Raw genomic sequence first — 71,725 nt, 5'->3', positions numbered from 1 at the left:
TCACCTGGGCCCTTTAGACCCGGTTGGTGCCACGAACCGGGATTAAAGGGTGCGATGCCCATTAGTACAGGTTGGTGGCACCAACCGGGACTAAAGGTTAGTCCTTTAGTCCCGGTTGGTGGCACCAACCGGTACTAATGGGCTTTGAGGCATTAGTACCGGTTCATGGCCCATAAAACTCTACCACCCCCCCCCCCCCCCCGTGGACCACCTTTTCAGTTTTAGAAAAAAACAAAAGAAAAATGACGGAAATGTCAAAAAAATAAAATAAAATAAGCTTCCCATGTGATATGTGGTCTAGTTGTTGGGAAAATTAACAAATATGAATTTTGACATTATTTGCAAAATCTCTCTGGAATTTCTTAAAATGGGCATAACTTTTGCATACGAACTCGGATGAAAAAGTTTTTTATATGAAAAATCATCTACTCGAAAATTTACATACGAATTTAACCCACGGTAGAAGGCGTTAGGGTAGGAATCGCACCGGATCTCCTCCCTCTTCAGTCTTCCTTGCGCCGCCACCAGTATAAAACAGCGTTCCTCCCCAAGCATCCCCAATTCTTCGCCAACAAAATATCGATCTTGTTCTTGGCTGCGTGGTTGAGAGTTGATAGTCTCCATTCCAGAAATTGTCGGGTTCAATTGGATCCCAACCCCACTCCTCAGGTACTCGGCGAATCTCTGATGATAATCTCCGTGTCTGTACTGTACATGGTTCTTTGATATTACCAAGAGAAGAAACTAGAATCATCATCACAAACATTCAACGAGTTCCTTGTTCTTTCTTATGATTATCAGGAGGTCCGCCCGCCATCGCCATGGGCAGCCGGTTTGTGAATCTGTTGGCCATGAGCTGCAACGGCGGCCCCAGACACTTCAGCCTTCACTGCTTGAACCCGGCAAACTTATTTCGCCCAGCCCGGTCACGGCCAGCCGTTCGAGCAGTTCATCGACGGCCAGCGGACGCCCCGCTGCCTCCGCCGTCCCTGTCATTCGACTGGCCCTGCAGGAAGGGCGAACAGGCGTGGATGAATTTCATGGCTCTCGGCCCCGGCCGGGAAAACCTCCTAGCCGTGGACCAAATCGGCAGGAGCTTCTTGTACAACCACGACTCGCGCTTGCTCCGCACTGGGATGCCCAAGATGCGCAAGCCCATTATCGACCCCATCTCCGTTGCCGTGGGCGACAGCCTATACGTCATGAGCGGCAACCCTGGCCGGCTGCCCCATCGGGACTGCTTCCAGGCTCTCCTCCACACCCGCCTGCCTGCTAGCTACGCCCAAGACTGGTGCTGGTATTCCCTCCAGCCACCGCCTTTTTTGCCGACGACGACGACGGGGTGGATCGATCCAGCTGCCGCGATGCCCCAATGCCCTTTGAAATCAGTGCCTACGCCGTGGTTGACGATTCACAGATCTGGATATCCACATCTGGTGCCGGCACATACTCGTATGACATCGCGAGTGGCGCGTGGAGCAAACTAGGCAACTGGGCATTGCCGTTCAGAGGTCGCGCCGAGTGCATCCCTGAGCACAACCTCTGGTTTGGCTTCACACCCGACGATTTGCAGCTCTGCACATCAGACCTCACTGCCTCGTGTGAGTTGAGGCCGCTCGTGCTGCAGGATGTGTGGTCAGACGTGAACAGGCCAGAAGATTGGACCCTGACAGACGCCAGCATTGTGCCGCTCGGCTCCGGTCAAGTCTGCGTTGCCAGGTTCTTTCTTACCTGCCCAGAGGAGAGCATTGAGGATGTGTATGGCTATGCCCTTGAGAAAACAGAGAATTTTGCTGTTCTCGAGGGTGTCAAATTATTAAAGGCTGGGTGGGCTCAGCTCCGGATGGTTAAGCACAAGTCGGAGCGTTACGTCTTCGGCCGTGACCTTGTCATACCGCTTTGATATTTTGTAGTACTTCATCTATGCCAAGTGAGCTCTGTTAGATCAACCGGTGTAGTCTAGTCCCGCGCGGCTGGCTTTATGGCGTCGATGGAATCAATGCATGGAAAACGAAACAACAAAACGAGGGCAGTCTGCATGTACTACCAGCGCCTCAAATCCAATCCAACCGAAACAATCAAAAGAAGCGATCGAAAGAAACCCTCTCCAACTACAGGCGCGTCCAAGCCAAGCGAATCAAAATAAGTCCGGCCGGGTCTTCCTCTTCCGCCCAGCCGCACGTGCACCTTTTTCTTTTTCTTCGATTGATTTGATTTGAGGAAGTGCACGTACACCTCATACGTACGTACGTGCGTGCTTACCCTCTTTTATTCTTCCTGTTTTTCTATTTTATAACGCATCGTAGCTGCTTCAAACCTTCAACCGCATCACGTCAAAAAAAACCTTGAACCGCATCACGTCAAAAAAAACCTTCAACCGCATGCACATGCATGCATGCATGCCGGACTAGGCACGTACACGCACACACAACTTTTACACGTGCACATTCACAAAAATAAAAGACAGGACTTTTACACGTACACGTATGTACGTGCTTTTTTCTTTTGCAATTCACCTAGCTAGACGCGACTGCGCGCACAACACTTTTGCACATCGTTCCTGTTAAAAAAAACTTTTGCACGTCCTTCCTGTTAAAAAAAATAACTTTTGCACGTCGTTCGTGCTCCTATCCGTCTATCTCCCTCGTACTACCTCCGGTCCTTTTTAGTATGCATACAAGTTTTGTCCGAAGTTGAAGTATCTCTGCTTTGACCAAACTTATAGAAAAAAATTCAATATTCACAATGCCAAATCAATATTGGAAATGTACCTTTATATTATATATATATATATATATTCGTATTGTAGATGCTGATATTTTTTTACATAAATTTGGTCAAACTTTGCAATGTTTGACTCAACACAAATCTAATAGGCGTAGCAAAATGGACCGGAGGGAGTACCAGTGACACACGCACATGCGTCACTAGCTAGCTACGCACATGCGAATCAACTTATTGTATCCCCAGCTCACATAGTTCAACTCCTAGACTTAACATTCACTAGTACAAAACAGGGATGTCGTCACAGGGCAATATTCACATTAGTCCCGGTTCAGTCACGAACCGAGACTAATGTGAGCATTGGTCCCGGTTCGTGCGGCTAAGGCATTAGTCCCGGTTCACCTGGGCCCTTTAGTCCCGGTTGGTGCCACGAACCGGGACTAAAGGGTGCGATGCCCATTAGTACCGGTTGGTGGCACCAACCGGGACTAAAGGTTAGTCCTTTAGTCCCGGTTGGTGCCACCAACCGGTACTAATGGGCTTTGAGGCATTAGTACCGGTTCATGGCATGAACCGGTACTAAAGGGCCCATCAAACTCTACCCCCCCCCCCCCCCCCGCGGACCTCCTTTTCAGTTTTAGAAAAAACAAAAGAAAATGATGGAAATGTCAAAAAAAATAAAATAAAATAAGCTTCCCATGTGATATGTGGTCTAGTTATTGGGAAAATTAACAAATATGTATTTTGACTTTATTTGCAAATTCTCTCTGGAATTTCTTAAAATGGGCATAACTTTTGCATACGAACTCGGATGAAAAAGTTTTTTATATGAAAAATCATCTACTCGAAAAGTTACATACGAATTTAACCCACGGTAGAAGGCGTTAGGGTAGGAATCGCACCGGATCTCCTCCCTCTTCAGTCTTCCTTGCGCCGCCACCAGTATAAAACAACACCCCCTCCCCAAGCATCCCCAATTTTTCGCCAACAAAATATCGATCTTGTTCTTGGCTGCGTGGTTGAGAGCTGATAGTCTCCATTCCAAAAATTGTCGGGTTCAATTGGATCCCAACCCCACTCCTCTGGTACTCGGCGAATCTCTGATGATAATCTCCGTGTCTGTACTGTACATGGTTCTTTGATATTACCAAGAGAAGAAACGAGAATCATCATCACAAACATTCAATGAGTTCCTTGTTCTTTCTTCTGATTATCAGGAGGTCCGCCCGCCATCGCCATGGGCAGCCGGTTTGTGAATCTATTGGCCATGAGCTGCAACGGCGGCCCCAGACACTTCAGCCATCACTGCTTGAACCCGGCAAACTTATTTCGCCCAGCCCTGTCACGGCTAGCGGTTCGAGCAGTTCATCGACGGCCAGCGGACGCCCGCTGCCTCCGCCGTCCCTGTCATTCGACTGGCCCTGCAGGAAGGGCGAACAGGCGTGGATGAATTTCATGGCTTTCGGCCCCGGCCGGGAAAACCTCCTCGCCGTGGACCAAATCGGCAGGAGCTTCTTGTACAACCACGGCTCGCGCTTGCTCCGCACTGGGATGCCCAAGATGCGCAAGCCCATTATCGACCCCATCTCCGTTGCCGTGGGCGACAGCCTATACGTCATGAGCGGCAACCCTGGCCGGCTGCCCGATCGGGACTGCTTCCAGGCTCTCCTCCACACCTGCCTGCCTGCTAGCTACGCCCAAGACTGGTGCTGGTATTCCCTCCAGCCACCGCCTTTCTTTGCCGCCGACGACGACGGGGTGGATCGATCCAGCTGCCGCGATGCCCCAATGCCCTTTGAAATCAGTGCCTACGCCGTGGTTGACGATTCACAGATATGGATATCCTCATCTGGTGCCGGCACATACTCGTATGACATCGCGAGTGGCGCGTGGAGCAAACTAGGCAACTGGGCACTGCCGTTCAGAGGTCGCGCCGAGTACATCCCTGAGCACAACCTCTGGTTTGGCTTCACACCCGACGATTTGCAGCTCTGCACATCGGACCTCACTGCCTCGTGTGAGTTGAGGCTGCCCGTGCTGCAGGATGTGTGGACAGACGTGAACAGGCCAGAAGATTGGACCCTGACAGACGCCAGCATTGTGCCGCTCGGCTCCGGTCAAGTCTGCGTTGCCAGGTTCTTTATTACCTGCCTAGAGGAGAGCATTGAGGATGTGTATGGCTATGCCCTTGAGAAAATAGAGAATTTTGCTGTTCTCGAGGGCGTCAAATTGTTAAAGGCTGGGTGGGCTCAGCTCCGGATGGTTAAGCACAAGTCGGAGCGTTACGTCTTCGGCCGTGACCTTGTCATACCTCTTTGATATTTTGTAGTACTTCATCTATGCCAAGTGAGCTCTCTTAGATCAACCGGTGTAGTCTAGTCCCGCGCGGCTGGCTTTATGGCGTCGATGGAACCAATGCAAGGAAAATGAAACAACGAAACAAGGGCAGTCTGCACGTAGTACCAGCGCCTCAAATCCAATCCAACCGAAACAATCAAAAGAAGCGATCGAAACAAACCCTCTCCAACTACAGGCGCGTCCAAGCCAAGCGAATCAAAACAAGTCCGGCCGGGTCTTCCCTCTTCCGCCCAGCCGCACGTGCACCTTTTTCTTTTTCTTCGATTGATTTGATTTGAGGAAGTGCACGTACACCTCATACGTACGTACGTGCGTGCTTACCCTCTTTTATTCTTCCTGTTTTTCTTTTTTATAACGCATCGTAGCTGCTTCAAACCTTCAACCGCATCACGTCAAAAAAACCTTCAACCGCATCACGTCAAAAAAAACCTTTAACCGCATGCACATGCATGCATGCATGCCGGACTAGGCATGTACACGCACACACAACTTTTACACGTGCACATTCGCAAAAATAATAGACAGGACTTTTACACGTACACGTATGTACGTGCTTTTTTCTTTTGCAATTCACCTAGCTAGACGCGACTGCGCGCACAACACTTTTGCACATCGTTCCTGTTAAAAAAAACTTTTGCACGTCCTTCCTGTTAAAAAAAATAACTTTTGCACGTCGTTCGTGCTCCTATCCGTCTATCTCCCTCGTACTACCTCCGGTCCTTTTTAGTATGCATACAAGTTTTGTCCGAAGTTGAAGTATCTCTGCTTTGACCAAACTTATAGAAAAAAATTCAATATTCACAATGCCAAATCAATATTGGAAATGTACCTTTATATTATATATATATATATTCGTATTGTAGATGCTGATATTTTTTTACATAAATTTGGTCAAACTTTGCAATGTTTGACTCAACACAAATCTAATAGGCGTAGCAAAATGGACCGGAGGGAGTACCAGTGACACACGCACATGCGTCACTAGCTAGCTACGCACATGCGAATCAACTTATTGTATCCCCAGCTCACATAGTTCAACTCCTAGACTTAACATTCACTAGTACAAAACAGGGATGTCGTCACAGGGCAATATTCACATTAGTCCCGGTTCAGTCACGAACCGAGACTAATGTGAGCATTGGTCCCGGTTCGTGCGGCTAAGGCATTAGTCCCGGTTCACCTGGGCCCTTTAGTCCCGGTTGGTGCCACGAACCGGGACTAAAGGGTGCGATGCCCATTAGTACCGGTTGGTGGCACCAACCGGGACTAAAGGTTAGTCCTTTAGTCCCGGTTGGTGCCACCAACCGGTACTAATGGGCTTTGAGGCATTAGTACCGGTTCATGGCATGAACCGGTACTAAAGGGCCCATCAAACTCTACCCCCCCCCCCCCCCCCCGCGGACCTCCTTTTCAGTTTTAGAAAAAACAAAAGAAAATGATGGAAATGTCAAAAAAAATAAAATAAAATAAGCTTCCCATGTGATATGTGGTCTAGTTATTGGGAAAATTAACAAATATGTATTTTGACTTTATTTGCAAATTCTCTCTGGAATTTCTTAAAATGGGCATAACTTTTGCATACGAACTCGGATGAAAAAGTTTTTTATATGAAAAATCATCTACTCGAAAAGTTACATACGAATTTAACCCACGGTAGAAGGCGTTAGGGTAGGAATCGCACCGGATCTCCTCCCTCTTCAGTCTTCCTTGCGCCGCCACCAGTATAAAACAACACCCCCTCCCCAAGCATCCCCAATTTTTCGCCAACAAAATATCGATCTTGTTCTTGGCTGCGTGGTTGAGAGCTGATAGTCTCCATTCCAAAAATTGTCGGGTTCAATTGGATCCCAACCCCACTCCTCTGGTACTCGGCGAATCTCTGATGATAATCTCCGTGTCTGTACTGTACATGGTTCTTTGATATTACCAAGAGAAGAAACGAGAATCATCATCACAAACATTCAATGAGTTCCTTGTTCTTTCTTCTGATTATCAGGAGGTCCGCCCGCCATCGCCATGGGCAGCCGGTTTGTGAATCTATTGGCCATGAGCTGCAACGGCGGCCCCAGACACTTCAGCCATCACTGCTTGAACCCGGCAAACTTATTTCGCCCAGCCCTGTCACGGCTAGCGGTTCGAGCAGTTCATCGACGGCCAGCGGACGCCCGCTGCCTCCGCCGTCCCTGTCATTCGACTGGCCCTGCAGGAAGGGCGAACAGGCGTGGATGAATTTCATGGCTTTCGGCCCCGGCCGGGAAAACCTCCTCGCCGTGGACCAAATCGGCAGGAGCTTCTTGTACAACCACGGCTCGCGCTTGCTCCGCACTGGGATGCCCAAGATGCGCAAGCCCATTATCGACCCCATCTCCGTTGCCGTGGGCGACAGCCTATACGTCATGAGCGGCAACCCTGGCCGGCTGCCCGATCGGGACTGCTTCCAGGCTCTCCTCCACACCTGCCTGCCTGCTAGCTACGCCCAAGACTGGTGCTGGTATTCCCTCCAGCCACCGCCTTTCTTTGCCGCCGACGACGACGGGGTGGATCGATCCAGCTGCCGCGATGCCCCAATGCCCTTTGAAATCAGTGCCTACGCCGTGGTTGACGATTCACAGATATGGATATCCTCATCTGGTGCCGGCACATACTCGTATGACATCGCGAGTGGCGCGTGGAGCAAACTAGGCAACTGGGCACTGCCGTTCAGAGGTCGCGCCGAGTACATCCCTGAGCACAACCTCTGGTTTGGCTTCACACCCGACGATTTGCAGCTCTGCACATCGGACCTCACTGCCTCGTGTGAGTTGAGGCTGCCCGTGCTGCAGGATGTGTGGACAGACGTGAACAGGCCAGAAGATTGGACCCTGACAGACGCCAGCATTGTGCCGCTCGGCTCCGGTCAAGTCTGCGTTGCCAGGTTCTTTATTACCTGCCCAGAGGAGAGCATTGAGGATGTGTATGGCTATGCCCTTGAGAAAATAGAGAATTTTGCTGTTCTCGAGGGCGTCAAATTGTTAAAGGCTGGGTGGGCTCAGCTCCGGATGGTTAAGCACAAGTCGGAGCATTACATCTTCGGCCGTGACCTTGTCATACCTCTTTGATATTTTGTAGTACTTCATCTATGCCAAGTGAGCTCTCTTAGATCAACCGGTGTAGTCTAGTCCCGCGCGGCTGGCTTTATGGCGTCGATGGAACCAATGCAAGGAAAACGAAACAACGAAACAAGGGCAGTCTGCACGTAGTACCAGCGCCTCAAATCCAATCCAACCGAAACAATCAAAAGAAGCGATCGAAACAAACCCTCTCCAACTACAGGCGCGTCCAAGCCAAGCGAATCAAAACAAGTCCGGCCGGGTCTTCCCTCTTCCGCCCAGCCGCACGTGCACCTTTTTCTTTTTCTTCGATTGATTTGATTTGAGGAAGTGCACGTACACCTCATACGTACGTACGTGCGTGCTTACCCTCTTTTATTCTTCCTGTTTTTCTTTTTTATAACGCATCGTAGCTGCTTCAAACCTTCAACCGCATCACGTCAAAAAAACCTTCAACCGCATCACGTCAAAAAAAACCTTTAACCGCATGCACATGCATGCATGCATGCCGGACTAGGCATGTACACGCACACACAACTTTTACACGTGCACATTCGCAAAAATAAAAGACAAGACTTTTACACGTACACGTATGTACGTGCTTTTTTCTTTTGCAATTCACGTAGCTAGACGCGACTGCGCGCGCAACACTTTTGCACATCGTTCCTGTTAAAAAAACTCTTGCACGTCCTTCCCGTTAAAAAAAATAACTTTTGCACGTCGTTCGTGCTCCTATCCGTCTATCTCCCTCGTACTACCTCCGGTCCTTTTTAGTATGCATACAAGTTTTGTCCGTAGTTGAAGTATATCTGCTTTGACCAAACTTATAGAAAAAATTCAATATTCACAATGCCAAATCAATTTTGGAAATGTACCTTTATATTATATATATATATATATATGTTTTTCGTATTGTAGATGCTGATATTTTTTAACATAAATTTGGTCAAACTTTGCAATGTTTGACTCAACACAAATCTAATACGCGTAGAAAAAAGGACCGGAGGGAGTACCAGTGACACACGCACATGCGTCACTAGCTAGCTACGCACATGCGAATCAACTTATTGCATCCCCAGCTCACATAGTTCAACTCCTAGACTTAACATTCACTAGTACAATACAGGGCTTTCGTCACAGGGCAATATTCACATTAGTCCCGGTTCAGTCACGAACCGGGACTAATGTGAGCATTGGTCCCGGTTCGTGCGGCTAAGGCATTAGTCCCGGTTGGTGCCACGAACCGGGACTAAAGGGTGCGATGCCCATTAGTACCGGTTGGTGGCACCAACCGGGACTAAAGGTTAGTCCTTTAGTCCCGGTTGGTGCCACCAACCGGTACTAATGGGCTTTGAGGCATTAGTACCGGTTCATGGCACGAACCGGTACTAAAGGGCCCATCAAACTCTACCCCCCCCCCCCCCCCCCGCCCCCCGTGGACCGCCTTTTCCGTTTTAGAAAAAACAAAAGAAAATGATGGAAATGTCAAAAAAATAAAATAAAATAAGTTTCCCATGTGATATGTGGTCTAGTTGTAGGGAAAATTAACAAATATGAATTTCGACTTTATTTGCAAGATCTCTCTGGAATTTCTTAAAATGGGCATAACTTTTGCATACGAACTCGGATGAAAAAGTTTTTTATATGAAAAATCATCTACTCGAAAAGTTACATACGAATTTAACCCACGGTAGAAGGCGTTAGGGTAGGAATCGCACTGGATCTCCTCCCTCTTCAGTCTTCCTTGCGCCGCCACCAGTATAAAACAGCGCTCCTCCCCAAGCATCCCCAATTCTTCGCCTACAAAATATCGATCTTGTTCTTGGCTGCGTGGTTGAGAGCTGATAGTCTCCATTCCAAAAATTGTCGGGTTCAATTGGATCCCAACCCCACTCCACAGGTACTCGGCGAATCTCTGATGATAATCTCTGTGTCTGTATTGTACATGGTTCTTTGATATTACCAAGAGAAGAAACGAGAATCATCATCACAAACATTCAACGAGTTCTTTGTTCTTTCTTCTGATTATCAGGAGGTCCGCCCGCCATTGCCATGGGCAGCCGGTTTGTGAATCTGTTGGCCAAGAGCTGCAACGGCGGCCCCAGACACTTCAGCCTTCACTGCTTGAACCCGGCAAACTTATTTCGCCCAGCCCTGTCACGGCCAGCGGTTCGAGCAGTTCATCGACGGCCAGCGGACGCCCCGCTGCCTCCGCCGTCCCTGTCATTCGACTGGCCCTGCAGGAAGGGCGAACAGGCGTGGATGAATTTCATGGCTTTCGGCCCCGGCCGGGAAAACCTCCTCGCCATGGACCAAATCGGCAGGAGCTTCTTGTACAACCACGACTCGCGCTTCCTCCGCACTCGGATGCCCAAGATGCGCAAGCCCATTATCGAACCCATCTCCGTTGCCGTGGGCGACAGCCTATACGTCATGAGCGGCAACCCTGGCCGGCTGCCCCATCGGGACTGCTTCCAGGCTCTCCTCCACACCCGCCTGCCTGCTAGCTACGCCCAAGACTGGTGCTGGTATTCCCTCCAGCCACCGCCTTTCTTTGCCGACGACGACGACGGGGTGGATCGATCCAGCTGTCGCGATGCCCCAATGCCCTTTGAAATCAGTGCCTACGCCGTGGTTGACGACTCACATATATGGATATCCACATCTGGTGCCGGCACATACTCGTATGACATCGCGAGTGGCGCGTGGAGAAACTAGGCAACTAGGCACTGCCGTTCAGAGGTCGCGCCGAGTACATCCCTGAGCACAACCTCTGGTTTGGCTTCACACCCGACGATTTGCAGCTCTGCACATCGGACCTCACTGCCTCGTGTGAGTTGAGGCCGCCCGTGCTGCAGGATGTGTGGACAGACGTGAACAGGCCAGAAGATCGGACCCTGACAGACGCCAGCATTGTGCCGCTCGGCTCCGGTCAAGTCTGCGTTGCCAGGTTCTTTCTTACCTGCCCAGAGGAGAGCATTGAGGATGTGTATGGCTATGCCCTTGAGAAAACAGAGAATTTTGCTGTTCTCGAGGGCGTCAAATTGTTAAAGGCTGGGTGGGCTCAGCTCCGGATGCTTAAGCACAACTCGGAGCGTTACGTCTTCGGCCGTGACCTTGTCATACCGCTTTAATATTTTGTAGAACTTCATCTATGCCAAGTGAGCTCTCTTAGATCAACCGGTGTAGTCTAGTCCCGCGCGGCTGGCTTTATGGCGTCGATGGAATCAATGCATGGAAAATGAAACAACGAAACGAGGGCAGTCTGCACGTACTACCAGCGCCTCAAATCCAATCCAACCGAAACAATCAAAAGAAGCGATCGAAAGAAACCCTCTCCAACTACAGGCGCGTCCAAGCCAAGCGAATCAAAACAAGTCCGGCCGGGTCTTCCCTCTTCCGCCCAGCCGCACGTGCACCTTTTTCTTTTTCTTCGATTGATTTGATTTGAGGGAGTGCACGTACACCTCATACGTACGTACGTGCGTTCTTACCCTCTTTTATCCTTCCTGTTTTTCTTTTTTATAACGCATCGTAGCTGCTTCAAACCTTCAACCGCATCACATCAAAAAAAACCTTCAACCGCATCACGTCAAAAAAAACCTTCAACAGCATGCACATGCATGCATGCATGCCGGACTAGGCACGTACACGCACACACAACTTTTACACGTGCACATTCGCAAAAATAAAAGACAGGACTTTTACACGTACACGTATGTACGTGCTTTTTTCTTTTGCAATTCACCTAGCTAGACGCGACTGCGCGCACAACACTTTTGCACATCGTTCCTGTTAAAAAAAACTTTTGCACGTCCTTCCTGTTAAGAAAAAGAACTTTTGCACGTCGTTCGTGCTCCTATCCGTCTATCTCCCTCGTACTACCTCCGGTCCTTTTTAGTATGCATACAAGTTTTGTCCGAAGTTGAAGTATCTCTGCTTTGACCAAACTTATAGAAAAAAATTCAATATTCACAATGCCAAATCAATATTGGAAATGTACCTTTATATTATATATATATATTTTTTTCGTATTGTAGATGGTGATATTTTTTAACATAAATTTCTTCAAACTTTGCAATGTTTGACTCAACACAAATCTAATACGCGTAGCAAAAAGGACCGGAGGGACTACCAGTGACACACGCACATGCGTCACTAGTACAAAACAGGGCTTTCGTCACAGGGCAATATTCACATTAGTCCCGGTTCAGTCACGAACCGGGACTAATGTGAGCATTGGTCCCGGTTCGTGCGGCTAAGGCATTAGTCCCGGTTCACCTAGGCCCTTTCGTCCCGGTTGGTGCCACGAACCGGGACTAAAGGGTGCGATGCCCATTAGTACCGGTTGGTGGCACCAACCGGTACCAATGGGCTTTGAGGCATTAGTACCGGTTCATGGCATGAACCGGTACTAAAGGGCCCATCAAACTCTACCCCCCCCCCCCCCCCGTGGACCGCCTTTTCAGTTTTAGAAAAAACAAAAGAAAATGATGGAAATGTCAAAAAAATAAAATAAAATAAGTTTCCCATGTGATATGTGCTCTAGTTGTTGGGAAAATTAACAAATATGAATTTCGACTTTATTTGCAAAATCTCTCTGGAATTTCTTAAAATGGGCATAACTTTTGCATACGAACTCGGATGAAAAAGTTTTTTTATATGAAAAATCATCTACTCGAAAAGTTACATCCGAATTTAACCCACGGTAGAAGGCGTTAGGGTAGGAATCGCACCGGATCTCCTCCCTCTTCAATCTTCCTTGCGCCGCCACCAGTATAAAACAGCGCTCCTCCCCAAGCATCCCCAATTCTTCGCCAACAAAATATCGATCTTGTTCTTGGCTGCGTGGTTGAGAGCTGATAGTCTCCATTCCAGAAATTGTCGGGTTCAATTGGATCCCAACCCCACTCCTCAGGTACTCGGCGTATCTCTGATGATAATATTCTTGTCTGTACTGTACATGGTTCTTTGATATTACGAAGAGAAGAAACGAGAATCATCATCACAAACATTCAACGAGTTCCTTGTTCTTTCTTCTGATTATAAGGAGGTCCGCCCGCCATCGCCATGGGCAGCCGGTTTGTGAATCTGTTGGCCATGAGCTGCAACGGCGGCCCCAGACACTTCAGCCTTCACTGCTTGAACCCGGCAAACTTATTTCGCCCAGCCCGGTCACGGCCAGCGGTTCGAGCAGTTCATCGACGGCCAGCGGACGCCCCGCTGCCTCCGCCGTCCCTGTCATTCCACTGGCCCTGCAGGAAGGGCGAACAGGCGTGGATGAATTTCATGGCTTTCGGCCCCGGCCGGGAAAACCTCCTCGCCGTGGACCAAATCGGCAGGAGCTTCTTGTACAACCACGACTCGCGCTTGCTCCGCACTGGGATGCCCAAGATGCGCAAGCCCATTATCGACCCCATCTCCGTTGCCGTGGGCGACAGCCTATACGTCATGAGCGGCAACCCTGGCCGGCTGCCCGATCGGGACTGCTTCCAGGCTCTCCTCCACACCCGCCTACCTGCTAGCTACGCCCAAGACTGGTGCTGGTATTCCCTCCAGCCACCGCCTTTCTTTGCCGCCGACGACGACGGGGTGGATCGATCCAGCTGCCGCGATGCCCCAATGCCCTTTGAAATCAGTGCCTACGCCGTGGTTGACGATTCACAGATCTGGATATCCACATCTAGCGCCGGCACATACTCGTATGACATCGCGAGTGGCGCGTGGAGCAAACTAGGCAACTGGGCACTGCTGTTCAGAGGTCGCGCCGAGTACATCCCTGGGCACAACCTCTGGTTTGGCTTCACACCCGACGATTTGCAGCTCTGCACATCGGACCTCACTGCCTCGTGTGAGTTGAGGCCGCCCGTGCTGCAGGATGTGTGGACAGACGTGAACAGGCCAGAAGATTGGACCCTGACAGACGCCAGCATTGTGCCGCTCGGCTCCAGTCAAGTCTGCGTTGCCAGGTTCTTTATTACCTGCCCAGAGGAGAGCATTGAGGATGTGTATGGCTATGCCCTTGAGAAAACAGAGAATTTTGCTGTTCTCGAGGGCGTCAAATTGTTAAAGGCTGGGTGGGCTCAGCTCCGGATGGTTAAGCACAAGTCGGAGCGTTACGTCTTCGGCCGTGACCTTGTCATACCGCTTTGATATTTTGTAGTACTTCATCTATGCCAAGTGAGCTCTCTTAGATCAACCGATGTAGTCTAGTCCCGCGCGGCTGGCTTTATGGCGTCGATGTAATCAATGCATGGAAAACGAAACAACGAAACGAGGGCAGTCTGCACGTACTAACAGTGCCTCAAATCCAATCCAACCGAAACAATCAGAAGAAGCGATCGAAAGAAACCCTCTCCAACTACAGGCGCGTCCAAGCCAAGCGAATCAAAACAAGTCAGGCCGGGTCTTCCCTCTTCCGCCCAGCCGCACGTGCACCTTTTTCTTTTTCTTCGATTGATTTGATTTGAGGGAGTGCACGTACACCTCATACGTACGTACGTGCGTGCTTACCCTCTTTTATTCTTCCTGTTTTTCTTTTTTATAACGCATCGTAGCTGCTTCAAACCTTCAACCGCATCACGTCAAAAAAAAAACTTTCAACCGCATCACGTCAAAAAAAACTTCAACCGCATGCACATGCATGCATGCATGCCGGACTAGGCACGTACACGCACACACAACTTTTACACGTGCACATTCGCAAAAATAAAAGACAGGACTTTTACACGTACACGTATGTACGTGCTTTTTTCTTTTGCAATTCACCTAGCTAGACGCGACTGCGCGCACAACACTTTTGCACATCGTTCCTGTTAAAAAAACTTTTGCACGTCCTGTTAAAAAAAAGAACTTTTGCACGTCGTTCGTGCTCCTATCCGTCTATCTCCCTCATACTACCTCCGGTCCTTTTTAGTATGCATACAAGTTTTGTGCGAAGTTGAAGTTTCTCTGCTTTGACCAAACTTATAGAAAAAAATTCAATATTCACAATGCCAAATCAATATTGGAAATGTACCTTTATATTATATATATTTTTTCGTATTGTAGATGCTGATATTTTTTAACATAAATTTGGTCAAACTTTGCAATGTTTGACTCAACACAAATCTAATACGCGTAGCAAAAAGGACCAGAGGGAGTACCAGTGACACACGCACATGCGTCACTAGCTAGCTACGCACATGCGAATCAACTTATTGTATCCCCAGCTCACATAGTTCAACTCCTAGACTTAACATTCACTAGTACAAAACAGGGCTTTCGTCATAGGGCAATATTCACATTAGTCCCGGTTCAGTCACGAACCGGGACTAATGTGAGCATTGGTCCCGGTTCGTGCGGCTAAGGCATTAGTCCCGGTTCACCTGGGCCCTTTAGTCCCGGTTGGTGCCACGAACCGGGACTAAAGGGTGCGCTGCCCATTAGTACCGGTTGGTGGCACCAACCGGGACTAAAGGTTAGTCCTTTAGTCCCGGTTGGTGCCACCAACCGGTACTAATGGACTTTGAGGCATTAGTACCGGTTCATGGCACGAACCGGTACTAAAGGGCCCATCAAACTCTACCCCCCCCCCCCCGGGTGGACCGCCTTTTCAGTTCTAGAAAAAACAAAAGAAAATGATGGAAATGTCAAAAAATAAAATAAAATAAGTTTCCCATGTGATATGTGGTCTAGTTGTTGGGAAAATTAACAAATATGAATTTCGACTTTATTTGCAAAATCTCTCTGGAATTTCTTAAAATGGGCATAACTTTTGCATACGAACTCGGATGAAAAAGTTTTTTATATGAAAAATCATCTACTCGAAAAGTTACTTACGAATTTAACCCACGGGAGAAGGCGTTTGGGTAGGAATCGCACCGGATCTCCTCCCTCTTCAGTCTTCCTTGCGCCGCCACCAGTATAAAACAGCGCTCCTCCCCAAGCATCCCCAATTTTTCGCCAACAAAATATTGATCTTGTTCTTGGCTGCGTGGTTGAGAGCTGATAGTCTCCATTCCAGAAATTGTCGGGTTCAATTGGATCCCAACCCCACTCCTCAAGTACTCGGCGAATCTCTGATGATAATATTCGTGTCTGTACTGTACATGGTTCTTTGATATTACGAAGAGAAGAAACGAGAATCATCATCACAAACATTCAACGAGTTCCTTGTTCTTTCTTCTGATTATCAGGAGGTCCGCCTGCCATTGCCATGGGCAGCCGGTTTGTGAATCTGTTGGCATGAGCTGCAACGGCGGCCCCAGACACTTCAGCCTTCACTGCTTGAACCCGGCAAACTTATTTCGCCCAGCCCGGTCACGGCCAGCGGTTCGAGCAGTTCATCGACGGCCAGCGGACGCCTCGCTGCCTCTGCCGTCCCTGTCATTCGACAGGCCCTGCATGAAGGGCGAACAGGCGTGGATGAATTTCATGGCTTTCGGCCCCGGTCGGGAAAACCTCCTCGCCGTGGACCAAATCGGCAGGAGCTTCTTGTACAACCACGACTCGCGCTTGCTCCGCACTGGGATGCCCAAGATGCGCAAGCCCATTATCGACCCCATCTCCGTTGCCGTGGGCGACAGCCTATACGTCATGAGCGGCAACCCTGGCCGGCTGCCCAATCGGGACTGCTTCCAGGCTCTCCTCCACACCCGCCTGCCTGCTAGTTACGCCCAAGACTGGTGCTGGTATTCCCTCCAGCCACCGCCTTTCTTTGCCGCCGACGACGACGGGGTGGATCGATCCAGCTGCCGCGATGCCCCAATGCCCTTTGAAATCAGTGCCTACGCCGTGGTTGACGATTCACAGATCTGGATATCCACATCTGGCGCCGGCACATACTCGTATGACATCGCAAGTGGCGCGTGGAGCAAACTAGGCAACTGGGCACTGCCGTTCAGAGGTCGCGCCGAGTACATCCCTGAGCACAACCTCTGGTTTGGCTTCACACCCGACGTTTTCCAGCTCTGCACATCGGACCTCACTGCCTCGTGTGAGTTGAGGCCGCCCATGCTGCAGGATGTGTGGACAGACGTGAACAGGCCAGAAGATTGGACCCTGACAAACGCCAGCATTGCGCCGCTCGGCTCCAGTCAAGTCTGCGTTGCCAGGTTCTTTCTTACCTGCCCAGAGGAGAGCATTGAGGCTGTGTATGGCTATGCCCTTGAGAAAACAGAGAATTTTGCTGTTCTCGAGGGCGTCAAATTGTTAAAGGCTGGGTGGGCTCAGCTCCGGATGGTTAAGCACATGTCGGAGCGTTACGTCTTCGGCCGTGACCTTGTCATACCGCTTTGATATTTTGTAGTACTTCATCTATGCCAAGTGAGCTCTCTTAGATCAACCGGTGTAGTCTAGTCCCGCGCGGCTGGCTTTATGGCGTCGATGGAATCAATGCATGGAAAACGAAACAACGAAACGAGGGCAGTCTGCACGTACTAGCAGCGCCTCAAATCCAATCCAACCGAAACAATCAAAAGAAGCGATCGAAAGAAACCCTCTCCAACTACAGGCGCGTCCAAGCCAAGCGAATCAAAACAAGTCCGGCCGGGCTTCCTGTTTTTCTTTTTTATAACGCATCGTAGCTGCTTCAAACGTTCAACCGCATCACGTCAAAAAAAAACCTTCAACCGCATCACGTCAAAAAAAAACCTTCAACCGCATGCACATGCATGCCGGACTAGGCACGTACACGCACACACAACTTTTACACGTGCACATTCGCAAAAATAAAAGACAGGACTTTTACACGTACACGTATGTACGTGCTTTTTTCTTTTGCAATTCACCTAGCTAGACGCGACTGCGCGCACAACAATTTTGCACATCGTTCCTCTTAAAAAAAACTTTTGCACGTCCTTCCTGTTAAAAAAAAGAACTTTTGCACGTCGTTCGTGCTCCTATCCGTCTAACTCCCTCGTACTACCTCCGGTCCTTTTTAGTATGCATACAAGTTTTGTCCGAAGTTGAAGTATCACTGCTTTGACCAAACTTATAGAAAAATATTCAATATTCACAATGCCAAATCAATATTGGAAATGTACCTTTATATTATATATATTTCGTATTGTAGATGCTGATATTTTTTAACATAAATTTGGTCAAACTTTGCAATGTTTGACTCAACACAAATCTAATACGCGTAGCAAAAAGGACCGGAGGGAGTACCAGTGACACACGCACATGCGTCACTAGCTAGCTACGCACATGCGAATCAACTTATTGTATCCCCAGCTCACATAGTTCAACTCCTAGACTTAACATTCACTACTACAAAACAGGGCTTTCGTCACAGGGCAATATTCACATTAGTCCCGGTTCAGTCACGAACTGGGACTAATGTGAGCATTGGTCCCGGTTCGTGCGGCTAAAGCATTAGTCCCGGTTCACCTGGGCCCTTTAGTCCCGGTTGGTTCCACGAACCGGGACTAAAGGGTGCGATGCCCATTAGTCCCGCTTGGTGCCACCAACCGGTACTAATGGGCTTTGAGGCATTAGTACCGGTTCATGGCACAAACCGGTACTTAAGGGCCCATCAAACTCTACCCCCCCCCCTAGTGGACCGCCTTTTCAATTTTAGAAAAACCAAAAGAAAATGATGGAAATGTCAAAAAAATAAAATAAAATAAGTTTCTCATGTGATATGTGGTCTAGTTGTTGGGAAAATTAACAAATATGAATTTCGACTTTATTTGCAAAATCTCTTTGGAATTTCTTAAAATGGGCATAACTTTTGCATACGAACTCGGATGAAAAAGTTTTTTATATGAAAAATCATCTACTCGAAAAGTTACATACGAATTTAACCCACGGTAGAAGGTGTTAGGGTAGGAATCACAGCGGATCTCCTCCCTCTTCAGTCTTCCTTGCGCCACCACCAGTATAAAACAGCGCTCCTCCCCAAGGATCCCCAATTCTTCGCCAACAAAATATCGATCTTGTTCTTGGCTGCGTGGTTGAGAGCTGATAGTCTCCATTCCAGAAATTGTCGGGTTCAATTGGATCCCAACCCCACTCCTCAGGTACTCGGCGAATCTCTGATGATAATCTCCGTGTCTGTATTGGACATGGTTCTTTGATATTACCAAAAGAAGAAACGAGAATCATCATCACAAACATTCAACGAGTTCCTTGTTCTTTCTTCTGATTATCAGGAGGTCCGCCCGCCATCGCCATGGGCAGCCGGTTTGTGAATCTGTTGGCCATGAGCTGCAACGGCGGCCCCAGACACTTCAGCCTTCACTGCTTGAACCCGGCAAACTTATTTCGCCCGGCCCGGTCACGGCCAGCGGTTCGAGCAGTTCATCGACGGCCAGCGGACGCCCCGCTGCCTCCGCCGTCCTTGTCATTCGACTGGCCCTGCAGAAGTGCGAACAGGCATGGATGAATTTCATGGCTTTCGGCCCCAGCCGGGAAAACCTCCTCGCCGTGGACCAAATCGGCAGGAGCTTCTTGTACAACCACGACTCGCGCTTGCTCCGCACTGGGATGCCCAAGATGCGCAAGCCCATCATCTACCCCATCTCCGTTGCCGTGGGCGACAGCCTATGCGTCATGAGCGGCAACCCTGGCCGGCTGCCCGATCGGGACTGCTTCCAGGCTCTCCTCCACACCCGCCTGCCTGCTAGCTATGCCCAAGACTGGTGCTGGTATTCCCTCGAGCCATCGCCTTTCTTTGGCGACGACGACGACGGGGTGGATCGATCCAGCTGCCGCGATGCCCCAATGCCCTTTGAAATCAGTGCCTACGCCGTGGTTGACGATTCACAGATCTAGATATCCATATCTGGCGCCAGCACATACTCGTATGACATCCCGAGTGGCGCGTGGAGCAAACTAGGCAACTGGGCACTGCCGTTCAGAGGTTGCGCCGAGTACATCCCTGAGCACAACCTCTGGTTTGGCTTCACACCCGACGATTTGCAGCTCTGCACATCTGACCTCACTGCCTCGTGTGAGTTGAGGCCGCCCGTGCTGCAGGAAGTGTGGACAGACGTGAACAGGCCAGAAGATTGGACCCTGACAGACGCCAGCATTGTGCCGCTCGGCTCCGGTCAAGTCTGCGTTGCCAGGTTCTTTCTTACCTGCCTAGAGGAGAGCATTGAGGATATGTATGGCTATGCCCTTGAGAAAACAGAGAATTTTGCTGTTCTCGAGGGCGTCAAATTGTTAAAGGCTGGGTGGGCTCAGCTCCGGATGGTTAAGCACAAGTCGGAGCGTTACGTCTTCGGCCGTGACCTTGTCATACCGCTTTGATATTTTGTAGTAGTTCATGTATGCCAAGTGAGCTCTCTTAGATCAACCGGTGTAGTCTAGTCCCGCGCGGCTGGCTTTATGGCATCGATGGAATCAATGCATGGAGAACGAAACAACGAAACAAGGGCAGTCTGCACGTACTACCAGCGCCTCAAATCCAATCCAACCGAAACAATCAAAAGAAGCGATCGAAAGAAACCCTCTCCAACTACAGGCGCGTCCAAGCCAAGCGAATCAAAACAAGTCCGGCCGGGTCTTCCCTCTTCCGCCCAGCCGCACGTGCACCTTTTTCTTTTTCTTCGATTGATTTGATTTGAGGGAGTGCACGTACACCTCATACGTACGTACGTGCGTGCTTACCCTCTTTTATCCTTCCTGTTTTTCTTTTTTATAACGCATCGTAGCTGCTTCAAACCTTCAACCGCATCACATCAAAAAAAACCTTCAACCGCATCACGTCAAAAAAAACCTTCAACAGCATGCACATGCATGCATGCATGCCGGACTAGGCACGTACACGCACACACAACTTTTACACGTGCACATTCGCAAAAATAAAAGACAGGACTTTTACACGTACACGTATGTACGTGCTTTTTTCTTTTGCAATTCACCTAGCTAGACGCGACTGCGCGCACAACACTTTTGCACATCGTTCCTGTTAAAAAAAACTTTTGCACGTCCTTCCTGTTAAAAAAAAGAACTTTTGCACGTCGTTCGTGCTCCTATCCGTCTATCTCCCTCGTACTACCTCCGGTCCTTTTTAGTATGCATACAAGTTTTGTCCGAAGTTGAAGTATCTCTGCTTTAACCAAACTTATAGAAAAAAATTCAATATTCACAATGCCAAATCAATATTGGAAATGTACCTTTATATTATATATATATATATTTTTTTCGTATTGTAGATGGTGATATTTTTTAACATAAATTTCGTCAAACTTTGCAATGTTTGACTCAACACAAATCTAATACGCGTAGCAAAAAGGACCGGAGGGACTACCAGTGACACACGCACATGCGTCACTAGCTAGCTACGCACATGCGAATCAACTTATTGTATCCCCCGCTCACATAGTTCAACTCCTAGACTTAACATTCACTAGTACAAAACAGGGCTTTCGTCACAGGGCAATATTCACATTAGTCCCGGTTCAGTCACGAACCGGGACTAATGTGAGCATTGGTCCCGGTTCGTGCGGCTAAGGCATTAGTCCCGGTTCACCTGGGCCCTTTAGTCCCGGTTGGTGCCACGAACCGGGACTAAAGGGTGCGATGCCCATTAGTACCGGTTGGTGGCACCAACCGGTACCAATGGGCTTTGAGGAATTAGTATCGGATCATGGCACGAACCGGTACTAAAGGGCCCATCAAACTCTACCCCCCCCCCCTGGACCGCCTTTTCAGTTTTAGAAAAAACAAAAGAAAATGATGGAAATGTCAAAAAAATAAAATAAAATAAGTTTCCCATGTGATATGTGCTCTAGTTGTTGGGAAAATTAACAAATATGAATTTCGACTTTATTTGCAAAATCTCTCTGGAATTTCTTAAAATGGGCATAACTTTTGCATACGAACTCGGATGAAAAAGTTTTTTGTGTGAAAAATCATCTACTCGAAAAGTTACATACGAATTTAACTCACGGTAGAAGGCGTTAGGGTAGGAATCGCACCAGATCTCCTCCCTCTTCAGTCTTCCTTGCGCCGCCACCACTATAAAACAACGCTCCTCCCCAAGCATCCCCAATTCTTCGCCAACAAAATATCGATCTTTTTCTTGGCTGCGTGGTTGAGAGCTGATAGTCTCCATTCTAGAAATTGTCGGGTTCAATTGGATCCCAACCCCACTCCTCAGGTACTCGGCGAATCTCTGATGATAATCTCCGTGTCTGTACTGTACATGGTTCTTTGATATTACCAAGAGAAGAAACGAGAATCATCATCACAAACATTCAACGAGTTCCTTGTTCTTTCTTCTGATTATCAGGAGGTCCGCCCGCCATCGCCATGGGCAGCCGGTTTGTGAATCTGTTGGCCATGAGCTGCAACGGCGGCCCCAGACACTTCAGCCTTCACTGCTTGAACCCGGCAAACTTATTTCGCCCAGCCCGGTCATGGCCAGCGGTTCCAGCAGTTCATCGACGGCTAGCGGACGCCCCGCTGCCTCCGCCGTCCCTGTCATTCGACTGGCCCTGCAGGAAGGGCGAACAGGCGTGGATGAATTTCATGGCTTTCGGCCCCGGCCGGGAAAACCTCCTCGCTGTGGACCAAATCGGCAGGAGCTTCTTGTACAACCACGACTCGCGCTTGCTCCGCACTGGGATGCCCAAGATGTGCAAGCCCATTATCGACCCCATCTCCGTTGCCGTGGGCGACAGCCTATACGTCATGAGCGGCAACCCTGGCCGGCTGCCCGATCGGGACTGCTTCCAGGCTCTCCTCCACACCCGCCTGCCTACTAGCTACGCCCAAGACTGGTGCTGGTATTCCCTCCAGCCACCGCCTTTCTTTGCCGACAACGACGACGGGGTGGATCGATCCAGCTGCCGCGATGCCCCAATGCCCTTTGAAATCAGGGCCTACGCCGTGGTTGACGATTCATAGATCTGGATATCCACATCTGGCGCCGGCACATACTCGTATGACATCGCGAGTGGCGCGTGGAGCAAACTAGGCAACTGGGCACTGCCGTTCAGAGGTCGCGCCGAGTACATCCCTGAGCACAACCTCTGGTTTGGGTTCACACCCGACGATTTGCAGCTCTGCACATCGGACCTCACTGCCTCGTGTGAGTTGAGGCCGCCCGTGCTGCAGGATGTGTGGACAGACGTGAACAGGCCAGAAGATTGGACCCTGACAGACGCCAGCATTGTGCCGCCCGGCTCCGGTCAAGTCTGCGTTGCCAGGTTCTTTCTTACCTGCCTAGAGGAGAGCATTGAGGATGTGTATGGCTATGCCCTTGAGAAAACAGAGAATTTTGCTGTTCTCGAGGGCGTCAAATTGTTAAAGGCTGGGTGGGCTTAGCTCCGGATGGTTAAGCACAAGTCGGAGCGTTACGTCTTCGGCCGTGACCTTGTCATACCGCTTTGATATTTTGTAGTAGTTCATGTATGCCAAGTGAGCTCTCTTAGATCAACCGGTGTAGTCTAGTCCCGCGCGGCTGGCTTTATGGCATCGATGGAATCAATGCATGGAGAACGAAACAACGAAACAAGGGCAGTCTGCACGTACTACCAGCGCCTCAAATCCAATCCAACCGAAACAATCAAAAGAAGCGATCGAAAGAAACCCTCTCCAACTACAGGCGCGTCCAAGCCAAGCGAATCAAAACAAGTCCGGCCGGGTCTTCCCTCTTCCGCCCAGCCGCACGTGCACCTTTTTCTTTTTCTTCGATTGATTTGATTTGAGGGAGTGCACGTACACCTCATACGTACGTACGTGCGTGCTTACCCTCTTTTATCCTTCCTGTTTTTCTTTTTTATAACGCATCGTAGCTGCTTCAAACCTTCAACCGCATCACATCAAAAAAAACCTTCAACCGCATCACGTCAAAAAAAACCTTCAACAGCATGCACATGCATGCATGCATGCCGGACTAGGCACGTACACGCACACACAACTTTTACACGTGCACATTCGCAAAAATAAAAGACAGGACTTTTACACGTACACGTATGTACGTGCTTTTTTCTTTTGCAATTCACCTAGCTAGACGCGATTGCGCGCACAACACTTTTGCACATCGTTCCTGTTAAAAAAAACTTTTGCACGTCCTTCCTGTTAAAAAAAAGAACTTTTGCACGTCGTTCGTGCTCCTATCCGTCTATCTCCCTCGTACTACCTCCGGTCCTTTTTAGTATGCATACAAGTTTTGTCCGAAGTTGAAGTATCTCTGCTTTGACCAAACTTATAGAAAAAATTCAATATTCACAATGCCAAATCAATATTGGAAATGTACCTTTATATTATATATATTTTTTTTTTCGTATTGTAGATGGTGATATTTTTTAACATAAATTTCGTCAAACTTTGCAATGTTTGACTCAACACAAATCTAATACGCGTAGCAAAAAGGACCGGAGGGACTACCAGTGACACACGCACATGCGTCACTAGCTAGCTACGCACATGCGAATCAACTTATTGTATCCCCCGCTCACATAGTTCAACTCCTAGACTTAACATTCACTAGTACAAAACAGGGCTTTCGTCACAGGGCAATATTCACATTAGTCCCGGTTCAGTCACGAACCGGGACTAATGTGAGCATTGGTCCCGGTTCGTGCGGCTAAGGCATTAGTCCCGGTTCACCTGGGCCCTTTAGTCCCGGTTGGTGCCACGAACCGGGACTAAAGGGTGCGATGCCCATTAGTACCGGTTGGTGGCACCAACCGGTACCAATGGGCTTTGAGGAATTAGTATCGGATCATGGCACGAACCGGTACTAAAGGGCCCATCAAACTCTACCCCCCCCCCCCCCCCGTGGACCGCCTTTTCAGTTTTAGGAAAAACAAAAGAAAATGATGGAAATGTCAAAAAAATAAAATAAAATAAGTTTCCCATGTGATATGTGCTCTAGTTGTTGGGAAAATTAACAAATATGAATTTCGACTTTATTTGCAAAATCTCTCTGGAATTTCTTAAAATGGGCATAACTTTTGCATACGAACTCGGATGAAAAAGTTTTTTGTATGAAAAATCATCTACTCGAAAAGTTACATACGAATTTAACTCACGATAGAAGGCGTTAGGGTAGGAATCGCACCAGATCTCCTCCCTCTTCAGTCTTCCTTGCGCCGCCACCACTATAAAACAACGCTCCTCCCCAAGCATCCCCAATTCTTCGCCAACAAAATATCGATCTTTTTCTTGGCTGCGTGGTTGAGAGCTGATAGTCTCCATTCTAGAAATTGTCGGGTTCAATTGGATCCCAACCCCACTCCTCAGGTACTCGGCGAATCTCTGATGATAATCTCCGTGTCTGTACTGTACATGGTTCTTTGATATTACCAAGAGAAGAAACGAGAATCATCATCACAAACATTCAACGAGTTCCTTGTTCTTTCTTCTGATTATCAGGAGGTCCGCCCGCCATCGCCATGGGCAGCCGGTTTGTGAATCTGTTGGCCATGAGCTGCAACGGCGGCCCCAGACACTTCAGCCTTCACTGCTTGAACCCGGCAAACTTATTTCGCCCAGCCCGGTCACGGCCAGCGGTTCCAGCAGTTCATCGACGGCTAGCGGACGCCCCGCTGCCTCCGCCGTCCCTGTCATTCGACTGGCCCTGCAGGAAGGGCGAACAGGCGTGGATGAATTTCATGGCTTTCGGCCCCGGCCGGGAAAACCTCCTCGCCGTGGACCAAATCGGCAGGAGCTTCTTGTACAACCACGACTCGCGCTTGCTTCGCACTGGGATGCCCAAGATGCGCAAGCCCATTATCGACCCCATCTCCGTTGCCGTGGGCGACAGCCTATACGTCATGAGCGGCAACCCTGGCCGGCTGCCCGATCGGGACTGCTTCCAAGCTCTCCTCCACACCCGCCTGCCTACTAGCTACGCCCAAGACTGGTGCTGGTATTCCCTCCAGCCACCGCCTTTCTTTGCCGACAACGACGACGGGGTGGATCGATCCAGCTGCCGCGATGCCCCAATGCCCTTTGAAATCAGTGCCTACGCCGTGGTTGATGATTCACAGATCTGGATATCCACATCTGGCGCCGGCACATACTCGTATGACATCGCGAGTGGCGCGTGGAGCAAACTAGGCAACTGGGCACTGCCGTTCAGAGGTCGCGCCGAGTACATCCCTGAGCACAACCTCTGGTTTGGCTTCACACCCGACGATTTGCAGCTCTGCACATCGGACCTCACTGCCTCGTGTGAGTTGAGGCCGCCCGTGCTGCAGGATGTGTGGACAGACGTGAACAGGCCAGAAGATTGGACCCTGACAGACGCCAGCATTGTGCCGCTCGGCTCCGGTCAAGTCTGCGTTGCCAGGTTCTTTCTTACCTGCCTAGAGGAGAGCATTGAGGATGTGTATGGCTATGCCCTTGAGAAAACAGAGAATTTTGTTGTTCTCGAGGGCGTCAAATTGTTAAAGGCTGGGTGGGCTCAGCTCCGGATGGTTAAACACAAGTCGGAGCGTTACGTCTTCGGCCGTGACCTTGTCATACCGCTTTGATATTTTGTAGTACTTCATGTATGCCAAGTGAGCTCTCTTAGATCAACCGGTGTAGTCTAGTCCCGCGCGGCTGGCTTTATGGCGTCGATGGAATCAATGCATGGAAAACGAAACAACGAAACGAGGGCAGTCTGCACGTACTACCAGCGCCTCAAATCCAATCCAACCGAAACAATCAAAAGAAGCGATCGAAAGAAACCCTCTCCAACTACAGGCGCGTCCAAGCCAAGCGAATCAAAACAAGTCCGGCCGGGTCTTCCCTCTTCCGCCCAGCCGCACGTGCACCTTTTTCTTTTTCTTCGACTGATTTGATTTGAGGGAGTGCACGTACACCTCATACGTACGTACGTGCGTGCTTACCCTCTTTTATTCTTCCTGTTTTTATTTTTTATAACGCATCGTAGCTGCTTCAAACCTTCAACCGCATCACATCAAAAAATACCTTCAACCGCATCACGTCAAAAAAAAACCTTCAACAGCATGCACATGCATGCATGCATGCCGGACTAGGCACGTACACGCACACACAACTTTTACACGTGCACATTCGCAAAAATAAAAGACAGGACTTTTACACGTACACGTATGTACGTGCTTTTTTCTTTTGCAATTCACCTAGCTAGACGCGACTGCGCGCACAACACTTTTGCACATCGTTCCTGTTAAAAAAAACTTTTGCACGTCCTTCCTGTTAAAAAAAAGAACTTTTGCACGTCGTTCGTGCTCCTATCCGTCTATCTCCCTCGTACTACCTCCGGTCCTTTTTAGTATGCATACAAGTTTTGTCCGAAGTTGAAGTATCTCTGCTTTGACCAAACTTATAGAAAAAAATTCAATATTCACAATGCCAAATCAATATTTGAAATGTACCTTTATATTATATATATATATATATATATATATATATATTTCGTATTGTAGATGCTGATATTTTTTAACATAAATTTGGTCAAACTTTGCAATGTTTGACTCAACACAAATCTAATACGCGTAGCAAAAAGGACCGGAGGGACTACCAGTGACACACGCACATGCGTCACTAGCTAGCTACGCACATGCGAATCAACTTATTGTAGCCCCAGCTCACATAGTTCAACTCCTAGACTTAACATTCACTAGTACAAAACAGGGCTTTCGTCACAGGGCAATATTCACATTAGTCCCGGTTCAGTCGCGAACCGGGACTAATGTGAGCATTGGTCCCGGTTCAGTCGCGAACCGGGACTAATGTGAGCATTGGTCCCGGTTCGTGCGGCTAAGGCATTAGTCCCGGTTCACCTGGGCCCTTTAGTCCCGGTTGGTGACAGTTGGGTACACCTTCTATCACAGATCCGAAGGCAAGACATTCGTTAATATTTCAAGCATACCCGAGTTGAGAGATATGAAGTCTCCAACAAGTTCTATGGCTAAAAGATGGAGGAGAATCGCTCAACTAGTGAGCATGTGCTCAGATTGTCTGGGTACTACAATCGCTTGAATCAAGTGGGAGTTAATCTTCCAGATAAAATAGTGATTGACAGAATTCTCTAGTCACCATCACCAAGTTAGTAGAACTTCGTGATGAACTATAATATGCAAGGGATGACGAAAGTAATTCCCGAGCTCTTCGTGATGCTGAAATCGATGAAGGTAGAAATCAAGAAAAACATCAAGTGTTGATGGTTGACGAGACCACTTCAAGTGTTGATGGTTGACGAGACCGCTAGTTTCAAGAAAAGGGCAATGGGAAAAAGGGGAACTTCAAAAAGAACGGCAAGCAAGTTGCTGCTCAAGTGAAGAAGCCTAAGTCTGGTCCTAAGCCTGAGACTAAGTGCTTCTACTGCAAAGGGACTGGTCACTGGAAGCGGAACTACCCCAACTATTTGGTGGATAAGAAGGATGGCAAAGTGAACAAAGGTATATTTGATATACAGATTATTGATGTGTACTTTACTAGTGTTTATAGCAATCCCTCGGTAAATGATACTGGTTCAGTTGCTAAGAGTAGTAACTCGAAACGGGAGTTGCAGAATAAACAGAGACTAGTAAAAGGCGAGGTGACGATGTGTGTTGGAAGTAGTTCCAAGATTGATATGATCATCATCGCACACTCCCTATACTTTCGGGATTAGTGTTGAAACTAAATAAGTGTTATTTGGTGTTTGCGTTGAGCATGAATATGATTTGATCATGTTTATTGCAATACGGTTATTCATTTAAGTTAGAGAACAATTGTTGTTCTGTTTACATGAATAAAAACCTTTATGGTCATACACACCAACGAAAATGGTTTGTTGGATCTCGATCGTAGTGATACACATATTCATAATATTGAAGCCAAAAGATGCAAAGTTAATAATGATAGTGCAACTTATTTGTGGTACTGCCATTTAGGTCATATTGGTGTAAAGCGCATGAAGAAACTCCATACTGATGGGATTTTGGAATCACTTGATTATGAATCACTTGATGCTTGCGAACCGTGCCTCATGGGCAAGATGACTAAAACGCCGTTCTCCGGAACTATGGAGAGAGCAACCGATTTGTTGGAAATCATACATACAGATGTATGTGGTCCGATGAATATTGAGGCTCGTAGCAGGTATCATTATTTTCTGACCTTCACAGATGATTTGAGCAGATATGGGTATATCTACTTGATGAAACACAAAGTCTGAAACATTTGAAAAGTTCAAAGAATTTCAGAGTGAAGTGGAGAATCATCGTAACAAGAAAATAAAAGTTTCTACGATATGATCGCAGAGGTAAAATATTTGAGTTACGAGTTTGGCCTTCAGTTAAAACAATGTGAAATAGTTTCACTACTCACGCCACCTGGAACACCATAGTGTAATGGTGTGTCCGAACGTCATAACCGTACTTTATTGGATATAGTGCAATCTATGATGTCTCTTACCAATTTACCACTATCGTTTTGGGTTATGCATTAGAGACAGCTACATTCACGTTAAATAGGGCACCATCAAAATCCGTTGAGACGACGCCTTATGAACTGTGGTTTGGCAAGAAACCAAAGTTGTCGTTTCTTAAAATTTTGGGGTTGCGATGCTTATGTGAAAAAATTTCATCCTGATAAGCTCAAACCCAAATCGGAGAAATGTGTCTTCATAGGATACCCAAAGGAGACAGTTGGGTACACCTTCTATCACAGATCCGAAGGCAAGACATTCGTTGCTTAGTATGGATCCTTTCTAGAGAAGGAGTTTCTCTCGAAAGAAGTGAGTGGGAGGAAAGTAGAACTTGATGAGGTAACTGTACCTGCTCCCTTATTGGAAAGTAGTTCATCACAAGAAACGGTTCTTGTGACGTCTATACCAATGAGTAAGGAAGTTAATGATGATGATCATGAAACTTCAGATCAAGTTGTTACTAAACCTTGTAGGTCAACCAGAGTAAGATCCGCACCAGAGTGGTGCGGTAATCCTGTTCTGGAGGTTATGTTACTAGACCATGACAAACCTACGAACTATGAAGAAGCGATGGTGAGCCCAGATTCCGCAAAATGGCTTGAGGCCATGAAATCTGAGATGAGATCCATGTATGAGAACAAAGTGTGGACTTTGGTTGACTTGCCCGATGATCGGCAAGCAATTGAGAATAAATGGATTGTCAAGAGGAAGACGGACGCTGATAGTAGTATCACTATCTACAAAGCTAGAATTGTCGCAAAAAGGTTTTCGACAAGTTCAAGATTTTGACTACGATGAGAGTTTCTCACTCGTATCTATGCTTAAGTCTGTCCGAATCATGTTAGCAATTGCCGCATTTTATGAAATTTGGCAAAGGGATAAACAAAACTGCATTCCTTGATGGATTTATTAAAGAAGAGTTGTATATGATACAACCAGAAGGTTTTTGTCAATCCTAAAGGTGCTAACAAAATATGCAAGCTCCAGCGATCCATCAATGGACTGGTGCAAGCATCTCGGAGTTGGAATATACGCTTTGATAAGTTGATCAAAGCATATAGTTGTATACAGACTTGCGGTGAAGCCTATATTTACAAGAAAGTGAGTGGGAGCACTACAGCATTTCTGATAAGTATATGTGTTGATCGGAAATAATGTAGAATTATTCTGCAAAGCATAAAGGAGTGTTTGAAAGAAGTTTTTCAAAGATAGACCTCGGTAAAGCTGCTTACATATTGAGCATCAAGATCTATAGAGATAGATCAAGACGCTTGATAAGTTTTTTTCAATGAGTACATACCTTAACAAGATTTTGAAGTAGTTCAAAATAGAACAGTCAAAGAAAGAGTTCTTGCCTGTGTTACAAGGTGTGAAATTGAGTAAGACTCAAAGCCCGACCACGGCAGAAGATAGAAAGAGAATGAAAGTCATTCCCTATGCCTTGGCCATAGGTTCTATAAAGTATGCCATGCTGTGTACCAGATCTATTGTATACCCTACACTGATTTTGGCAAGGGAGTACAATAGTGATCTAGGAGTAGATCACTAGACAGCGGTCAAAATTATCCTTAGTGGAATAAGGATATGTTTCTCGATTATGGAAGTGACAAAAGGCTCGCCGTAAAAGGTTACGTTGATGCAAGTTTTGACACTAATCTAGATGACTCTAAGTCTCGGTCTAGATACATATTGAAAGTGGGAGCAATTAGCTAGAGTAGCTCCGTGAAGAGCATTGTAGACATAGATATTTGCAAAATACTTACGGATCTGAATGTGACAGGCCCGTTGACTAAAATTATCTCACAATCAAAACATGATCACACCTTGGTACTCTGTGGGTGTTAATCACATAGCAATGTGAACTAGATTATTGACTCTAGTAAACCCTTTGAGAGTTGGTCACATAGATATGTGAACTATGGGTGTTAATCACATGGTGATGTGAATTATTGATGTTAAATCACATGGCGATGTGAACTAGATTATTGACTCTAGTGCAAGTGGGAGACTGAAGGAAATATGCCCTAGAGGCAATAATAAAGTATTATATATTTCCTTATATCATGATAACTGTTTATTATTCATGCTAGAATTGTATTAACCGGAAACATAATACATGTGTGAATACATAGACAAACAGAGTGTCACTAGTATGCCTCTACTTGACTAGCTCGTTAATCAAAGATGGTTATGTTTCCTAGCCATAGACATGAGTTGTCATTTGATTAACGAGATCACCTCATTAGGAGAATGACGTGATTGACTTGACCCATTCCGTTAGCTTAGCACCCGATCGTTTAGTATGTTGCTATTGCTTTCTTCATGACTTATACATGTTCCTATGACTATGAGATTATAGAACTCCCGTTTACCGGAGGAACACTTTGTGTGCTACCAAACGTCACAACGTAACTAGGTGATTATAAAGGTGCTCTACAGGTGTCTCCAAAGGTACTTGTTGGTTTGGCATATTTCGAGATTAGGATTTGTCACTCCGATTGTCGGAGAGGTATCTCTGGGCCCACTCGGTAATGCACATCACTATAAGCCTTGCAAGCATTGTGACTAATGAGTTAGTTGCGGGATAATGAATTACGAAACGAGTAAAGAGACTTGCCGGTAACGAGATTGAACTAGGTATCGAGATACCGACGATCGAATCTCGGGCAAGTAACATACCAATGACAAAGGGAACAACGTATGTTGTTATTCGGTCTGACCGATAAAGATCTTCATAGAATATGTGGGAGCCAATATGGGCATCCAGGTCCCGCTATTGGTTATTGACCGGAGACGTGTCTCGGTCATGTCTACATAGTTCTCGAACCCGTAGGGTCCGCACGCTTAAAGTTACGATGACAATTTTATTATGAGTTTATGTATGTTGATGTACCGAAGGAGTTCGGAGTCCCGGATGAGATCGGGGACATGACGAGGAGTCTCGAAATGGTCGAGACGTAAAGATCGATATATTGGACGACTATATTCGGACTTCGGAAAGGTTCCGAGTGATTCGGGTATTTTTCGGAGTACCGGAGAGTTACGGGAATACGTATTGGGCCTTATTGGGCCATACGGGAAAGAAGAAAAAGGGCCTCAAGGGTGGCCGCACCCCTCCCCTTGGTCTGGTCCGAATTGGACTAGGGAAGGGGGGCGCCCCCTTCCTTCCTTCTCTTTTTCCCTTCCTCTTTTCCTATTCCATATGGGAGGTGGAATCCTACTAGGACTAGGGAGTCCTAGTAGGACTCCACACTTGGTGCGCCCCCTCCTAGGGCCGGCCTCCTCCTCCCTTGCTCCTTTATATACGGGGGCAGGGGGGCACCCCAGAGACACAACAATTGATCCTTGAGATCTCTTAGCCGTGTGCGGTGCCCCCCTCCACCATATTACACCTCGATAATACCGTTGCGGAGCTTAGGCGAAGCCCTGCGCCGGTGGAACATCATCATCGTCACCACGCCGTCGTGCTGACGAAACTCTCCCTCAACACTCGGCTGGATCGGAGTTCGAGGGACGTCATCGAGCTGAACGTGTGTAGAACTCGGAGGTGCCGTGCGTTCGGTACTTGATCGGTCGGATCGTGAAGACGTACGACAACATCAACCGCGTTGTGATAACGCTTCCGCTGTCGGTCTACGAGGGTACTTGGACAACACTATCCCCTCTCGTTGCTATGCATCACCATGATCTTGCGTGTGCGTAGGAAATTTTTTGAAATTACTACGTTACCCAACACAAAACAGGGCTTTCGTCACAGGGCAATATTCACATTAGTCCCGGTTCAGTCACGAACCGGGACTAATGTGAGCATTGGTCCCGGTTCGTGCGGCTAAGGCATTAGTCCCGGTTCACCTAGGCCCTTTAGTCCCGGTTGGTTCCACGAACTGGGACTAAAGGGTGCGATGCCCATTAGTACCGGTTGGTGGCACCAACCGGTACTAATGAGCTTTGAGGCATTAGTACCGGTTCATGGCACGAACCGGTACTAAAGGGCCCATCAAACTCTAACCACCCCCCCCCCCCCGGTGGACTGCCTTTTTAGTTTTAGAAAAAACAAAAGAAAATGATGGAAATGTCAAAAAATAAAATAAAATAAGTTTCCCATGTGATATGTGGTCTAGTTGTTGGGAAAATTAACAAATATGAATTTCGACTTTATTTGCAAAATATCTCTGGAATTTCTTAAAATGGGCATAACTTTTGCATACGAACTCGGATGAAAAAGTTTTTTATATGAAAATTCATCTACTCGAAAATGTAACCCACGGTAGAAGGCGTTAGGGTAGGAATCGCAGCGGATCTCCTCCCTCTTCAGTCTTCCTCGCGACGCCACCAGTATAAAACAGCGCTCCTCCCCAAGCATTCCCAATTCTTCGCCAACAAAATATCGATCTTGTTCTTGGCTGCGTGGTTGAGAGCTGATAGTCTCCATTCCAGAAATTGTCGGGTTCAATTGGATCCCAACCCCACTCCTCAGGTACTCGGCGAATCTCTGATGATAATCTCCATGTCTGTACTGTACATGGTTCTTTGATATTACCAAGAGAAGAAACGAGAATCATCATCACAAACATTCAACGAGTTCCTTGTTCTTTCTTCTGATTATCAGGAGGTCCGCCCGCCATCGCCATGGGCAGCCGGTTTGTGAATCTGTTGGCCATGAGCTGCAACGGCGGCCCCAGACACTTCAGCCTTCATTGCTTGAACCCGGCAAACTTATTTCGCCCAGCCCGGTCACGGCCAGCGGTTCCAGCAGTTCATCGACGGCCAGCGGACGCCCCGCTGCCTCCGCCGTCCCTGTCATTCGACTGGCCCTGCAGGAAGGGTGAACAAGCGTGGATGAATTTCATGGCTTTCGGCCCCGGCCGGGAAAACCTCCTCGCCGTGGACCAAATCGGCAGGAGCTTCTTGTACGACCACGACTCGCGCTTGCTCCGCACTGGGATGCCCAAGTTGCGCAAGCCCATTATCGACCCCATCTCCGTTGCCGTGGGCGACAGCCTATACGTCATGAGCGGCAACCCTGGCCGGCTGCCCGATCGGGACTGCTTCCAGGCTCTCCTCCACACCCGCCTGCCTGCTAGCTACGCCCAAGACTGGTGCTGGTATTCCCTCCAGCCACCGCCTTTCTTTGCCGACGACGACGACGACGGGGTGGATCGATCCAGCTGCCGCGATGCCCCAATGCCCTTTGAAATCAGTGCCTACGCCGTGGTTGACGATTCACAGATCTGGATATCCACATCTGGCGCCGGCACATACTCGTATGACATCGCGAGTGGCGTGTGGAGCAAACTAGGCAACTGGGCACTGCCGTTCAGAGGTCGCGCCGAGTACATCCCTGAGCACAACCTCTGGTTTGGCTTCACACCCGACGATTTGCAGCTCTGCACATCGGACCTCACTGCCTCGTGTGAGTTGAGGCCGCCCGTGCTGCAGGATGTGTGGACAGACGTGAACAGGCCAGAAGATTGGACCCTGACAGACGCCAGCATTGTGCCGCCCGGCTCCGGTCAAGTCTGCGTTGCCAGGTTCTTTCTTACCTGCCTAGAGGAGAGCATTGAGGATGTGTATGGCTATGCCCTTGAGAAAACAGAGAATTTTGCTGTTCTCGAGGGCGTCAAATTGTTAAAGGCTGGGTGGGCTTAGCTCCGGATGGTTAAGCACAAGTCGGAGCGTTACGTCTTCGGCCGTGACCTTGTCATACCGCTTTGATATTTTGTAGTACTTCATCTATGCCAAGTGAGCTCTCTTAGATCAACCGGTGTAGTCTAGTCCCGCGCGGCTGGCTTTATGGCGTCGATGGAATCAATGCATGGAAAACGAAACAACGAAACGAGGGCAGTCTGCACGTACTACCAGCGCCTCAAATCCAATCCAACCGAAACAATCAAAAGAAGCGATCGAAAGAAACCCTCTCCAACTACAGGCGCGTCCAAGCCAAGCGAATCAAAACAAGTCCGGCCGGGTCTTCCCTCTTCCGCCCAGCCGCACGTGCACCTTTTTCTTTTTCTTCGATTGATTTGATTTGAGGGTGTGCACGTACACCTCATACGTACGTACGTGCGTGCTTACCCTCTTTTATTCTTCCTGTTTTTCTTTTTTATAACGCATCGTAGCTACTTCAAACCTTCAACCGCATCACGTAAAAAAAACCTTCAACCGCATCACGTCAAAAAAAAAACTTCAACCGCATGCACATGCAAGCATGCATGCCGGACTAGGCACGTACACGCACACACAACTTTTACACGTGCACATTCGCAAAAATAAAAGACAGGACTTTTACACGACACGTATGTACGTGCTTTTTTCTTTTGCAATTCACCTAGCTAGACGCGACTGTGCGCACAACACTTTTGCACATCGTTCCTGTTATAAAAAATTGCACGTCCTTCCTGTTCAAAAAAAAGAACTTTTGCACGTCGTTCGTGCTCCTATCCGTCTATCTCCCTCGTACTACCTCCGGTCCTTTTTAGTATGCATACAAGTTTTGTCCGAAGTTGAAGTATCTCTGCTTTGACCAAACTTATAGAAAAAAATTCAATATTCACAATGCCAAATCTATATTGGAAATGTACCTTTATATTTTATATATTTTTTTTTCGTATTGTAGATGCTGATATTTTTTAACATAAATTTGGTCAAACCTTGCAATGTTTGACTCAACACAAATCTAATACGCGTAGCAAAAAGGACCGGAGGGAGTACCAGTGACACACGCACATGCGTCACTAGCTAGCTACGCACATGCGAATCAACTTATTGTATCCCCAGCTCACATAGTTCAACTCATAGACTTAACATTCACTAGTACAAAACAGGGCTTTCGTCACAGGGCAATATTCACATTAGTCCCGGTTCAGTCACGAACTGGGACTAATGTGAGCATTGGTCCCGGTTCGTGCGGCTAAGGCATTAGTCCCGGTTGGTGCCACGAACCGGGACTAAAGGGTGCGATGCCCATTAGTACCGGTTGGTGGCACCAACCGTGACTAAAGGTTAGTCCTTTAGTCCCGGTTGGTGCCACCAACCGGTACTAATGGGCTTTGAGGCATTAGTACCGGTTCATGGCACGAACCGGTACTAAAGGGCCCATCAAACTCTACCCCCCCCCCTCCGTGGACCGCCTTTTCAGTTTTAAAAAAACAAAAGAAAATGATGGAAATGTCAAAAAAAATAAAATAAAATAAGTTTCCCATGTGATATGTGGTCTAGTTGTTGGGAAAATTAACAAATATGAATTTCGACTTTATTTGCAAAATCTCTCTGGAATTTCTTAAAAAGGGCATAACTTTTGCATACGAACTCGGATGAAAAAGTTTTTTATATGAAAAATCATCTACTCGAAAAGTTACATACGAATTTAACCCACGGTAGAAGGCGTTAGTGTAGGAATCGCACCGGATCTCCTCCCTCTTCAGTCTTCCTTGCGCCGCCACCAGTATAAAACAGCGCTCCTCCCCAAGCATCCCCAATTCTTCGCCAACAAAATATCGATCTTGTTCTTGGCTGCGTGGTTGAGAGTTGATAGTCTCCATTCCAGAAATTGTCGGGTTCAATTGGATCCCAACCCCACTCCTCAGGTACTCGGCGAATCTCTGATGATAATCTCCGTGTCTGTACTGTACATGGTTCTTTGATATTTCCAAGAGAAGAAACGAGAATCATCATCACAAACATTCAACGAGTTCCTTATTCTTTCTTCTGATTATCAGGAGGTCCGCCCGCCATCGCCATGGGCAGCCGGTTTGTGAATCTGTTGGCCATGAGCTGCAACGGCGGCCCCAGACACTTCAGCCTTCACTGCTTGAACCCGGCAAACTTATTTCGCCCAGCCCGGTCACGGCCAGCGGTTCCAGCAGTTCATCGACGGCCAGCGGACGCCCCGCTGCCTCCGCCGTCCCTGTCATTCGACTGGCCCTGCATGAAGGGCGAACAGGCGTGGATGAATTTCATGGCTTTCGGCCCCGGCCGGGAAAACCTCCTCGCCGTGGACCAAATCGGCAGGAGCTTCTTGTACAACCACGACTCGCGCTTGCTCCGCACTAGGATGCCCAAGATGCGCAAGCCCATTATCGACCCCATCTCCGTTGCCGTGGGCGACAGCCTATACGTCATGAGCGGCAACCCTGGCCGGCTGCCCGATCGGGACTGCTTCCAGGCTCTCCTCCACACCCGCCTGCCTGCTAGCTACGCCCAAGACTGGTGCTGGTATTCCCTCCAGCCACCGCCTTTCTTTGCCGACGACGACGACGGGGTGGATCGATCCAGCTGCCGCGATGCCCCAATGCCCTTTGAAATCAGTGCCTACGCCGTGGTTGACGATTCACAGATCTGGATATCCACATCTGGCGCCGGCACATACTCGTATGACATCGCGAGTGGCGCGTGGAGCAAACTAGGCAACTGGGCACTGACGTTCAGAGGTCGCGCCGAGTACATCCCTGAGCACAACCTCTGGTTTGGCTTCACACCCGACGATTTGCAGCTCTGCACATCTGACCTCACTGCCTCGTGTGAGTTGAGGCCGCCCGTGCTGCAGGATGTGTGGACAGACGTGAACAGGCCGGAAGATTGGACCCTGACAGACGCCAGCATTGTGCCGCTCGGCTCCGGTCAAGTCTGCGTTGCCAGGTTCTTTCTTACCTGCCCAGAGGAGAGCATTGAGGATGTGTATGGCTATGCCCTTGAGAAAACAGAGAATTTTGCTGTTCTCGAGGGCGTCAAATTGTTAAAGGCTGGGTGGGCTCCGCTCCGGATGGTTAAGCACAAGTCGGAGCGTTACGTCTTTGGCCGTGACCTTGTCATACCGCTTTGATATTTTGTAGTACTTCATCTATGCCAAGTGAGCTCTCTTAGATCAACCGGTGTAGTCTAGTCCCGCGCGGCTGGCTTTATGGCGTCGATGGAATCAATGCATGGAAAACGAAACAACGAAACGAGGGCAGTCTGCACGTACTACCAGCGCCTCAAATCCAATCCAACCGAAACAATCAAAAGAAGCGATCGAAAGAAACCCTCTCCAACTACAGGCGCGTCCAAGCCAAGCGAATCAAAACAAGTCCGGCCGGGTCTTCCCTCTTCCGCCCAGCCGCACGTGCACCTTCTTCTTTTTCTTCGATTGATTTGATTTGAGGGAGTGCACGTACACCTCATACGTACGTACGTGCGTGCTTACCCTCTTTTATTCTTCCTGTTTTTCTTATTTATAACGCATGGTAGCTGCTTCAAACCTTCAACCGCATCACGTCAAAAAAAAACCTTCAACCGCATCACGTCAAAAAAAAAACTTCAACCGCATGCACATGCATGCATGCATGCCGGACTAGGCACGTACACGCACAAACAACTTTTACACGTGCACATTGGCAAAAATAAAAGACAGGACTTTTACACGTACACGTATGTACGTGCTTTTTTCTTTTGCAATTCACCTAGCTAGACGCGACTGCGCGCACAACACTTTTGCACATCGTTCCTGTTAAAAAAATAAATTTGCACGTCCTTCCTGTTCAAAAAAAAGAACTTTTGCACGTCGTTCGTGCTCCTATCCGTCTATCTCCCTCGTACTACCTCCGGTCCTTTTTAGTATGCATACAAGTTTTGTCCGAAGTTGAAGTATCTCTGCTTTGACCAAACTTATAGAAAAAAATTCAATATTCACAATGCCAAATCTATATTGGAAATGTACCTTTATATTATATATATATATATATTTTTTGTACTGTAGATGCTGATATTTTTAAACATAAATTTGGTCAAACTTTGCAATGTTTGACTCAACACAAATCTAATACGCGTAGCAAAAAGGACCGGAGGGAGTACCAGTGACACACGCACATGCGTCACTAGCTAGCTACACACATGCGAATCAACTTATTGTATCCCCAGCTCACATAGTTCAACTCCTAGACTTAACATTCACTAGTACAAAACAGGGCTTTCGTCACAGGGCAATATTCACATTAGTCCCGATTCAGTCACGAACCGGGACTAATGTGAGCATTGGTCCCGGTTCGTGCGGCTAAGGCATTAGTACCGGTTGGTGCCACGAACCGGGACTAAAGGGTGCGATGCCCATTAGTACCGGTTGGTGGCACCAACCGTGACTAAAGGTTAGTCCTTTAGTCCCGGTTGGTGCCACCAACCGGTACTAATGGACTTTGAGGCATTAGTACCGGTTCATGGCACGAACCGGTACTAAAGGGCCCATCAAACTCTACCCCCCCCCCCTCCGTGGATCGCCTTTTCAGTTTTAGAAAAAACAAAAGAAAATGATGGAAATGTCAAAAAAATAAAATAAAATAAGTTTCCCATGTGATATGTGGTCTAGTTGTTGGGAAAATTAACAAATATGAATTTCGACTTTATTTGCAAAATCTCTCTGGTATTTCTTAAAATGGGCATAACTTTTGCATACGAACTCGGATGAAAAAGTTTTTTATATGAAAAATCATCTACTCGAAAAGTTACATACGAATTTAACCCACGGTAGAAGGCGTTAGGGTAGGAATCGCACCGGATCTCCTCCCTCTTCAGTCTTCCTTGCGCCGCCACCAGTATAAAACAACGCTCCTCCCCAAGCATCCCCAATTCTTTGCCAACAAAATATCGATCTTGTTCTTGGCTGCGTGGTTGACAGCTGATAGTCTCCATTCCAGAAATTATCGGGTTCAATTGGATCCCAACCCCACTCCTCAGGTACTCGGCGAATCTCTGATGATAATCTCCGTGTCTGTACTGTACATGGTTCTTTGATATTACCAAGAGAAGAAACGAGAATCATCATCACAAACATTCCACGAGTTCCTTGTTCTTTCTTCTGATTATCAGGAGGTCCGCCCGCCATCTCCATGGGCAGCCGGTTTGTGAATCTGTTGGCCATGAGCTGCAACGGCGGCCCCAGACACTTCAGCCTTCACTGCTTGAACCCGGCAAACTTATTTCGCCCAGCCCGGTCACGGCCAGCGGTTCGAGCAGTTCATCAACGGCCAGCGGACGCCCCGCTGCCTCCGCCGTCCCTGTCATTCGACTGGCCCTGCAGGAAGGGCGAACAGGCGTGGATGAATTTCATGGCTTTTGGCCCCGGCCGGGAAAACCTCCTCGCCGTGGACCAAATCGGCAGGAGCTTCTTGTACAACCACGACTCGCGCTTGCTCTGCACTGGGATGCCCAAGATGCGCAAGCCCATTATCGACCCCATCTCAGTTGCCGTGGGTGACAGCCTATACGTCATGAGCGGCAACCCTGGCCGGCTGCCCGATCGGGACTGCTTCCAGGCTCTCCTCCACACACGCCTGCCTGCTAGCTACGCCCAAGACTGGTGCTGGTATTCCCTCCAGCCACCGCCTTTCTTTGTCGACGACGACGACGGGGTGGATCGATCCAGCTGCCGCGATGCCCCCAATGCCCTTTGAAATCAGTGCCTACGTCGTGGTTGACGATTTACAGATCTGGATATCCACATCTGGCGCCGGCACATACTCGTATGACATCGCGAGTGGCGCGTGGAGCAAACTAGGCAACTGGGCACTGCCGTTCAGAGGTCGCGTCGAGTACATCCCTGAGCACAACCTCTGGTTTGGCTTCACACCCGACGATTTGCAGCTCTGCACATCAGACCTCACTGCCTCGTGTGAGTTGAGGCCGCCCGTGCTGCAGGATGTGTGGACAGACGTGAACAGGCCAGAAGATTGGACCCTGACAGACGCCAGCATTGTGCCGCTCGGCTCCGGTCAAGTCTGCGTTGCCAGGTTCTTTCTTACCTGCCTAGAGGAGAGCATTGAGGATGTGTATGGCTATGCCCTTGAGAAAACAGAGAATTTTGCTGTTCTCGAGGGCGTCAAATTGTTAAAGGCTGGGTGGGCTCAGCTCCGGATGGTTAACCACAAGTCGGAGCGTTACGTCTTCGGCCGTGACCTTGTCATACCGCTTTGATATTTTGTAGTAGTTCATGTATGCCAAGTGAGCTCTCTTAGATCAACCGGTGTAGTCTAGTCCCGCGCGGCTGGCTTTATGGCGTCGATGGAATCAATGCATGGAAAACGAAACAACGAAACGAGGGCAGTCTGCACGTACTACCAGCGCCTCAAATCCAATCCAACCGAAACAATCAAAAGAAGCGATCGAAAGAAACCCTCTCCCACTACAGGCGCGTCCAAGCCAAGCGAATCAAAACAAGTCCGGCCGGGTCTTCCCTCTTCCGCCCAGCCGCACGTGCACCTTTTTCTTTTTCTTCGATTGATTTGATTTGAGGGAGTGCACGTACACCTCATACGTACGTACGTGCGTGCTTACCCTCTTTTATTCTTCCTGTTTTTCTTTTTTATAACGCATCGTAGCTGCTTCAAACCTTCAACCGCATCACTTAAAAAAAACCTTCAACCGCATCACATAAAAAAAAACTTCAACTGCATGCCCATGCATGCATGCATGCCGGACTAGGCACGTACACGTGCACATTCGCAAAAATAAAAGACATGACTTTTACACGTACACGTATGTACGTGCTTTTTTCTTTTGCAATTCACCTAGCTAGACGCGACTGCGCGCACAACACTTTTGCACATCGTTCCTGTTAAAAAAATAATTTGCACGTCCTTCTTGTTAAAAAAAAGAACTTTTGCACGTCGTTCGTGCTCCTGTCCGTCTATCTCCCTCGTACTATCTCCGGTCCTTTTTAGTATGCATACAAGTTTTGTTCGAAGTTGAAGTATCTCTGCTTTGACCAAACTTATAGAAAAAAAATCAATATTCACAATGCCAAATCAATATTGGAAATGTACCTTTATATTATATATATATATATATATATATATATATATATATATATATATATATATATATATATTTCGTATTGTAGATGCTGATATTTTTTAACATAAATTTGGTCAAACTTTGCAATGTTTGACTCAACACAAATCTAATACGCGTAGCAAAAAGGACCGGAGGGAGTACCGGTGACACACGCACATGCGTCACTAGCTAGCTACGCACATGTGAATCAACTTATTGTATCCCCAGCTCACATAGTTCAACTCCTAGACTTAACATTCACTAGTACAAAACAGGGCTTTCGTCACAGGGCAATATTCACATTAGTCCCGGTTCAGTCACGAACCGGGACTAATGTGAGCATTGGTCCCGGTTCGTGCGGCTAAGGCATTAGTCCCGGTTCACCTGGGCCCTTTAGTCCCGGTTGGTGCCACGAACCGGGACTAAAGGTTAGTCCTTTAGTCCCGGTTGGTGCCACCAACCGGTACTAATGGGCTTTGAGGCATTAGTATCGGTTCATGGCACGAACCGATACTAAAGGGCCCATCAAACTCTACCCCCCCGACCGCCTTTTCAGTTTTAGAAAAAACAAAAGAAAATGATGGAAATGTCAAAAAAATAAAATAAAATAAGTTTCCCATGTCATATGTGGTCTAGTTGTTGGGAAAATTAACAAATATGAATTTCGACTTTATTTGCAAAATCTCTCTGGAATTTCTTAAAATGAGCATAACTTTTGCATACGAACTCGGATGAAAAAGTTTTTATATGAAAAATCATCTATTCGAAAAGTTACATACAAATTTAGCCGGGGGAACCCCGTTAAACATTTTCAAAATCCTCAAAAACCTAACAGAAAAAAGATACGGGGCTTTTAAGATCTGGAGAGGCAAAAAAATTCAAAAAATTTCAAATTGTGGTCAAACAATGGTCAAACTAATTATTCTAGAATATTAGTGTTACTAAATAATTATTTCAGTTTTTTTGAATTTTGGTCAAATCTGGTCAAACAGTGGTCAAACAATGGTCAAACTAATTATTCCAGAAATATTAGTGTTACTAAATAATTATTGTTTTTTAAAACAATAGTTTCAAACTCAAACAGTGAAATGTGTCACTTCATGCTCAAGCTAAATTCCTGAGGGTTAATAGAATAGACATCTTACTATTGTCAGGAAAACAACAAGTGCAGACTTGGAAACGAGGGAGAATAGAACCCGGAAGTTAAGCGTGCTCAGGCTGGAGTAGTGAGAGGATGGGTGACCGTCCGGAAAGTTAGATGATTTGGAATGATGAGGGGTGATTAGAGATTAGGTGATGAGGGGTGGTGATTAGAGATTAGAGGTTAAAATAATTCAAAATTTTGAAAAAAAAAATTAAAAAAAATCACAAAAAAAAATTCAAAAAAAATCATAAAATTTCCTTTAGTCCCGGTTGGTAACACCAACTGGGACTAAAGGTGGAGCTCCAGGCTGCGTCCACGTGGACGGCCTTTAGTCCCGGTTCGTGTAAGAACCGGGACTAAAGGGGGGAGGCATTAGTAACGACCCTTTAGTCCCGGTTCAAAAACCGGGACTAAAGGCCCTTACCAACCGGGACAAAAGCCCCCTTTTCTACTACTAGTGATTGGTGGTCATGTCATTCATGAATCTATTTCAGGCCTTCCGGTGATGCGTGTTTAGTGATAGGAACTGTTCACCACTGAGACGAGAAAATGGTCGATTAGGGGCAGCGAGTCAATGCCCCTAACATGTGTAGCTAATATAGTATTTTTCTCCCCCCTCTCTCTATCTCTCTCTCTCTTGTATAGATAGATAGTGACACCGGCGCTCAACAAGATATGAGTTCGAACCCAACAAGACGCCACATGGAGTACAACTCTCTGGTTAAAAAACAATCATGTTCTCAGTAGGACTCGGATTACTCGTGAAGCAATTTATAAATCGGTGATCTCCTTACAAACTAAAACACCAAACGAAATGAAAAACGAAAGGAAACTACCCCGCAAGCCCTAATTTCCAATCCCGAATTTTTATCCCGCCGAAGTTACCCGAGCCATCCGAGACCAGAACTTTCAAATGAAATGAAGAAGGAAGGGAAACTAACCCCACAAGCCAAAATATTCCTGTCCCCACATTTTTCTCCCGGCGGAGTTACCCGCCCCACCAGAACCCAAATCTTTGAAACAAAATGAAACAGGACAAGAGAGACTACCCCTACAAGCCAAAAGATTTCAATCCCGAAAATTTATCCCGCCGGAGTTACCCGCGCCGCCCAAACCGAAAACTTTCAAACAAAATGAAACATGAAAAGAAACTACCACTGCAAGTCAAAATTTCCCAATCCTGGAATTTTCTCCCGCCGGAGTTACCCGCGCCACCCGAACCTAAAACTTTTCAAAACAAAATGAAACACCAAAGGAGACTACCCCGCAAGCCAAAAAGAATTTGCAATCCCGAAACTTTCTCCCGCCGGAATTAGCCGCGCCACCCAAACCCAAAAGTTTTCATTTCAAAGTGATGAAATGGAAAAGAAAATGAGACTACCCCGAAGAAGCCCAAGAGGCAGCCCAACCCCACGCAGCCCTCTTTCTCTTTCTTTCTTCCATTCCCCTCCCGACCCCTCGTCTCCTCCTCCTCCCATCCCACCGCGCTGCCGCCTCCACCCACCGGCGACCCCCGCCGTCTCCGTCTCCCCTACCTCCGCCGCCCCCCACGGACGCACCGTTGCTTCCGGATCCGGGCGCACCCGTGTGAAGCGCGGACTGCAAAACCCGCTCCCGGGAACCCTAGCAGCCCACACTTCGCCGGCGCGCAGCAACGGGAGGAACGCGAGCGGCGCGACGACTTCTTCCACGACGTTACGCTGCGCCTCGCCGACGTCGCCCTCTCGGCCGTCAACGTCAGCACCGGCCCCTCTCTCCTCCTCTCGGCTCGCCGCGGCCTTGTTCTGCTTCGACGCTGATGCGGCTGACATCGGGCGCCGTGCTCGACCTCGGGTGCGGCCCCGGCTCGGGGCTCCAGCCAGAACCTTGGCCTGCTCGACAAGGGCGGCATGGTCGTAGGCGTCCTGTCCATGTCAAGGTCAGTCGCCGGCGCCCAGACCACGGTAGGTAGCTGTGATTCGTGGACGGCATTGTGGTCTTAACTCACTGATGATCGTTTGTTGTTGCAGGGCAGAAGGTGAATGACCCCTCAGATGGAGGTCTAGTTTGTTAGTTACCAAAGAGAGATAGAGAAGATGAGGTCTAGTTTGAGTTTTGCTGCTAGCTCATCTTCACAACCTTGCAGTTGCAGGGGTCTACAAAACTGGCGACTTCCCCCACAATGCCAAGGAGGGATTCATCTGTCTGCGCTGCGCTGAATGTTTCTTTCTGCAACGAAACCGATGGATCTTCAGACCTACCCATCTGGATGGTTAATATTCATTCTTTGGCGTCGGGTACGCCGGTCAATTATTCTCTTCATTCATTCTGTTTTATGATATACACTCTTGAAACCAGCGAGCTACTCATGTATATGAGCACCATCATGCTGTGAATTTCAGGCTGGATTGTGGTGAGTCGACGCCAAACACCACGGGGGCGCTGCTGCACACACAAGTGGGATCACATCTCCCTTACTGATACTACTCAGGTAAACACCTGTTCAAAATCATCTCACCATGTGTCAAAGCCATTCACTTCTCAACACAGATGCATGATTGTTTGATTCCTGGTCCTCACCTGCATGTGGATCTCCTGTAAAAGATCAATGCACAGCCCTGTGCTAGATTCCCTGTATGAATGAACTTTAGCTAGCTATTTCATGGTCATGTTTGTTCAGACAGCAGCGCCGCCGAGCATGCGACATGGGTGGCCCTATCTCACTTCTAACACTGTTTTGATGGCTTCAAAATATGCGTTTCTTTTTTCTGTCCTTATTATGAGTTGCCACTCATTTTTTTCTATGTTTAGCCACTTTCAGAGATAGGGCGTACATTATATTTGAGAGCGAATTACCATTAGTCTGGAAAATGAGTCTGTTTCAAAAGGAATTGCAGTTTGCAGCAGAGCTAGCGTGATTTATTTAGCCCACTAATACAGTACATTGCATGGGCTGCTGATGTTGGTGCTGGTGGTTGGGGTGACTTGACAGTCTGAACTAGATAATCAAGTTGGCTTACTGAACATTTTTTGACGATAGTGTTTGGGGTTCAGAAGTATGGAAAGAACAATTTTGTTTGCAGCAGGTTTCTGACACTACTTTTGTGTTTCTTTTGCCCTGTGATTCTTTCAACCTGCTGCAAAAAACATTGCACTGAAGCGACTATAATAAAAATTACATTTGGATGCATGACTGTTTGATTCCTAGTCCTCTTGTGCATGTGGATCTCCTGTATGAATGAACCTTAGGTAGCTGTTTCTTGGTTGTGTTTGTTCCGACATTAGCGCCGCCGAGCATGCTGACGTGGATAGCTTTATCTCCCTTCTAACACTGTTTTGATGGCTTCAAAAGATGCATCTTTTTCTCTCCTTATAAGTGCCGCCTGCAAATGCCACTCATTTTGGACAACAAAGAGCTTAGTTGGATTACATCAAAACTTAAAAGCAAATGTTGCTTTTCTCGAAACGCAAAGGTCTTTTGCGTTTTCTCGAAAAAAAATGTTGCTTTTCTCAACTATATAGAGAACAAACTATATGATATGATTTGTTTTGTTTTTCTTATCTTGTTGCCTTGCTGGACGAAATAGAAATGCACTGCTTTTGTTGTATGCAAGCAGGCGTTACAGTGCCAGTGGCATTTTCTACTGCATATATGGATAGCTAGTTGTCATTTTGCAGTTACATGGCTGTTAGTTACTCAAACACTTATATATGATGAATCTTACTTTTGGTTACAGGCACCAAGTTCCGCAAGCATGCTGGTTGAGGATACTTCGCTACATGACTCTAGAGCAGCTCACCATAGGTGATAGGCGGCGATCTCCAGTAGGACCGGACCGGTGTAGGTACAGCCCTCCGTTCCTCTATGCTCTGCTTTTTTTCATGCGATTGTGTGCCCGCGACCATCAAGCCGTGGTGAATATTATGCTGGCCATTGCGCCCTGGCAAGTTCTAGGATTTGGGGTTTTCTCGATGGGCTGTGCTGCCAATGTTTGTGCTTCTCGTTCTTCTGGTATAATAATTAGTTCTACTGTTTTACATAAGTGTAAGTGCTCTTATTCTTCATGTTGTGTTCCTAGTTTCCTACCATGTCACCCGCTATCTCTCCGTTGTTTGTACTCCAAGGAATGGTCTTAAGCATCTACGGTTAATTCCGTCTGTTCTCTGGTGCAGATTTGTTGCTTTGCACAATGAACGATTCGGTGTAAGTATAGTGCATATAAGTTGTAGTTATCGGAATGGTGCTTAAGCACTTGATTGATGTGCAGAATTTCTGCTACTAGATAGAATGGTTATGGCAAATTCTGTTCAATTTTGCTCTTTAGCTTAAAAGGTTTGGCTTAGTCTCGTGTTACAAGATAAATCTTCTGTCAAATTCTGTTCGTGGAAGTTCTTTATGTTGGCAAGGCACGACCTCAGTGGGGAAAAATGAAACCACCTTCTATTTTACAGAAAGGATGCTACTTGTGTTGCTTATTAAAATGTTGGTATGCTATTTCAATTAGCTGGACATATATCTTTCTACCTTGCTGGATGAATTGGGAATGCACTGGTTTTGTTGATTAGCCTCTTACAAAAATGTAGCGAAGGTTGTGCACAATAGACCCGAAGTGGTCGGACCCTTCCCCGGACCCTGCGCAAGCGGGAGATTCATGCACCGGGCTGCCCTTTTTTTAGGCATTACAGTGCCAGTGGCATTTTGTACTGCATATTTGGATTGCTCTCGTTTTGTAGTTACATGGCGGTTAGTTACTCACACACATATATGTATGACACTTACTTTTGGGTACAGGCACCAAGTTCTGCTGATCTGGCAAGCATGCAGGTCGAGGATACTTTGCCACATGACTCAAGAGCAGCTCGCTATATAGAAGATAGATGATATCCAGTAGAACCTGACCGGTGTAGGTAAGCCCCTCCGTTCCTCTCTGCTCTGCTTTCTCTCATGTGCGTGTGTGCCCACGGCCATCGAGCCGTGGTGAATATTATGCTGGCCATCGTTCCACGGCAAGTTCTAGTGTTTTGGGCTGTAGTGATGGCCTTTGATGCCGATGCTTGTGCTTTTTCTGGTGTAATAATTACTGTCACTGTCTATTATCTACTTGTGATATGATTATTTGGTTCCTAGTATTGCCATGTTCAGTTGACTGCCAGTTTTTAATTCACAAGCAAAGTATGTGCAGTCAGTTCTTCACAGTCATGACTGTCCATTTTTGAGTTGTGTCATCTCAAATAACTGCACCTTTGGTGCAGACATATCAAGTATGGTGTTAATATGTTGTCTATTCTACCAGTTCCTTGATTTTCAGATAGCACCTAAACCGGCTGATCTTATATCTTATTGTCTTCTTTCTATTATAACTGGCTCCCATGATTCTGTGTGTACCCATTCATTGTGTTTGCTATGTTGCAATTTCATTGCATATTCTTCTCTGGCGTTATTGCTTGATGTATCTGCCTGCAGGTAGACTGGGATGACTCTGCGCCAAGGCGATCTTGTTGGGTACCCTCCTGTTCTGAGGAAGCATAAGATTTCTAACACAATTGCACCTCTGTGCTCTGGAGATGTTGGTATGGCTGACTCGTTGCTAGGACCAGATTGTTTCCGCTTCAGCCGGTGCAGGAGCGGCTCCCCCTCTGCCTCCGGTGGCCGCTTCTTCTCCGACTCTGGCGTAGGTAAGTTAATCTCTTCCTCTCCTGTGCTTACTCTTCTGCTCCGTGGGTCCACGCCATTGGGCCGTGGTTTGTTGTACACTGGGCATCGGTTTGGTGTATTCAGCCATGAAGATCTAATTTGGATTTGTTTTCGTCAATTACTGCTAACGTCATTTGATTCCTATAGTTCATGTGCTTGCAATCTTAAATTAACTGAGCCGTCGCCTCGTTCTGAAATACACAAGTAGAAGAGAATGGCAAGCAGTCTTAAACTAAGTAACTAGCCATCGCCTATTGTACTTCACTAGCAAAAGAGCCCGTGCGTTGCAACGGGAGAGAAAACATAACACACGCTCTTAACTCAACAACATCACTCAAGACCACAATAGGTCCATCTCCTTTATTTTTGCGAGGCATCATATTTGTGTTGTTGCTTATCCTCCTTCTCACCATCGCCGGCGATGGCCTCCGTGTTCACACAAAACAACAAAAAACGTGTGTTGAATATGGTTAATCCTAAGGCGTCTCTCTCTCCCTCTCTCCTCCCTCTCTCCCTCTCTTTCTCTCACTTTCTCTCACTCTCGCGATGAGAAATCTGTTGTTTTCCCCTGCGACATTTTTCAGAGGTATGCATGTGTAGTTCTTGATGTTTTCTTTTCCCTATATGGTTATAGTGGGGTGTTTATTTGCAATCTGGATCGCCGCCGGTATGTAAAAAAAGATCTTGCGCTATAAATTATAAGTTTGCTTCCATAACAATATTTAAAAGGTAAAATTAACATCATATTTAGATTCCACACATTTTTCTAATAAAATTCCATATATAATATGTTAAAATCGAAGTTACGGTTTAAAAGATACAGATAATTTAGAAAATCATTTGGTTTGACTCAAATATATTCCAAAATCATATTTAAAATACTTAACAGGTAAAAATAATCTTATATTCATATTCTACATATTTTTCTAATCAAATTTCATATATAACATGTTCATATCGGAGTTACGGTTTAAAAGATATGGATGATTTTAAAAAGCATTTGTTTGACTTAAATATGATCCGCGGACGAATTACCTAAAACATCAGGGGGGTTTTCGAAAAATGTAAAATAACGGTTCGGGTGTGACTTAAATCCGGACGGCGGGTTGAATTCTCTGAAATAGAGGGACTTTTCTGAAAAATGCCATGACGGATGAAAGAAACCCAATTTGCTTTATTATTAGGTAAAGATTAGCTTTTCAGTCATGATTAGTGTTGTGTCATTTCAAATGACTCCACCTTTGGTCCACACATACGAGGAAAGGTGTACTATGTTGTCTATTCCATCCGCTTCTTGAATTTCAAATAATACCTAAATCAGCTCATCTTGTATATTATTGTGTTATATACAATAAAAAAAATAGCGTGCTACAACAAAATAGCGCCGATCTCAAAACATGCTATTAGCGTGCTATATCGCGCTATAGCGTGCTATTAGCGAGACGTTGTACACTAATATATTTAGCGAGGCAATTCTCAATACGCTATAGCGTGCTATTAGTGACGCTATAGCGCGATATTTTTTTCAATGGGTGGGGCATGTGAGTACCATTTCCTTGATTTGCCGGCGAGAGGGCGCGGGTGGAAGCAGTGAGCGGAGACGTAGCTGTGGAGATCTGGGAGGCGGAACAGCTGGCCGCTGAGAGGTTTGTAGATGAAGATCCTGACGCTCGGTTCGACGGCAGCGGCACGCGGGGCCAAGCCGGGACTGTCGCAGCAGTTGCGGATGGCCGCATGCCGGGTGTCGGCACTCAGGAGGAGGCCGTCGTGGCTCATGGGGGCACCTGCGGCCGATCCGGGACTGCAGCGGAAGTTGTAGATAGCCGCAAGGCAGCGGCGGGAGTTGGCAAAGTCCCCGTCGCGGCTCACGGCGTGGATGCATGTGCTGGCGTAGTCAATGCCGTCGGCGAAGTGGGGGCCCTCGGTGTGGGCGAGCAGGCCGAAGGGCGTGGCGGCGGCATCCGGGACCAGGAGGCGGAACAGCTGGCCGCTGAGGGGGTTGCAGACGAAGCGCCTGACACCCGGTTCGACGGCGGCGGCACACGCGGCCAAGCCGGGACTGTCGCAGTAGTTGCCGATGGTCGCATGCCGGGTCTCCGCGCCGAGGTGGAGCCTGTCGTGGCTCGTGGCGCGAAACGCGGCCAATCCGGGACTGCCGCGGCAGTTGCAGATGCCCGCAGGGCAGCGGCGGTTGTCGGATAAGCCCTGGATGCTTGCGTTAGTGAAGGCAACGCCGTCGGGGAAGGTGGAGCGGCCGGATTGGGTGAGCAGGCCGAAGAGCGCGGTAGTCAACGCGGCATCCATGCTGGGGATGGGGAGGCGGAAGCGAAACAGCTAGCCGCTGAGAGGGTTGTAGACGAAGAGTGTCGCGCCCAAGGGTCGGCCGCGGGTGTCGACGAAGTAGAGGAAGAGGACGCCGTCGCGGCTCGCGGCCTGGATGCTCGCGGCGCCTAGGTCCATGCGGATGCCGTTGGGGAAGTCGGCGACGAGCGAGAGGTAGGAGACGCAGGCGGCCTCGTCGAGGTCGAAGGACGCGCGCGCGCCCGTCGACGGTGCCCAGCTAGCGCCCAGCGCCGCCATCCTGTAGGCCAGGGCCCAGCGAGGGTGCGAGGCCGCCGTGCGAGGCCGCCGTGCGGAGGGGGCGTCGGAGGGGCGCCGCGGCGGCGCCGGCGAGGCGTCGGAGCATTTTGCTATGGAGGGGGAGGGTTTTGCGCGGCTTGTCCTTGCATAGGTGACATGCGCGATCTGCGGTGTGGTGCCGTCTGGCGTGGTGGGGAGATGATAGTGGAGGGGGATGAAGGGGTTCGGTGCACATGAACTCGATCCAGCCATCCCTGGCACAGGGAGTGGGTCCCACCTACCACAGAGAAGACGACGGAGAGAAGGTGAGTTCGAATTTCGAAGCCCAGATTCATCAACTCCTGCTTCGGATTGGTTTTTGCCAGAGAGCACGCACCGACTCTCCCGGAAAGCACCGAGCTGGTGGGCGCCTTGCTTCCAGCCAAACTGCTGCACACGGCCATCTACCGACTTCAAGTAGCTAGCCCCACTGGGTTCATACACTTGTGTAAATGTCATTTCGACTTCAAAGTTAGTTTTTGAAAACCTTTACAGACCACACAACTACATATTTCTGAAGATGGTGTAACAGGTATGATGTGGAGGTTCCAAGGGACAACAAACATGAGAGAACTATGGTTAGCTAGTGGCCGGACACATCCCATTTCTCCCTGTCCACAACAGCGGCCCCATATGTCCGGACCAAAATTCATAAAAGACATGCAACAACGTAAATTGAACTAGATATATATAGCACAATCAGACCTAAAAGGTATAGTTCATCGCCGGATAGATTATACTACATACAAAATATATTAGCTAGACGGTGCAGGGAGGCAGAGATCACCATTTCTTAGCTGGCCCCAGCAGTAGTACTCCTGATGTAGCTAGAGAGGCGGCGGACGGCGCGGGCCTACTACTTCGCGTGTCGTGCCGCCATGGCCTAGACGCTCTCCTACTGCCTCGGACGCGCTCTCCGAAGATGTGATGCCGAGTCGGAGCGCATTTGCGTTCTTGCATTGGAGGCGCCTAGCGTCCATCTCCGCCGACGTCAGCGACCGGTGCTTAACCTTGCGGGCGGGAAGGACCGGCCTACATAACCCTCAACACAGCCCGCTACCTCTCACGGCGGGCGACTTTTGCCTCCAACTCTGGCATCAGTATCCTTTGGGTGGGCGCGGGCACGAGGACCCAACGCTATCTGGAAGGAGCTGGGGCCAAAGGGGAGCCAGGGAAGAGGGGCACCCGATGACAGATCTGGAGCGGAGGACGATGGGCCACCGGGTACGACGCAGAGCTCGAGCTCCCGCCAGGGTCCACCCTCGACTGCTCAATGGCGATTCCCATCGCCGAGAGAAAGCGGAGCATCCTGTTCTCCTTTTGTTCGGCTACGACGAACCTTGAGCGGCCCGTTGCCATGATCGATTGGATGAGTACGCCCATGTTGGGGCCGCCGGCCGCACATGAGCTTCTTGGGGTCTCCCAATCTCGTGCATAGTCCCATTTGAGGGAGGCGAGATAGTTGGCCGGTGAGTGGGTTGTAGACGGAACAAGTGGTATCTGGGATGTCGTTGGGGTCGATGCAGGTCATCTTGCACACCCGATTGCGGCCCTGCCTGGGAGCCGTGACACGGGTGTCGTAGACAATGAGGAGGAGGCCGTAGTCGCTCGAGGAGCATACTTTGCCAGCAAGGACTTGCACGATGTGGTTTTCAGGGACGAGGGCGACGCTAGTCTTGGTGAGGTGCGTCGGCAAGACGAAGCGTGAGATGTGCGGAGGCTCGACGAGGCGCAAGAACGCGGTTGGTGCCGATCCTGCGGCTTGCTCGACCAAGACCCAAGGAGGAGGAAGTGAGGCGGCAGCCATGGAGAAGGAGTGGCATAGGTGGCCGAATAGGCCAAGGAGGCGCCGAAACGACATGGCGCCGTCTTGATGCTGACGCCATCTACTGCGGTGGGTTGGGTGAGCATATTGATGTAAATGGCAAATAAACGACGTTCGCAAGTCCCATTTAATTAGTTTTAGCTGGCTTGACAGTCCATATTTCTAAGAAAAGAAACTTTATTAAACTACTTTCTCTGTCTCATAATGTAAGACGTTTTTGACACAGTATTAGATAAGAAGTAGGCTTAAACGGGATTAAGCGGTACCGGTTTACAGCAGAGAGTGGAAGGAATCCGATGGCATAGAGACCTCGGTTCACGTGGACTCGGTGCACACAGCTGGCATGTCAGGGGATGGCTTGATGAAAGCTGCGTGGGGTCTTTCCACCGCGTACGGGGACGCTGAAGCTCTCTCAGGCCCACCGGTCAGTGACTTTTGTCTACAGGGGCTGGTCTATGCAACGAATTTCATAGAAGGAAGTGCCGTGCAGCTGCGTCGCGCCGATGGCTATGCTGGGCACTAGTTTCCCGCCAAAATTCCGTTCGCCGGGAGGTGTTTTTTTTCTTGAGAATATTCGCTGGGAGGAGGTGGTTTCAGCTTGTATCCTATCCTCCTCCTTTTCTCAGTTCCATTCGCTCACAAAAGGATGTGATCCACGTTGTCCTCGTCCTGCACATTGCAATGCCCGTACGCCCGGGAGGTGTGGTACAACACATGGGACACTCTACAGATTAAGACACCACCTTCGACACCAACTGAGACTACCTTGGACTGGTGGCTTCGAGCAAGGAAGAGTTTTCAGGGGCCGGATAGGAGAGGCTTTGACACCACGGTCACTGCGGTCCTCTGGGCTTTGTGGAAGCAAAGAAATGCGAGAGTGTTCAATAGGTTGGAGCAACAAAAAAACCAGCTCGAGCTAGTCACCTCTACGTTAATTGAGATAGCCGAGTGGAGGCAAGCGACAGGCGGTGTTGGTGGGTTACAACGTTTTGTGAGGAGTTAGCCTAGGTTTAGTTGGATGGTGTTGGTGTTGGGAATTTCGTGTGTGCCGTATGTTCGCATTCGAGCCACGCGTCTTGTAATTATACTTTCTTCTTCTATACAACTATGGTACGCTTTTGGCGTACTCTCGAAAAAAAAGTGTGTTGTGAGCGAATGGAACTGAGAAAAGGAGGAGGATAGGATACAAGCTGAAACCACCTCCTCCCAGCGAATATTCTCAAGAAAAAAAACACCTCCCAGCGAACGAAATTTTGGCGGGAAACTAGTGCCCAGCATAGCCATCGGCGCGACGCAGCTGCACGGCACTTTCTTCTATGAAATTCGTTGCATAGACCAGCCCCTGTAGACCAAAGTCACTGATCGGTGGGCCTGAGAGAGCTTCAGCGTCCCAGTACGCGGTGGAAAGACCCCACGCAGCTTTCATCAAGCCATCCCCTGACATGCCAGCTGTGTGCACCGAGTCCACGTGAACCGAGGCCTCTATGCCATCGGATTCCTTCCACTCTCTGCTGTAAACCGGTACCGCTTAATCGCGTTTAAGCCTACTTATTATCTAATACTGTGTCAAAAAAGTCTTACATTATGAGACAGAGAAAGTAGTTTAATAAAGTTTCTTTTCTTAGAAATATGGACTGTCAAGCCAGCTAAAACTAATTAAATGGGACTTGCGAACGTCGTTTATTTGCCATTTACATCAATATGCTCACCCAACCCACCGCAGTAGATGGCGTCAGCATCAAGACGGCGACATGTCGTTTCGGTGCCTCCTTGCCCTATTCGGCCACCTATGCCGCTCCTTCTCCATGGCTGCCGCCTCACTTCCTCCTCCCTGGGTCTTGGTCGAGCAAGCCGCAGGATCGGCGCCAACCGCGTTCTTGCGCCTCGTCGAGTCTCCGCACATCTCACGCTTCGTCTTGCCGATGCACCTCACCAAGACAAGCGTCGCCCTCGTCCCTGATAACCACATCGTGCAAGTCCTTGCTGGCAAAGTATGCTCCTCGAGCGACTACGGCCTCCTCCGCATCGTCTACGACACCCGTGTCACGGCTCCCAGGCAGGGCCGCAATCGGGTGTGCAAGATGACCTGCATCGACCCCAACGACATCCCAGACACCACTTGTTCCGTCTGCAACCCACTCACCGGCCAACTATCTCGCCTCCCTCACATGGGACTATGCACGAGATTGGGAGACCCCAAGAAGCTCATGTGCGGCCGGCGTCCCCAACATGGGCGTACTCATCCAATCGATCATGGCAACGGGCCGCTCAAGGTTCGTCGTAGCCGAACAAAAGGAGAACAGGATGCTCCGCTTTCTCTCGGCGATGGGAATTGCCATTGAGCAGTCGAGGGTGGACCCTGGCGGGAGCTCGAGCTCTACGTCGTACCCGGTGGCCCATCGTGCTCCGCTCCAGATCCGTCATCGGGTGCCCCTCTTCCCTGGCTCCCCTCCGGTCCCAGCTCCTTCCAGATAGCGTTGGGTCCTCGTGCCCGCGCCCACCCAAAGGATACTGATGCCAGAGTTGGAGGCAAAAGTCGCCCGCCGTGAGAGGTAGCGGGCTGTGTTGAGGGTTACGTAGGCCGGTCCTTCCCGCCCGCAAGGTTATGCACCGATCGCTGACGTCGGTGGAGATGGACGCTAGGCGCCTCCAGTGCAAGAACGCAAATGCGCTCCGACTCGGCATCACATCTTCGGAGAGCGCGTCGGAGGCAGTAGGAGACCGTCTAGGCCATGGCGGCACGACACGCGAAGTAGTAGGCCCGCGCCGTCCGCCGCCTCTCTAGCTACATCAGGAGTACTACTGCTGGGGCCAGCTAAGAAATGGTGATCTCTGCCTCCCTGCACCGTCTAGCTAATATATTTTGTATGTAGTATAATCTATCCGGCGATGAACTATACCTTTTAGGTCTGATTGTGCTATATATTTCTAGTTCGATTTACGTTGTTGCATTTCTTGTATGAATTTTGGTCCGGACATATGGGGCCGCTGTTGTGGACAGGGAGAAATGGGATGTGCCCGGCCACTAGCTAACCATAGTTCTCTCATGTTTGTTGTCCCTTGGAACCTCCACATCATACCTGTTACACCATCTTCAGAAATACGTAGTTGTGTGGTCTGTAAAGGTTTTCAAAAACTAACTTTAAAGTCGAAATGACATTTACACAAGTGTATGAACCCAGTGGGGCTAGCTACTTGAAGTCGGTAGATGGCCGTGTGCAGCAGTTTGGCTGGAAGCAAGGCGCCCACCAGCTCGGTGCTTTCCGGGAGAGTCGGTGCGTGCTCTCTGGCAAAAACCAATCCGAAGCAGGAGTTGATGAATCTGGGCTTCGAAATTCGAACTCACCTTCTCTCCGTCGTCTTCTCTGTCGTAGGTGGGACCCACTCCCTGTGCCAGGGACGGCTGGATCGAGTTCATGTGCACCGAACCCCTTCATCCCCCTCCACTATCATCTCCCCACCACGCCAGACGGCACCACACCGCAGATCGCGCACGTGACCTCTGCAAGGACAAGCCGCGCAAAACCCTCCCCCTCCATAGCAAAATGCTCCGACGCCTCGCCGGCGCCGCCGCGGCGCCCCTCCGCACGGCGGCCTCGCGCCCTCGCTGGGCCCTGGCCTACAGGATGGCGGCGCTGGGCGCTACCTGGGCGCCGTCGAAGGGCGCGCGCGCGTCCTTCGACCTCGACGAGGCCGCCTGCGTCTCCTACCTCTCGCTCGTCGCCGACTTCCCCAACGGCATCCGCATGGACCTAGGCGCCGCGAGCATCCACGTCGCGAGCCGCGACGGCGTCCTCTTCCTCTACTTCGTCGACACCCGCGGCCGACCCTTGGGCGCGACGCTCTTCGTCTACAACCCTCTCAGCGGCCAGCTGTTCCGCTTCCGCCTCCCCGTCCCCAGCATGGATGCCGCGTTGACTACCGCGCTCTTCGGCCTGCTCACCCAATCCGGCGGCTCCACCTTCCCCGACGGCGTTGCCTTCACCAACGCAAGCATCCAGGGCTTCTCCGACAACCGCCGCTGCCCTGCGGGCATCTGCAACTGCCGCGGCAGTCCCGGATTGGCCGCGTCTCGCGCCACGAGCCACGACAAGCTCCACCTCGGCGCGGAGACCCGGCATGCGGCCATCGGCAACTACTGCGACAGCCCCGGCTTGGCCGCGTGTGCCCCCGCCGTCGAACCGGGTGTCAGGTGCTTCGTCTGCAACCCCCTCAGCGGCCAGCTATTCCGCCTCCTGGTCCCGGATGCCGCCGCCATGCCCTTCGGCCTGCTCGCCCACACCGAGGGCCCCCACTTCGCCGACGGCATTGACTACGCCAGCACATGCATCCACGCCGTGAGCCGCGACGGGGACTTTGCCAACTCCCGCCGCTGCCTTGCGGCTATCTGCAACTTCCGCTGCAGTCCCGGATCGGCCGCAGGTGCCCCCATGAGCCACGACGGCCCCCCCTGAGTGCCGACACCCGGCATGCGGCCATCCGCAACTGCTGCGACAGTCCCGGCTTGGCCCCGCGTGCCGCTGCCGTCGAACCGGGCGTCAGGATCTTCATCTACAAACCTCTCAGCGGCCAGCTGTTTCGCCTCCCGGATCTCCATAGCTACGTCTCCGCTCACTGCTTCCACCCGCGCCCTCTCGCCGGCAAATCAAGGAAATGGTACTCGGATGCCCCACCCACTGAAAAAATAGCGCGCTATAGCGTCACTAATAGCACGCTATAGCGTATTGAGAATTGCCTCGCTAAATATATTAGTGTACAACGTCTCGCTAATAGCACGCTATAGCGCGATATAGCACGCTAATAGCATGTTTTGAGGTCGGCGCTATTTTGTTGTAGCACGCTATTTTTTTCATTGGTTATATATGCTATAACTGACACCCAAGATTCTGTGTGCCCATTATTTGTGTTTGCTCTGTTTGGTTTGCAATTTCATTGCATACTCTTTCCTGAATTTACTGCTTGATGAATCTTAGTGCAGATAGACTGGGATGAATCTGCGCCCCTGTCGTTAAGAAATAGACATTTCAATGATTGGCAACTCGATCTTGTTGGGTACCCTCCTATTCTGAAGCAGCTTTAGATTACTGGCACATTTGCACATCTGTGCTCTGGAGATGTTGGCATGGCTGCCCGTTGCTCGGAGCAGATTGTTTCCGCTACTGCCGGCGCAGGAGCGGCTCTCCCTGCGCCTCCAGTGGCTGCTTCTTCTCGCACTACAGCATAGGTAAGCCACTCGCTTCCTCTCTTGTGCTTTCTCTTTTGCTTTGTGTGTCCACGGCCATTGAGTCGTGGTAAGTTGTATGCTGGCCATTGGCACCATGGAAATTTTTAGGTTCTTTGGGTTGTGGTGATGCCGTGATGGTCACCGTTTGAGTGGATTTAGCTCTCGAGATCTAATTTAGCTCTGTTACCAATTAGTGGAAACTGGACTTGGAACTCTTATTTACAGTTTTATCTGCTGGTTTTTCTTTTATGGCATAGGCTTGGTTTGAACATATTTAACCTGTCTCCTATTTGTTTTGCTCTATTTGCATGTGAAAATATCACGGTACATATATTTTCTATTTCACCAAGATCAATACTCCAGGCTGACTGTTTTTACTTGTATGGTTGTTAAATTATTCTATCCACACCACAGTAAAATAATTTCATTGTAGTTGGATTGAACATAATCAACTGCCTCTGTTTTTTATTGGTATATTAACATGACGAAATAGCACACTATACATATTCTCTATTTTAACAAGCTCGATACTCCGCGATGACTGTTTTTACTTGAACGGTTGTTAAAATGTCCTGTCCACAGTCCACAGCAAAATGATTTTATTACACTGGGGTGGACTCGAAAGTGCGATCCTGTTATCCTCTCAAGTGGATGAAGTTCGGTTCCTAGTTTCAAGCTTTAAGTGTTACATGTAACAAATGATCCCAAGCAATTGATTCAGATTGCATCTTGCTTTCATAGAATTATTAAGTTCCCAATGCCGCGTTTTTCCTTATCTGCCAACTGAATTTCTCCATCATTTCCTAGTAGATTAATTAGATTTGTAGTGTAATTGAGAGTTTTCTTAGCATGCTTCAGTTCTGCCTTTTGAGTTCTGATTTAGCTGACAAATGCATGCCTGTTCTGCAGCTGGACATGTAAGCTTTTGGACTTTGACCAGCTCATACTATAGAGGGGCGCAAGTGGTCGTTATGGGTAATTATGTTCATCCACCATTCTTCAGATGCTCCTTTGTTTGGTACAGATAAGTAAGTGATGTTTTATCGAATCACCATAGTCGAACCAACCTTTTTATGGCTGGACGGCCCCTTCATTGATGCTCTTAACTGCAACTCAAGTGGTTGTGATGCTACTCTGTAAGTGCTTGTGTGTAGAGTAAAGCAATCTTGCTTTAATCCTTTTGTCACGTGCTCGTGCTTGTGTTTGTGGTACCATTCAGTTTCAGCCAGTCAATGTGTTAGCTGCTGGAATTCTACTGCTCCATGTTTTCCTTCCCTTCCCTGCGTGCCTTTTGTTGCTAGTTTCTCGACTAGTATTTCACACTACATCTTCTTGCTGTAATTGTAACTGCATTCTTCCTCCTGTTGACCGAAGTGATCCTTAAAAATATGAGATTTTATGGTTTCAAAAGGGCTACATCATTGTTCATCATCCTTATGTGCACCATCTCATGCTATCACAATGGTCAACCATTCATCTCGTATGTATCAATGTATGTATGTGTGCAAAAAAAACATTCATGCTGCTTATTTCTTTTACAGTTTTGACATTATGTTGTACCTTGGTTCATTATAACTGAATCTCAATACCTTTTTGATGTTGTGCACCCGTCCCGTGTTATCTCTTCAGAATTTGATGGCTAATTTGATGACGTTGTTCTGCTTATGTGACAATCTCTTATCATGGATGCTTCTACTTGACAATTTGCATTTAACTAAAAAACATTTTATTTCAGACAAAAGAACAGAAGTTTTCTAGTCTGGGTCTGTCTTAACTTCGTGAATGAAGGACGCTCTGCTATTTACTGTTGCTGATAATTATTCTTCTCTGAATGAAAGGAATCCCTTTTGCACCGGTAGACACATCCTATCTATTCATGGTTTTCCTTGCTGATGCAACACAAGTCATGAATTGACCAATTTAAAAGATATGTGTTATTATGCTCTTGTCATGATAAAGGACAGATTTTTGATTTAATCTCGCCTGAGAACACATCAATTGTTCTCACTATAAGTAGTGTAGTTGTTATCTTTTCAGAATTTGATGGCGTTGTTCTGCTTATGTGACAATCTCTATTGTGGATGCTTCTACTTGTCAATTTGCATTTAACTGAAAAAATGTATTAGTTCAGACAAAAGAATTGAAATTTTCTAGTCTGGGTCTGTCTTAACTTCATGAATGATGGACGCCCTGATATTTACTGTATAACCGTGGCTGATAATTATTCTTCTCTGAATGAATGGAATCCCTTTTGCACTGCTGGACACATCCATACCTATTCATGGTTTTACTTGCTGATGCAACTCAAGTCATGAGTTGACTGATTTGCGACATGTGTTATTATGCTCCTGTCATGATAAAGAATGGATTTTTGATTTAATCTCACCTGGAAACACATAAATTATTCTCACTTTTGTCCTCGCATGTGACTTTTGATTGTACTGGCTTTAAACACTTTGATCATGTATTTCTCTAATGAATCAATAGAATTTGCCAATTTCCAGTGTAAAAAAGGTCGATGCGCTGCCCTTGATAATTATTACTGTCTGATAATCGAAAAATATTGCTTCTTCAATTTATCAAACCTTGCTGCCTTGCTCTAGCACACGATTATTGCACATTGCTAGCTTATCCCACACTGTGCATTGAAGCTGCAAACTATGCATGAGCAGACTAGACTGATATTTCCCACACCGTTCGAATAATAGTCGATGTCTCCTGGTATAGGAAGAGAGGATGACTCACTAAAGCACACAAGTAGGTTAGAAAGCGTCCAAATACAAAGAAAATAGGCAGAGCTATGAAGCTTTTCTTTTTCGCGATTACCTTCAGCTAGTGTATTTGTTCTCTTATACACCTACATTCTTGTCACGATTGGTAATTAAAAGTGTGACATTTTTGTTTAACTGAATAGTTTGCAAAGGAGTTGGATATGCGGGGGCATGGGGTCCCGGTGACAGTGGCCAACACCACCTACATGGGCATGAACGCCGTCTACTGCGCCGGCGGCGTTTACAACCTGCCGATCTTCCAGTAGCTCATGGCGGAGGAGGTAAGATGGACGCTGGCACCGCTCAGGGTAATTAATTCAGTCACACCTTTCAGATCCTAAAGCATACATAGTTTTATGACTTGATCATCAACCAATTCACTAGGTTGTCTGGTTCTTTATCCGAGAATTTACACTCGTGGCGCATGACATCACCAATGGCCACCTCCCCGTCGTCATGTACCTTCTTGATCATGGCGATGGATTTCGAGTCGCTCGACTAGTCGCGACTAGTCGACGACTAGTCTATGAGTCGCAAAAATATGGTCGACTCAGCTTAGTGTCGAGGACTCTGAGTCGCGACTAGTCACGACGCAGGCTCGACTTCTTCCGAGTCGCTGCCCCAGAGCGACTCGCATGAGTCGCGACTCGAAAACCTGGCATGGCGGTGATCTTCACTACTTCACTAGATCTATTTTTTCCCCTTGATGGCAGCTCTAGTCCTGAGTACAGCATATGGATGATTCTTTCCAAAGGCTTTCTTTAGTCTGGTCATAATAGTCGAGTTATGGAAGATGCATGTGGATTAGTCTGACTAGTTGTTCAAAACACGCAAACTTGCTATCTTGATGAATTCTGAAATTTGGTGCTTAATGAAGATCATTTCTAATCTGATCACTGGAAGCAACTATAAATACGCGATAGGTTTGATGCTATCCGCCTACTAGATTAGTAGCTAGATATTCTAATTATTAAGAGATTGGTTAAAATATTCCTTTGGCGTCAAGTTAGGGGCCCAAGTATTGGATGGTTGAATAATTTACAGAGAGCTACCCTCGTTACAGTCTGAAAGACACTTACTATATGTGTGTGTGTGTGTGCTGACTGGTTCTGACTTCCTTGCTTTGTATTCTTTGTCCTTGTTTTTGATTTCCTTGCTGTCAAATTCATCCTTGAGTACTAATAATAGTACCGCAGATTGATCGAGGAAAACCCTCGCCTCTTCTTAAAATAAAATCTAGTTAAATTCCTGAAGCAATGGTCAACAACATATTTGTTTTGTGCAACAGCAATACATTGAATCATCTGACCTATATACATGTTGAGGAAGATAGAGGATATATACTTGCTTTTGTTGTTCTATATTATATACATGTATGTTTAGTTATTCAACATGCTTCAAACCTGAAATGGACTTGCTGGTTTTAGACAAATGCTATGCTCGTTCAGAGTGCCCAACTGCCCATGTCGTGTGATATACAATTTTGCTTCGCTGTGCGTCTCTTCTCTTGTGTGCTGCATCATTGCAGATAGATACTGTACTAGCTGTTTTCTTATTCGGAGGAATCAAATCTACCATACCAGGATAAATAGATAGTAAACCCGTCATCAAGTTGTTGGTCTGTTGAAACTAAACCATATGAAAATGGATGGTTTTATTAATACTAAAAGGGTCTTGTTTGGAACCTGCATTTTTCTCTTTGGAATACTGCTAACTAATCATTTGCATGCTTACGTATTAGCCTTATTGGATCAAGGCTTGTTATTTAATTAGAGGTATATTCAGAGATCTATCCTGTCAGGGGTCAGATATCATCAAACCAAGATGACATGATCCTTGAGAAGTTTAGTCAAGTATATAACCTTGTGTGTTGCATCATTGTGTGCGGATAGGTAGGGCTCTCTTATGTTCTAGCTAGGTGAACATAAACCATGTGTATTGATGAAGTAAATTACTAGGCACGTTCTCATCTTGCATTTTTCCTCCCACTTTGTTCCCCTCCTTGCCGTAACAAGTATTAGTGCCTTGTTATCTTCAATCCAACCTGTTGCACAAGCATCGATTTTATCTTGGCATGGAACTTCTTTTTTCTATTACCCAGTTGATTGTATGGCTGGCCTTGGAATATGTTAATATCTTATTGTCATTTGGCGTGGCATTTATTCTAACCTGGCTTCTTCTTTTGCAGCCATAGCTGCCGGTTGGGTTGGTTCCAGTCCTAGCAAGCGAACACAGCGCCGGATCCACCTTGGCCACAACCACACACCTTATTGAATATATATGTATCTACACAATGATGATACACGCACAGGTGCACGGCTGATGGTAAGCCGGCTCCACTTCAGCCCCTCCGGTTGCCCCTATTCCTCTTCCACTCCGGCACGGCTGATGGTAAGCAACTGACTGGTCACCTCCTCTGCTCTCTCCCATGGTGTTCTTGCTTGCTTGCTTGTCCACGGCCATCCGGCCATGGTAAACTCTGCTCTCTTTTAGTAATTAGAGGCTTACTTAGAGCAAGGGGCACTTTACCTGTAGAGGCAGTGGAAACTCACTTGTAAAAGTGGATCCCAAATGGATGACCAAGTTGAATCAAGTTATTGCAGATGGATGAAGTTGAAGCATTTTGTGCTATCTTGAATCATTTCCTTGACACCATCTTGTAGGAAAATGCAGTAAACGACCAAATAATCAATTGTGCATGTACATCTGCAGCGGCTTGTGAAAAGCTAATGAAACTGGGTTACTCTGAATCTCTGCTACTGAATATCATTAGCAACTATGCAAGGTCTTCGTGAAAGTAGGAAATGTACCATATTATTCAAGTCACATTGATGCTTTATATGGGTGACTGTTAGAACATATTCCTGGGGTAGGTGTCCATTGTTGAATTTAATAGTGGAAGAGCAAGTGGTACTTACCTTAAGCAGGGTTTATTTTCCTGTACAACTCGAAACTGGCCATGGTGTGATATGTCCTCCACTGCAAAATTACTTGGTATAGCAAGATCCGACGGTCCAAATGATTTGAGCTTGTTTAAGGTCGAACCTGAGTGACTTTACTTTATTTATTACCATGAAAAGCCTGTAGGAAATCACCTCTTCACATTGTTTAGTGGATACGGGATACTGCATTGGCTGCAGTTAGTCCTTGATCAACAGCGACAGCGCAAAACTGTGGAGTTCTTTTGATTAAAAAAAAGCTTTCTCCTTGCTCTTTTCCCCTGATGTAGTCTTCTCACTCAGGTGGAGAAGAGATAGTGTGCGTGGGGAGAAGGCGGCCAATAGCACCAGCGAGTCCGTCAGCCTATCCGCGTGAGATCTACTTGTTGAGCGCACTAGCTGATTTCTTTGTTTGATAAGAAGTCAGGAGGTTTGAGTTTAAGGTACTGAAACTGCACGCCCTTTGGTTGGTTTGAGTTGACGCCGACTGTTTGTTAACTTTCAGTTTGTAGTATGACTATGACTGACTGAACTGCGTGACATCTTGTTGTTGTTCACCTTCTGATTTATTTGGTAACTACATACATTCATGTCACAAGAAGCGAACTATACCTGCAATTGTTGAGTGTCAACACTCAACACTAGCTAGTAGCTACTGTATATTGTAGCTACATTATGCGTGCCATAGATAGATAGATAGATAGACAACTCATTGTATTTTAGCTGCTGCACTGTCGATAGTATGTATATATACTTAAAGGACAGACCCAGTGCATAGAAGCTCCCACACAAGGTGGGGCCTGGGGACGGATTATAGGAACCTAGTCTTACCCCTGCGAAGTGCAATGCAGAGAGGCTGGTTCGAACCTAGGACCTCTCGGCACAAGTGGGGAGGACTTCACCACTACGCCAGGCCTGCCCTCTAGTATGTATATATACTTGGGCTATTTTTTTTATAACTGAGGTGAAACCATTTTTTCCTGAGCTGGAGAATAACTTAAAACTACTTTAGTAATAGAGAAAACGACTCCCTACTATCCTTATTTGGTCATTTTGCACAACCTGAAGCAGCTATAGTTGAGTTGCCGAATTATGAAATACTCCCTCCGTTCCTAAATATAAGTCTTTTTAGACATTTCAAATGGACTACAACATACGGATGTATGTAGACATATTTTAGAGTGTAGATTCACTCATTTTGCTCCGTATATAGTCATTTGTTGAAATCTCTAGAAAGACTTATATTTGGAACGGAGGGAGTATAATTGATAGAAAAGTATTCACACTGGACACACATATTGTTGAGTTACCGAATTTATCAAGGCCTTCACATATGTGCAAGATACCCAATCTGTTTTACTTTACTAATCAGCAACATTGTGTTCCTTTGCAAGCCCTTTCTTTTCTTAAATTTTAGAGATGAGGAATAGCATTGAGATCGTGTCCTCCTTAGATTCAGGAATTATAATGTTGCGATTTCTAATTGGTCTGTCCATCTTGTTATCTCACACCGTGTATTTGATTTTAGTACAACAATCTGCCCTGTTGTGGATTTCTTTGTTGCATGGTGGAGTACCAACAGTAGCTTATCCATAATAAAATTGAGGCCATGAGAACGACGCGGTTTGATATTATTTGATTCCGTTCGCTCTTCTTTCTTGATGCAGTTTCCTCACCCAGGTGCACAAACGGGTGGTGTGCGTGGGGGAGAAGGCGCCTGACATTACCAGTGAGTCCATCGGCCTGTGTTGGTGCTCACTCGACGCCTTCGGTGGCCTCATCTTGTTTGTTTGGTCGGTTCCTCTCTCCTGCTTTGTCTTTTGTTTCACCAATATTGGTTTAGTTCTCCGACCATACAAGTAATTTCACTGATTTGTGCACCACTTGGTACTGAACTCTGTGTTAATGCTGAGTATTTTACAGTTACCCTACAAAAAAAAGAGTATTTTACACTTACACTAGGAACTGGGCAGCAGGATTTATGAGAAAGAAAAATATTGATATGCTAACTAAATGAATACTTTCAGAACCTCAACCCATGCGTCAAGTTATTTTTTGCTAGGCCGCACCGGAGTTGGGAGCCAGCGCAAAATCATGCCTGCTCTCCCTCGAGCCCCTGCCTCCCGTGACGCCTCCGGTGGATGATTCTTCTCTGACTACGGCCTAGGTGAGCCACTCGATTCCTTTCCTATGCATGCTTACTCTCCTGCTGTGTGTCCACAACCATCGAGCTGTGGTAATTGTATGCTAGCCATCGTGCCATGGAAATATCTTGTGTTCGGTTCGGGGCTGTGGTGATGGTGTCTGCTGTAATCTCCATTTTTGTTTCTGTGGATGATTTTGGTCTCTTGTAACTTTGTGTTGGTCCCTTTTTTATCCATGCATGCTACAGGGTTTGGTAACGGTACATGTTATATAGCTTTGGATGGATCCTTGATACTTTGCTGGGAGGAATTTTGACTTGTTAATAATGGCCATCCCTCTCGACTGTGAGGAGTTTTTCAAGTTATTGCCCATCTATTGTAGCCTAGTTTCTAAACTGTTTGATGCAGAAAATTATCACCTTTGGCAAAGCAAGTGTCACCTTTGACAATTATATTCTATCGAAGAACCAATTCTGCTTTCTAAATTGGGTCTATGGTGTTTGGGGGTGTCTATTTGTTGCTTCCGTTGTCGACGTTATCTGTTCGTGCAGTTTTGTGTCTCCTCTTGCTCAGAGGAATCAAATCAACCAAGATGAATACTAAACCATCATCAAGCTGTTGGTCTGGGAATGAAACTGAATTAATTCCCACTTAATTTTTGCCTATGTTACATTCCTAACCTTCCTGACCAGTAGATCAAATGGAGGGTTTTATTAATACTAGCAAAAGGTCTCGTTTGGAACGTTTTTCTTTTTGTAATACGATGAACCTTCCATCGATGCTAACTAATCATTTGCATGATTGCATATCAGCCCTACACTAGGCTTGCTATTTCGATGTATGTGTGTGTGTATATATATATATATGTATGTGTGTGTGTATCTATATATATTCAAAGATCTTACTTGTATGTCAGTGATCAGATATCATCAAATAATGATGGCATGATTTTTGAGAAGTTTATTGAAGTATAAACTATGTAAACTCTCTTGTGTGCTGCAACAGTGTGGATATGGCACTAGCTGTTTTCCTATCGAGAGGAATCAAATCTGCCAGGGGAAATCATAAATCGTGTTGTTGGTCTGGGATTGAAACTAAATGAATTTTGACCAAGTTTTTGCCTGTGTTAAGTCCTGATTAACCTTGTTGGGCAGTCGATGAGATGGAGGGTCATATTAATAAAAAAGTCTTGTTTGGAACCTGTGTTTTTCTCTTTAGATTAAGATTGAAAAGAAACAAGTATGTGCAAGCAACACTAAGTAGGTTCTTGGCTATGTTTCACTGTTACAGATTTTGCTTCTTTCTTCCTTATTACAGATTTTGTTTCTTCATGTAATTAACAACCAACACATAGCTTGATGCTCCATGGATAAACATATGAGAGTAAGAGATCTCTATTTGTTGAATTCAGATCATTCATCATGAGGATCTTTCGGCCAATTTTGATAATTACAACTCACTAATATTTCAGCTATGTCAGTCATGCATGGGTGTGAGTAGTTTCTCTTTGGCTATGTGGCATTTTTATTTTCTTATCATTCACCGTACAAGGATGATCACTGGTGCAAGTACCGGGTATATTATGTGGTATTGATTTTTGCATCAAATTCATTGATCTGTATGGAGTATTGTTGCCTCAGTCCCTAGCTCTCAACATATAGAATCTTTTTGCATATATAATTAAATTTGTTTGGGTAAGACTACGACCTGTATCAACCGTTTATCAGTTAATTGAAGTTATGGATCTTTATCGGAATTTGGAAGTAGACTGAAAGTCCACACTAGTATCGACTTTTGATATTTTGTATGAATGGGCTTGATTTTCATCTTTCTTCTATTGGTTTTGCTTGCTTTTTTGGAAATGGTTGTAAGAAAGTGTTTTTTCTTGTTATGCACCACTATCACTCCATGTGGAATATCAGTCAAAAATCATCATTGTGCTTTTATGTTTACTGAGACCCAGTGATGGAAATTCCTGGATGTGTCATTAAAAGTCCTTTTCGTACAAACGTTTTCTCTGTGTAGGTCTAGGTGTTATTCATGGCTAGCCATGTTTCTATTTCTATGTAGATCCCCTACAGTTTTCACTCGATGACATATTGGGAAAGTGGATTTGTCGTGTAATAAAACATAACTTGTTGATTAATACTCCCTCCGTCTCATAATATAAGAATGTTTTTCAAGCTATGTTAGTTGCTGCTGCTGTTGTACTGCCGACATTATATTTATCATATATTGAGGATGCACTGGTACTGATGTTTACCGGACTGGACTGGTGTGCAGGTGTTTGTGCTATGGAATTGGTGAGTTGAAGGAAGAAGCTCAAGATGTAGAAGAATGACAGGTCGTCTGGGACTCTCGATTGTTTTGCTTGGCTGTTTAAGCTTAGCATTGGAGGAGAAACTGATGTTTGTAGTATTCAAGAATGTGCTGCTTGTTACCTTGTGGCGTGACTGAAGGACAGACGGCGGAGGGCGTGGTGGAAAAACCTGGGAAGTCACAGGCTTGAGAGGGAGAGATGTTGATACACGCCACATGTACCAATCTTATCCAGCAGCCCTACATATGTGTAACAATGGCAGTGGTGTCCGCCTCGTCCATTGTTCAGGTGAGTTTTTGGTTTGCTCTCTCTCTCTCTCTCTCTCTCTCTCTCTCTCTCTTGATTTGAGATGGTCTGGCCATTGAGCTGAGGGCGACTTTGGTGCCGCCGTTGAGCCGATTATTTAGTGTTCAGTTTCCTGAATTGCCATGGTGTAGTAGCTACATGCTCATGGTTATGATATTGTTTTGAGTTCGAATGCTTCTTGGCCATGCTAGGATTAGCCTTTAGAGTTTATATTTCCTGCCTAGGAGAGGTGATTCTTGGTATTTTTTGATAGGACTGGATAAGGAGAGAGAGATATTCTTACTCGGCCACCTCTCTAGCTTCCTTTTGGACCTAGCTGGCAGTGCTAGTTTCTTGGCTTGATTACTTTAATGCTCATGTACTTTGTCGACATCCACAATGGCGTTTGAGTTGTGATAGTGCTATCTTATTACTTGTGAGTTGTGATAGTCCACAAGATAGCTTTTGCTTTTAAAATTTGGTTTCGTCAATATTGTGATAGCTCAAATTATATGTACTATTTTGGGTACCTCCAGATTAGTGTACAACTAATTCTTTGAGGTTTTATAACCTTGTACAAGGTTCTGGCTTGTGTTACCGCGGCAGTGGTGTCTGCCTTTTCCACGGCAGTAGTTCAGTTTTCTTTGTGTTTCCTTGTTGCAAGCTTTGAGATGGGCCCTCCTGCTGCCCCCTTTGATGCCTTGTTTCACAGCATACTATCTTGTGCAAGGTATGCTTGATGAACTATGAGAGCTTCGGCTTTGTCGCATGGTAAATCTCGACATTTTAAAGAAGGCACATCCTTATTTCTTCAATTTATAGTTGATCACACTTAGAATGCCAAGATTGTTGAGACGAGACGTAAGTTGCACTACAACTACTGAGTTTGACTAGTCGGGTGTCTTCTCCAGTCTGAAGTTTTAGTGCTCTCGCATCACATTTTTGATAGATTTGTTGTGACTGTTTTGCTCTGGTTAAGCAAAATATATGGGAAGCAATATTCCCTTGAAAGAAAGCTGATTTTTCTCCTCCTGGTCTGCTTTTGTAAATTATTAGGACTTGAAGTTAGAGAAATTTGCAGTTGAGGGGGAATTTCTTGCTGTTCCAATATGAAAAGAAGTTGTTCATAAATAAATATGTAACAATCTGGTTCAGGCATATGACCATGTGAAATAAGATATTGTAGTTGTACATGGATAATAAACCTGGTGAATAGTATAAATGTCTCAGCTGGTGGCCCTTTTGGCAGTCTTCTAGAGGACGTATATTGACCTTTTTCGTATCAGTTGCCAGCAGACGCAAGCTTCTGGAAATTGATCGTCTTGACCTGAGTTGTGTCTGCTTGAGGTTTTTGCAGGAGCGAATGCAGAATAGCTGCTAGCTTTATTAGCTCGGTTTGTTGCAGCCAGCCAATTACTCTGTTGTACTCTTATATATGTGTCGTCCGTCCTTCTGACCACAACTAGCTCTTTCCTTTTTTTTCTAGGTAAGTTGGTTTCCATCCAAACCCAAAAAGAATGCATGATCTTGTCCTGTGCATGCGTATGACTTGAGGCATGTCCTGCTTGATGTGATTCTCTGCTGCTTTGCTTTGTGCTCCTTATGAAGTGAGCTAGGTGTTTAGATAGATAGATCTAGCACATCTGGTTGATGATTCTATGCTACTTTGCTTTGTGCTCCTTGTAAATACACACACCAGGCTCATCTGTATGCATGCATTTTTCTTAGGTTTGAGAAGGATGGTGACACAAAGGCGGCGGAGAGGAACACGATAGTGGGTGATGAGCTGAGGCGGTTTTGTGAGAGTTGGATGGCAAGCAATTGGAGTTGTGCAGTTGCTGAAAATAAAGTTTGGTCTTGGCTGGAGAGGCGTCATTCATGCATGATGATGGCTTTGCAAGATTGTCCACCTCCTCCTATCGTATGAATCATTCATTTATGTTGTATAAATCTGAAATTCTTCAATGGGATTGTCCAGGATATAGATGAGCAATACAATAGTGTCATGTGAAATAGGAATTGTACAAATCCTCTTTCTGGAGAAGTGGATTGTGATGTTAATAGCAAAATCATTACATCTTGTTTTCTTTCTGGAGAGAGCGTCTTGAAAATCATTACTAACTACTCCTACATGACATGGGTGTTGTTTCTTTTTGTTCCTGGCTGGTGCTCACAAAAACACTGAATAACAAGTTGAAGTACATTTGTCTTGTAAGTTTTTTGAAGCATTGAATATGCCATTTTATGTCTCTGTTTGTGGCTGGTGCCCTGGTACTGTGACACAACACGCCGAAGCGGCCGGCCGGACTTAACTGGTGGCCGCTGGCAAGCACCAATACCAGAATACCGGAAAAGAGAAAAAAAATTAATGAATGATGCTTCATTTAATAATACTATAAAGAATGTTGACAGACCGAGAAGAAAGATAAGAGAATAAGTAGAAACGAAGCCGTGAAATGACAACATACTCAAAGAAAGATAAA

At 47.2% G+C, this 71,725-nt stretch overlaps 4 protein-coding genes, 1 long non-coding RNA gene and 2 pseudogenes across 8 annotated transcripts; all 7 read left to right on the top strand.

Moving 5' to 3' along the window:
* Nucleotides 1-13,241: 13,241 nt before the first annotated feature.
* Nucleotides 13,242-14,324, top strand: LOC141041493 (uncharacterized). The gene has a single exon (XM_073507754.1). It carries the CDS (start codon nt 13,242-13,244, stop codon nt 14,322-14,324), a length of 1,083 nt encoding a protein of 360 aa, XP_073363855.1.
* Nucleotides 14,325-22,415: 8,091 nt separating this feature from the next.
* LOC109760215 (uncharacterized) lies at nt 22,416-23,498 on the top strand (annotated as a pseudogene).
* A 2,009-nt stretch (nt 23,499-25,507) lies between these two features.
* Nucleotides 25,508-26,590, top strand: LOC120971799 (uncharacterized). Its single transcript, XM_040397917.3, has one exon. It carries the CDS (start codon nt 25,508-25,510, stop codon nt 26,588-26,590), a length of 1,083 nt encoding a protein of 360 aa, XP_040253851.2.
* A 7,538-nt stretch (nt 26,591-34,128) lies between these two features.
* LOC141034863 (uncharacterized) lies at nt 34,129-35,148 on the top strand. Its single transcript, XM_073506325.1, has one exon. The coding sequence runs from the start codon at nt 34,129-34,131 to the stop codon at nt 35,146-35,148; it is 1,020 nt and encodes a 339-aa protein (XP_073362426.1).
* A 2,089-nt stretch (nt 35,149-37,237) lies between these two features.
* On the top strand, nt 37,238-38,320 carry LOC141041477 (uncharacterized). The gene has a single exon (XM_073507701.1). The coding sequence runs from the start codon at nt 37,238-37,240 to the stop codon at nt 38,318-38,320; it is 1,083 nt and encodes a 360-aa protein (XP_073363802.1).
* A 2,035-nt stretch (nt 38,321-40,355) lies between these two features.
* LOC141041474 (uncharacterized) lies at nt 40,356-41,439 on the top strand (annotated as a pseudogene).
* Nucleotides 41,440-45,285: 3,846 nt separating this feature from the next.
* Nucleotides 45,286-71,333, top strand: LOC141022959 (uncharacterized). Of its 4 annotated transcripts, XR_012183840.1 has the most exons (16): nt 45,286-45,359; nt 45,451-45,717; nt 45,823-45,911; nt 47,158-47,265; nt 48,213-48,328; nt 48,885-49,096; nt 58,538-58,783; nt 59,693-59,811; nt 60,519-60,638; nt 61,698-61,835; nt 63,743-63,945; nt 64,797-64,936; nt 66,161-66,286; nt 66,556-66,660; nt 68,921-69,245; nt 70,971-71,333. It is a non-coding gene; the product is annotated as an uncharacterized lncRNA (long non-coding RNA). The 4 variants fall into 4 exon arrangements; XR_012183842.1 differs by lacking the exon at nt 60,519-60,638 and having other exon boundaries at nt 59,693-59,758; XR_012183839.1 differs by lacking the exon at nt 60,519-60,638.
* The last annotated feature ends 392 nt before the right edge of the window (nt 71,334-71,725 follow it).

Source organism: Aegilops tauschii, chromosome 1 (genome assembly GCF_002575655.3).
Source record: "Aegilops tauschii subsp. strangulata cultivar AL8/78 chromosome 1, Aet v6.0, whole genome shotgun sequence".
NCBI lineage: Eukaryota > Viridiplantae > Streptophyta > Magnoliopsida > Poales > Poaceae > Aegilops > Aegilops tauschii.
Note: the sequence above shows the minus strand (reverse complement) of the source record. Positions and strands in the feature narration are given on the sequence as shown.

Bases quoted from the DNA above. Each gene is read 5' to 3' on its own strand.
- LOC141041493 (XM_073507754.1), top strand. From the start codon at position 13,242: ATGGGCAGCCGGTTTGTGAATCTGTTGGCCATGAGCTGCAACGGCGGC.
- LOC120971799 (XM_040397917.3), top strand. From the start codon at position 25,508: ATGGGCAGCCGGTTTGTGAATCTGTTGGCCATGAGCTGCAACGGCGGC.
- LOC141034863 (XM_073506325.1), top strand. From the start codon at position 34,129: ATGGGCAGCCGGTTTGTGAATCTGTTGGCCATGAGCTGCAACGGCGGC.
- LOC141041477 (XM_073507701.1), top strand. From the start codon at position 37,238: ATGGGCAGCCGGTTTGTGAATCTGTTGGCCATGAGCTGCAACGGCGGC.